Source organism: Bubalus kerabau, chromosome 1, assembly GCF_029407905.1.
Source record: "Bubalus kerabau isolate K-KA32 ecotype Philippines breed swamp buffalo chromosome 1, PCC_UOA_SB_1v2, whole genome shotgun sequence".
NCBI lineage: Eukaryota > Metazoa > Chordata > Mammalia > Artiodactyla > Bovidae > Bubalus > Bubalus kerabau.
In genome coordinates, this window is record NC_073624.1 from 37,518,196 (window position 1) to 37,590,284 (window position 72,089).

At 40.3% G+C, this 72,089-nt stretch overlaps 1 long non-coding RNA gene across 1 annotated transcript; it reads right to left on the reverse strand.

Moving 5' to 3' along the window:
• Positions 1–28,070: 28,070 nt before the first annotated feature.
• On the reverse strand, positions 28,071–52,191 carry LOC129641439 (uncharacterized). The gene is made up of 3 exons (XR_008709330.1): positions 52,118–52,191; positions 41,695–41,796; positions 28,071–28,287 (listed from the first exon to the last, which is right to left on the reverse strand). It is a non-coding gene; the product is annotated as an uncharacterized LOC129641439 (long non-coding RNA).
• Between the last annotated feature and the right edge of the window lie 19,898 nt (positions 52,192–72,089).

The window sequence follows — 72,089 nt, forward strand, 5'->3', positions numbered from 1 at the left end:
GACAGGCCAGACCTAGTTGAAGGACAGTATTTGTCTTAAAAGCCAAAAGATAAAAGTTTTCCAAAAAGGGGTTGGGCAGTTGGATCAGATGTTGCTGAGAGGAGAGTACATTGAGAACAGAAGAAGCATATACAGGATCTAGTAATGAGATTATTGGTGCCCCAACAAGAGCTGACTCAGTGACTGCTTAAGCAGAAGCTTGATAGAGTAACCAAAGATGGATTGAATGCTGGGGAAGTATTTTGAGAAAATTTGCTGTGACAAGCACAGAAAAATACAGTGGAGGGAATCAACAAGGGAAGGTTTGGGTTATTATAATTTTGGAGATTACAGAATTTGTTTGTATGCTGCCCGGAATGATCTGGTGCAGAGAAAGACATTGATGGTATACAGTAGAACAAAATATAAGGGCAAAGTCCTTGGAAAGGTGAGAATGGTGGATCAGAGTATGAGTGGAAGGATCAAACTCTGATAGGAAAAGATACTTTTATTTAAAAAGAAAAGGATACAGAAAGAATATGGGCACAGAGACTGAAAGGTGTGTACATTTAATAAGATGCAGACATTCCTATAACATGGCTTAGATTTTTTTCAGTTAAGCATGAGTCTAAGTCATCAGATAAGAATGAGCTGGGATACAGTGTGGGAGGTTTGAGGAGAGAGGAAACATGAAACAGTCATTTCAAAGACTCCAAAGAGAACTTTATTAGGGAAAGGTAGCCAAGGCCCTTTGGCAGTAATGTGGGCATATTTGAGGTTTGGAATCACAAATTTAAAGTGCAAACAACAGACAAGTGTGATATAATCTCCAGTAGGTAGATATAATTCTCCATAGAGAATATGGCTAGTAGACTCTTGTAGGATTGGGGTCTAGCCAGGCAAGTACAGGAAGAGTGGGGCCTATACTTGAATTTAGCAAGTTTTCAAGAAAAGTATTTTGATAATAGGTTGTGAATTGTAAGCTGGATATACAGAGAATACAAGACAGTAGTGAAAACTGTGAAAAGGTGGCAGCATCAGTGGACTGGAAGCTTTGATAAAATTAAGGAATAAATTGCAATAGAGGTTCTAGAGTAAGGGAGCTGAAGGACTAGGGGCTGTGACCATTAGAACAAGTTCCCACTTTCAAGAGTTAGATTGCTCATACATTATTACTTTGCATTTACTACAACTTTTTCAAAAAGACCAAAGTACCTGCCAAGCCTGGCTTTTGCTAGTAAAGGGTACAATTATGTGTGGCTGAGAAGCAGCCATGTGATTAGGGAGCTGTAGTGTGCTAATTCAGCAACGACACAGTAAAATGGACCACAAAGCATGAGATCCGAACAATAGGATAGCATCAAAGTATAATGCAAAGAGCTTGGGCTTGAAGTCAGAGCAACTGATTCAGATCCCGATTGTGGCATATATCTAGAAGTGTATTTCTTAACCACTTTGAAAGCTGAATTATCCTTTTAAACTGGGGTATGGTTACCCAGGGGTTATTATGCACCTGAAGAAAGATAATGCATGTAAAGTGCTGAGAAACAATAGGTTCTCAGTAAATATTAACTACTGGAAAATAAAGAGCCATGTTCCCACTGCTGTATGGTAGTCTGGGACCCATTTAGGAAGCTTGTGCTCTGAGAGTAGGCGGTGAAGGGATGTGTCAACCAGAAGGAAGGGAAAGGATTCTCCTTATAGGGTTATGAGTTAGAGTGAAATCTGGCTTGGTTATGTTGGGATTTTATATAATACTATAATACTTTTGATGACAGGAATGAAGGTCTAATTCTTGGCTAGTCATATTTAGAGATCAAAAATGAAATCAAAGTACCTGGATTAATGTTTTTCTTTTTTCAGTTCAGTTGCTCAGTTGTGTCCAACTCTTTGTGACCCCATGGACCTCAGCACACCAGGCTTCCTTGTCCCAACTCCCAGAGTTTACCCAAACTCATGTCCATTGAGTCAGTGATGCCATCCAACCATCTCATCCTCTGTTGTCCCCTTCTCCTCTCTCCTTCAATATTTTCCAGCATCAGGGTCTTTTCAAGTGAGTCAGCTCTTCCCATCAGGTGGCCAATGTATTGGAGTTTCAGCTTCAACATCAGTCCTTCCAGTGAACACCCAGGGCTGATCTCCTTTAGGATGGACTGGTTGAATCTCCTTGCAGTCCAAGGGACTCTCAAGAGTCTTCTCCAACACCACAGTTCAAAAGTGTCAATTCTTTGGCCTTCAGCTTTCTTTATAGTCCAACTCTCACATCCATACATGACTACTAGAAAACCTATAGCCTTGAGTAGACAGACCTTTGTTGGCAAAGTAATGTCTCTGCTTTTTAATATGCTGTCTAGGTTTGTCATAGCTTTTCTTCCAAGGAGTAAGTGTCTTTTAATTTCATGGCTGCAGTCACCTTCTGCAGTGATTTTGGAGCCCCAAAAAATAAAGTCTGCCACTGTTTCCATTGTTTCTCCATCTATTTGCCATGAAATGATGGGACTGGATGCCATGATCTTTGTTTTCTGAATGTTGAGCTTTAAGCCAACTTTTTCACTCTCCACTTTCACTTTCATCAAGAGGCTCTTTAGTTCTTCTTCCCTTCTGCCATAAGGGTGGTGTCATCTGCATATCTGAGGTTATTGATATTTCTCCCGGCAACCTGGATTTCAGCTTGTGCTTCATCCAGCCCAGCATTTCTCATGATGTACTCTGCATATAAGTTAAATAACCAGGGTGACAATATATAGCCTTGACGTACTCCTTTTCCTATTTGGAACCAGTCTGTTGTTCCATGTCCAGTTCTAACTGGAACTGGACATTTTTTTTTTTTTGTAGTAAATGATAAATCCAAAACTAGGAGACATGGTGGTGGTGTTCTAGATGGGCATGGTGGCAGACCTATCTCAGCCTAGCAGAAACATGCCAGTTATTCCCAGAGAGTCTATGGCAATTACAGGTCAGTATTTGTAAATGGATCACAAAACCATCCTAGCCTCTACCTCCCTCTCAGTTTCCTCTGACTTCACAGCCCTTTCCTGATGCTATGAATTCTACCTTCCCCAGTTCATCTTGTTTTATAGCATCTAAATACTTTGGCCACCTGATACGAAGAGCTGACTCATTTGAAAAGACCCTGATGATGGGAAAGATTGAGGGCAGGAGGAGAAGGGGATGACAGAGAATGAGATGGTTGGATGGGATCACCGACTCAGTGGACATTAGTTTGGATAAACTCCGGGAGTTAGTGATGGACAGGGAGGCCTGGCCTGCTGTGGTTCTTGGGGTCACAAAGAGTCAGACACGGCTGAGTGACTGGACTGAACTGAACTGAACTGAATCTCCCTTTTAAATGGTCTTTTGCTTTTCTGTTAACAGACCACCAGTACTTGACTTGGCCCAGGATCTCTCTTTTTTTTTTTTTAACTTGAGATTTTCTCAGAGCTCTTTAGAGGGGCCTCCCAGGTAGCTCAAGTGGTAAAGAATCCTCCTGCAATGCAGGAGACTCCGGTTTGATCCCTGGGTTGGGGAAAACTTCCTGGAGGAGGAAATGGCAGCCCACTCCAGTATTCCTGCCCAGAAAGTCCCACAGACAGGAGAGCCTGGTGGGCTACAGTCCAAGGGGTTGCAGAAAGTCAGGCAGGACTTAGCGACTGAACACAGCACCTTATGGGGCAGCCGGGTTGGGACTGATAGTGTCTGCTACCCACTGTGCCAACCCAATGTCCTGGTTTTTCAATACTCTCTGGCTTTAACTATTACAGGAGGAAAAAGTAGACTGGAAATATGCAGCGAGGAAGTGTCAGCCATACATCAGAGAGAGAGAGAAATCACTACTAACTGAACAGATGGCCAAAACAAAATTCCAATTGTAGTGAGTTGAAAAAATTTTCAAATGTGATGTCCCAGTGGCCTTAGAAAATCCCTATAAAGTAGGTGGGATCTACTGAGTCTCAGAAAGTTTACATGCAATCTAGCTTTTCTCTAGAAACTTTGCTTTCAGATTAAGTGTTTACATTTTGGTCTTTAAACTTCATAATTTATTAATATGAAAACTTCATACCATGTATATATCACACATGAGAGGTGGCTGATGCATACATATGTATGTATATATGCTCAGTTATGTCCGGCTCTTTGTGGCCCCATGGACTGTAACTGGCCAGGCTCCTCTGTCCATGGGATTCTCCAGGCAAGAATACTGGAGTGGGTTGCCATGCCCTTCTTCAGGGGATCTTCCTGACCCAGGGATCAAATCTAGGTCTCCTGTGTCTCCTCAACTGTAGGTGAATTCTTTACTGCTTGAGCCATCGGGGAAGTCCCTTTAAAATGGTAGACTAGGGCTTCGATGCTTTTCTGTTGAATAGATTGGCCATTCCATAATGTGGTGTTCCAACAAACAATAATTTCTTGTAGAATTTTTTACAATCCAACACACCCAATTTTTGGAACAAGTTACTTCATTAGTTTAAAAAAAAAAAAAAAGAGTGTGGTTAAATCTATGACACAGGGGTGGTGTCTGTCTTGGTCACTCTTTTATCCCTAGCATGTTGCCTCATTTCCAGTACTAATCAGTTGAATAAATATTTCAGCCATTCAGTTTTATCATCCACTGAGTTCCCAGCATTATCTACCCAAAAAAGCATTTATCATAATTTTTAAATTAATTTATTTCATTTAAAATCTTGAAACTGGGTCAACCATCTCCAATTGACCAAATGGTTCCTCTTGACTAAGTCTGTGAAAACAGTCAATTTCATTGCAACTGACAGAAAAAATTTTGAAAATTGATAAAAGTAGAGCTTTTAGTACAAATTTGAATACTTTTTTTTACCTTTCCTTTCCTTTTTTTTGCCTATTCTGTTACTGTTGTTGAGTCATATCTGATTCTACAGAACGTGGCTGATTCTAGTAGCCTGCCAGGTTCCCCTGTCCATATAATTTCACAGCAACAATACTGGAGTGTGTTGCCATTTCCTTCTCCAGGGGATCTTCTTGACCTGGGCACTGAACCTGAGTCTTCCTCATTGCAGGTAGATTCTTTACCGCTGAGCCACCAGGGAAGCCCATTACTATCATCACTAGCAAAGGATTGTTTAGTCACTCAAGATATAAAATGTAATTTTCAAAATATAGAGCTATTTTCACTATAAAAGTAACATGTTTATGTTAGAGAAAATTTGGAGAATACTGATAAGCCAAAAGGAATGATCACCTAAAAGTCCACTTCTGTGAGATACTTCTGTTCCTGTTTTTACTCTATGTGTGCGCTTAGTCGCTCAGTCGTGTCCGACTCTTTGTGACCCCATGAACTGCAGCCCGCTGGGTTCCTCTATTCATGGGGATTCTCCAGGCAAGAATACTGGAGTGAGTTGCCATGCCCTCCTCCAGGGGATCTTCCCAACCTAGGGATTGAACCCAGGTCTCCCATATTGCAGGCTGATTCTTTACCATCTGAGCCATCAGGGAAGTCCTTTTTACTCTATACATGCATGTATATTTCCACAATCCTGGGATCATACTGTGTATCTGTTAAATTTTTTTTTTCACTTCACAATAGATTGCATTATGTTTTGTTCAAAAATAGCCTTTTAATTCATGTCATTTTCATTATCTTAGAAGTTTCATTAACACATTTATGAATACTGTTCTTTCCTATCAGCGGTGATGACAAATATGACCATTTTCTAAAGTGTCAGGTGTTAATAGCATAGCAAGGCAATGAGGTAAGCCAGTTAACTGCCCAGTGGAAAAAATCCAGCAGCCATTTCCCATTTAGTGTGGTGAGTCTGGACTCTGGAAATGCCAGCGCTGCCTGCTCTAGCTGACTGTTGAAAATACCTCCCCCCAGTTTTTCTCCTGTTTTACTCAGACCTAGCTGTCTGGCACACACAGTCATAGTAACAGCTCGAGCAGCCAAATTTCCTTAGCTCCACATCAATGAAAGGACAGAATGGCTGGCCTGATGTGCCTGCTCGGGGAAGCAACGTGGAACACCCAGCAGGAGTAGGATATGCTCCTGTCTCACCCAGAAAGGCAGTCACCTTAAAAGGAAGTCAGCCTGTGAGTTTATCGCTCTCATGCCCTGGCAAGGCTCCAACAAGTTTTATAGGTTTTATGGGATCTTATCTGCTTGATAACCCAGTTTAATCATACAGAAAATTTATTTTGAAATATTTTACCTTATATGAATTAGCCTGTAAACAAAGGACTTTTCACAATTATTTTCCTAAGTAAATTCTTTCCACATTACATATTAGGATAACGAGTGCAATGGTCACTGTAATGATATGCATGCATGCCATGGGAATTACTCTTTGTCCTCTAATAACGTGTGCTACATCTACTGATTTATCATTTCATATAACAAATATGTACCAGGCACTGTGCTGAGTGCTGGGGAAATCTTAGAAGGAACTCAGCAGCCGTCTCAAGGACCTCATGTACTAGAACTGTGCTGTCCAGTAATGTAGGCATTATCCACATGTGGGTATTTAAATTAAAATTTTTAATTAATCAAAATTAAATCAAATTGAAACCTCGATTTCTCAATCATACTAACCATACTTCAAGTATGTAATGGCAGCATGTAGTTAGTGGTTACCATACTGACAGCAGAGATATAGAAATTTCTATTATTGTATAAAGTTCCATTGGACATAATAGTGGAGACACTAAGAGAATATCAAAGCTGTTAATAAATTATGTTTCTGAACCTATCACATTGGATCCATTTTTCAAAACATTTTGATGACTCTTCACATACTGGTTTTGTAATTACAGAAACAATTCTGTAAGGAAGCTTAAAGAGAGATTTAGGAAGAGGGTGATGATGAGCATATGTTCATTGTCCAGGCAATTTATAAAATAATTCGTATGGACTACTTTCAGCAAACATTTCAAAGCACAGTATATACTTAGGGCTTATTCATGATAGTACAATTCATATTTCAAATAATCTTACTGATGATTTTTAATTTCAGGGGTTAATTTCTTATCATATATAATTAAATCATCATTGTTGTAATTGCACAATGTAGCTGAAAATGAGTTTTTTTTCCCTAGGAGCAGGAGTGTCCCCCCTGCAATTTTCTTGTTCACTTGCGTTTGCATATTATCTCCTAGCCACCATTTGTTTGCAGGTCTCTTTTTAAGCCATGTGTCTGTTTTGTGAGGGTAAGCTTTGTCATGCTAAATAATGTGATTTATAACTTCAATTAAGTAGGCACAGATCAGGCGCAACATTTTACAATCTGCCTTCATGGAAGAACCAGGGTGAGCACTGCAGTCAACCGTCAACTCCTGCTCTTTCTCCAGCTGTCTCACACTCGACTGTCCTAACATGGATCACGTGAGACTATGAGTGTCAACATTCAGCAAATGTTAGGAAAGCATATTCCCTTTCTTTTTTTTTTATAAATAAAAATATAAATACTAGCTCTAACATTTTCTTCCCACAGCCCTCATCTCATGGGGTATAAAACCCTGTTTTGGAGGCCAATCATTTAGATTGTGGTAGGATATTATCAATCTTGTCCTGTGACTTATGGATGATATTTTATTGGGATCAGCCTCATTTTAAATTATGTTTATTTCTAACTTAATTTACCCCCTCAAAAATTTACAGCAGCCAAATAAAAATTTATATGGTAGCAAAATATTTTTAAACACACAAAATAGCATACCTGGGATCCTGTATACTTGGGCTACAAATTTGGTCATTACACATGTACACCCATGGCGGATTCATGTTGATGTATGGCAAAACCAATACAATATTGTAAAGTAATTAACCTCCAATTAAAATAAATAAATTTATATTAAAATATTTTAAAAAAGGAAATAAACATTTCCAGAGAAATAAACATTTCACAGGTTTTAAACTGCAAAAAAAAAAAAAAAAAATTGGTCATTAGCTTCCTAGTGGCCAGTGTGAGTCAGGAAGCATGAACCTCAGTGGGATGATCTCCATACAAATGGACAAATGTAGGCTTAGGAATGTTTAAACAGTTTGTCCAAGTTTTTCTAGCTAGTCAGTGACAGACCAGAATGTGAATCCAGTTCGATTTTATCACACAGCTATTTCTTTTGAAATAAAGGTAGTTATAAATAGTTTCTCCCATTCTCTGGGTTATCTTTCACTTTGTTTATGGTTTCTTTTGATGTGCAAAGGCTTTTGAGTTTAATTAGGTCCCATTTGTTTATTTTTGTTTTTATTTTCATTACTCTAGGAGACAGATCAAAAACGATATTGCGGTGATTTATGTCAAAGAGTGTTCTTGTTCTTTCATAGTATTAGGTCTTACATCTAGGTTTTTAATACATTTTGAGTTTATTTTTGTGTATGGTATTAAAGAATGCTCTTATTTCATTCTTTATTAAAATCTAGTTTTTAAGTGGGGTTAATACTTCCCAGGGGGCACAGTGGTAAAGAATCTGTCTGCCAATGCAGGAGATGCACAAGAGACATGGGTTCGATTCCTAGGTTGGAAAGATCCCCTGGAGTAGGAAATGGCAAACCACTCCAGTATTCTTGCCTAGAAAATTCCATGGACAGAGGAGCCTGGAGGGCTATGGAGTCACAAAGAGTCAAGCGTTGGACATGACTGAGCACACACATACACAATACTATTACCATGCAAATTCTTATAAAGATTAAATTAGATGGTCTATTTGTTTCTGAGTAGTTCACAGGCATACAGTCTGCTGTGCTGTGTGTGCTCAGTGGTGTCCAACCACTGTGACCCCACGGACTGTAGCCCACCAGGTTCCTCTGTCCATGGAATTTTTCAGAAGAGAATAATTTTACAATGGAGTGGGTTGTCATTTTCTCCTCTTGGGGATATTCCCAACCCAGAGATAGAACCCACATCTCCTGTGTCTCCTGCATTGAAGGTGGATTCTTTACCCGCTGAGCCATACAATCTGAAAGCTAGATCAAAAATCAAGATGTCACCAGGGTTGCTTCCTTCTGAGTGTTCTGAGGGACAATCTGTTTGTTCTATGCCTGTCTTGGCTTCCGGTGACAGCCGCAAACCTTGGTGTTTTTGGCTGACAGATCATGCTTCTATTCCCTGCCTGTGTCCTCACACTGTAAACCCTTATGCAGATACACATTGAATTAATATGTCAGGAAGCAACAGTTAGAACTGGACATGGAACAACAGACTGGTTCCAAATAGGAAAAGGAGTACATCAAGGCTGTATATTGTCACCCTGATTATTTAACTTATATGCAGAGTACATCTTGAGAAATGCTGGACTGGAAGAAACACAAGCTGGAATCAAGGTTGCCGGGAGAAATATCAATAACCTCAGATATGCAGATGACACCACCCTTATGGCAGAAAGTGAAGAGGAACTCAAAAGCCTCTTGATGAAGGTGAAAGAGGAGATTGAAAAAGTTGGTTTAAAACTCAACATTCAGAAAACGAAGATCATGGCATCTGGTCCCATCACTTCATGGGAAATAGATGGGGAAACAGTGGAAACAGTGTCAGACTTTATTTTTCTGGGCTCCCAAATCACTGCAGATGGTGACTGCAGCCATGAAATTAAAAGATGCTTACTCCTTGGAAGCAAAGTTATGACCAACCTAGATAGCATATTCAAAAGCAGAGACATTACTTTGCCAACAAAGGTCCTGTCTAGTCAAGGCTATGGTTTTTCCTGTGGTCATGTATGGATGTGAGAGTTGGACTGTGAAGAAGGCTGAGTGCTGAAGAATTGACACTTTTGAACTGTGGTATTGGAGAAGACTCTTGAGAGTCCCTTGGACTGCAAGGAGATCCAACCAGTCCATTCCGAAGGAGATCAGCCCTGGGATTTCTTTGGAAGGACTGATGCTAAAGCTGAAACTCCAGTACTTTGGCCACCTCATGCGAAGAGTTGACTCATTGGAAAAGACTCTGATGCTGGGAGGGATTGGGGGCAGGAGGAGAAGGGGACGACAGAGGATGAGATGGCTGGGTGGCATCACCAACTTGATGGACGTGAGTCTGAGTGAACTCCGGGAGTTGGTGATGGACAGGGAGGCCTGGAGTGCTACGGTTCATGGGGTCGCAGAGAGTCGGACACGACTGAGTGACTGAACTGATAAATATGTATCTACTAGTCCAGTAACTAATGACACCTGGGACATCCAAATGTGGGCACATTCTGAGGTCCTGGGGTTGAAAGTGAAAGTTGCTCAGTCGTGTGCCATCCCATGGACTATATGATCCATGGAATTCTCCAGTCTAGAATACTGGAGGGGGTAGCTGTTCCCTTTTCCAGGGGATCTTCCTGACCCAGGAAACAAACAGGGGTCTCCTGAACTGCAGGCAGATTCTTTACCAGCTGAGCTACAGGGATGCCCCAACTGGGGTTGGGATTTCAGCATATGGCTTCAGAGATCACAGTTCAACCCATCACAGAAAATGTATGTAAAATCTCTCCACGACAGCTGGCACATAGTGGGTTTTCAGGATATATGAGTTTCTTTTACTCTCCATTAGACTGAACTTCTGAAGAATAACGATTTTGTCTTATTCCTATTTGTAGTCTCAGTACCTTGCATACTCATACATATTAGATATTTATTAATGCTTTTGGTAAATGATGAACCCCAAACTAGGTGGTGGTCTAGATGGTGCCTGATGGCAGACCTATCCCAGCCCAGCAGGTGGAGGCCAGTTATTCCCAGACAGTGTGGCAATTAGGGGTCAGTGTTTGTATAACAAATGGGTTCTGAAAACATCCTTGTCTTAATGTCCCTCTCAGCTCCTTCTGATCTCACAGCCCTCTTCTGTTGCTCTGAATTCTAATTTGCCTCTAACTTATCATTTGATTGTGCTACCTTCTTCAGCTAATCTTGGTTTACAGCATCTAAACTCCCTTTTAAATTGTCTTCTGCTTTCCTGTTGATGGACTGCCAGTACCTGACTTGGCCCTGGATCTCTTTTGTTTTAATTTGAAATTTTCTCAAAGCTCCTTAGAGGGGCAGCTAGGCTGGCACTGATGGTGTCTGCTACCCACATGTGTTAATCTGAAGGCCTGGCTTTTCAATTCTCCCTGGTTTTGACTATTACAGGAGGAAAAAGTAGACTGAACATATGCAGCAGGGAAACATATTTCAGAGAAATACCACCATAAGCAAATCCCCTCAGTTTATATACTATACTACAAACTGATGTGAGTGAAAAGTTAGAACTAAAGAGTAGTCTATATTCAATTCTCGGAGAAGGCAATGGCACCCCACTCCAGTACTCTTGCCTGGAAAATCCCATGGATGGAGGAGCCTGGTGGGCTGCAGTCCATGGGGTCGCTAAGAGTCGGACACGACTGAACGACTTCATTTTCACTTTTCACTTGCATGCATTGGAGAAGGAAATTGCGACCCACTACAGTGTTCTTGCCTCAAGAATCCCAGGGACGGGGGAGCCTGGTGGGCTGCCGTCTATGGGGTCGCACAGAGTCGGACACAACTGAAGCGACTTAGCAGCAGCAGCATATTCAATTCTACACTTTAATTATTTTTAGGTAAAAATAACCACCAAAGCCAGGTTAAACTAGTAGATAATATCTTACAATGAATAAAGATTGTCTGTAATTAGCAAAACTAACAATCCCCTGGCTATATTTATCTATCATGGATAATACTTATAGATGATTATATTGTATAGGTAAAAAACTTCTCATTATAGCTTTCATATATCACACTTACCTAAGACACTTCTTTTCTATCAGTGTAACTAATTAAATCCTTAGTTTGTGAAACTCCAAATGAAAATAACTATTGAGTTACTCATTTTCATTTAAAAGAAATGTGAACAAATACAAAAGTTGGACAAGGATACTCTACATAGGCGAAAAAAATCAACTAATTAGAATGATGGTTTTCTAACATAAGTCTGTTTACTTCTGTATCATATTGTCATGATTTGGATGAAATGATTTTTAAATTCTTGAAAAATCTCTTCCTAAGTCTGTATGGCCTCCTCTTTTTCCATGCAATCAAGTATCTCATAAACTAGGTTCTTATCCTAGTTTGGTAACAAATTTTCAGGGAGAAATAGACCTTGGCAAGTCACTTGGTATTTCATGGATCTCTTTTTGCTTGCCAGTGTAGTAAGGATATTGAAATATATTATATTTTTAGGTCTCTTCCAGCTTTACAATTTTCAGATTATATGAATAGACAAGTAGTTTTGATTTATACTATTCACCTTTTTACAGAAAGCTATTTTTAAGCTTCATGAAGCTTTGTTGTTGTTCAGTCGCTCAGTCTTGTCCGACACTTTATGATACCATGGACTACAGCACACCAGGCTCCCCTGTCCTTCACAGTCTCCCGGAGCTTGCTCAAACTAATGTCCATTGAATTGGTGATGCCATCCAACCATCTCATCCTCTGTCATCCCCTTTTCCTCCTGCCTTCAATCTTTCCCAGCATCAGGGTCTTTTCTAATTAGTTGGCTCTTGGTATCAGGTGGCCAAAGTATTGGAGCTTCAGCTTCAGCATCAGCCCTTCCAATGAATATTCAAGATTGATATCCTTTAGAACTGACTGGTTTGATCTCCTTGCAGTTCAAGGGACTCTCAAGAGTCTTCTCCAACACCATAGTTCCAAAGCCATCAATTCTTTGGTCCTCAGCCTTCCTTATGGTCCAACTTTCACATCCATACAGGACTACTGGAAAAACCATAGCTTTGACTAGATGGACCTTTGTTGACAAAGTAATGTCTCTGTTTTAATGTGCTATCTAAGTTTGTCATGGCTTTTCTTCCAAGGAGCAAGCGTCTTTTAATTTTATGGCTGCAGTCACCATCTGCAGTAATTTTGGAGCCCAAGAAAATAAAGTCTGTCACTGTTTCCATTTCTTCCCCATCTGTTTGCCATGAAATGATGGGAACAGATGCCATGATCTTAGTTTTTTGAATGTTGAGTTTTAAGCCAACTATTTCATGCTCCTCTTTCACTTTCATCAAGAGGCTCTTTAGTTCCTCTTCGATTTCTGGCATAAGGGTGGTGTCATCTGCATTTCTGAGGTTATAGATATTTCTGCCGGCCAGCTTGATTCCAGCTTGTGCATGTAAGTTAAAATAAGCAAGGTAACAATATACAGCCTTGACTTAGTCCTTTCCCAATTTTGAAGTAGTTTGTTGCTCTATGTTCAGTTCTAACTGTTGCTTCTTGACCTGCATACAGGTTTCTCAGGAGGCAGGTAAGGTGGTCTGGTATTCCCATCTCTTGAAGAATTTTCCAGTTTGTTGTGATCTACACAGTCAAAGGCTTTGGTGTAGTCAATAAAGCAGAAGTAGGTGTTTTTCCAGAATTCTCTTTTTTTTTTCCCAGTGATCCAACAGATGTTGGCAACTTGATCTCTGGTTCCTCTGCCTTTTCTAAATCTAGCTTGAACATCTTTTATTTGCCAAGAAATCAAGTATTTATTCAAAGATAATAGAAAATCCAATCTACAAATCGACTTCTACAAATAACAGAAAAGCATGCTGGGTAGAGATCATGATAAGGTTTCTGCATGGTACTTGTATAATCACACACAGATTTCTTAACTAAATGAGGTCACTCAGGTTATGCTGTGATTTTCAATATTAAGTGAGCAGAGGGCACATTCTGTGAATTTCCAGGGTTGATTCTGCACAAGTAGTCATTTTGCATATACAGCAAGCTGTGTCTATTTAAGGACAAAAATCCATTTACCAAAGTCACCTTTACAAATTTTTAGAAATGTGTAAGTTTCAGCAATGCTTACCGTATACTAGATTGATTAGATTTTTTTAAAGACACTTTGAAATTTTGCATGTAATTTTGAACTAAGTGCAAATCTACAAAGCAATGGATGAGGCTGAGCATACCTTTTCTGTGCTGATTGCATCAGGTGTCTTAGACAAAGCTGCAAAGGGGGTCATTAGCTCCTAAAGGAGCAATTAGGTAAAAGTGTGGTAATTTGTCAAATGTATAATGTATGATGCTTCTGGAAGGGTTTCACTCTATGAAAAATGGGTCAAAATAATAACAGATGTTTCTTAAAGGGACACTAACACAAGTCAATCTTTCTGTTTTTCTTTGTTCATATATATCTAAAGCCCATTTCCTATTGGTTGTTATATTGACCAATTTAGAGATTATCATTAGATTATTAATTACATATTATATCTTGCTTCAGAAACATAAATGTTTAGTGTTGATGGAAATATAAGATTACAGAATTTTCTAATTTTATGATCCAAATTCCCTGTATTGTCTTTTTCTTTAAGGCAGCCTTTCCAATACAATACAAAAAGTTCTAAGGTCTTTAACTCTTTACACATGCAAAAACACGTCTATCACCTGATGAGCATGGAGAATATTTCAAAGTTACTAGTCATCTCATCAAGCCAGAATGACAGCATTCCAGACTGGAGATTCCCTTCTAGAGGGACTTAAAAGTGTATGAGCCACAGGGAGCTCAACTCAGTGATCTGTGACAAGCTAGAAGTATGGGAGGGAGGTTCCAGAGGGAGGGGGACATATATATGCTTGTGACTGATTTGCATTGTTCTATGGCAAAAACCAACACAACATTGTAAAACAATTATTCTCCAATTAAAAATAAATTTAAAAATAAGTCAATAAAAGAATTAAGGAGATGACATGTGGTGAGAAAATTGGAAGTGAAAACTCACAACTCATCTTAGTATATTATCTTTGAAAAGAAGAAGAAAATCATCAGAGACTAAGAAAAAAGCAGAAGGTATTTTCAAGATGCCATCACATGCAGAAGACAAAGTGCCTGGGGTGAGGGGAGCTCCTGCGCCTGGAAGGGAGGGCAGGTGTGAGTGGAGCCGGTTGTGGAAGAGCTGGGGCAACAGATCAGCACAGGAGATACTCTTGGTCATGCTCTTTTTCTCTTCTTTGGGAGAAAATATGAAAAGTGAAGAAAGAGGGGATAAGAAACTGCTATGTATTGAGCTGGACACCCTGTAAAATACTTTACAGAAATTTCATCATTTGGTCATTACAAGGCCCCAGAGATATGTGCGTGCTCAGTCGCACAGTTGTATCTGACTCTTATCGACTTCATGGACTGTAGCCCACCAGGCTCCTCTTTTTCAGGCAAGAATACTGGAGGGGTTGCCATTTCCTTCTCAAGAGGATGTTTCCAATCGAGGGATCAAACCTGCATCTCTGGAGTTTCCTGCGTTGGCAGGTGGATTTTTTACCACTGTGCTGCCTAAGAGATATGTGGTAGTCCTCATTTTACAGATGCCTTCAACAATTCATCTCTTCATTTTATGTCTAGATAAGTAATTGATCTAGTTATATGCCATTCTGTTAACAAGTGACACCTACAGACTTTTAGGCCCCAAAGCCATGTTTGTTGTCCATTTCACCACACTGTCTCCCAGAAAAAAAGGCTGAGGAGTCTGTGTACAGACACTGCAACATTGTATGATATCACTTTTGGGAGTGTGTGTGTGCGCTTACTCGCTCAGTCATGTCTGACTCTTTGCGACTCCATGGACTATAGCCCACCAGGCTCTTTGTTCATGGAATTCTCCAGGCAAGAATACTGGAGTGGGTTGACATATCCTTCTCCAAGGGATCTTCCCCACCCAGAGATTGAACCTAGGTCTCCTGCACTGCAGGCGGATTGTTTATCACGGAGCCACCAGGTAAGCCCTATCACTTTTATATAGAATCTAAAAAATTATACAAATGAATGCATATGCAAAACAGAAACAGTCTCACAGGTATAGAACACCAACTAGTGGTTACCAAATGGGAGACAGAAGTGGGGAGGGGCAGTTTAGGGGTAGGGAATTTAGAGACACAAACTGTTATATAAAATAGATAAGTGATGAGGATGTAGCACAGGGAATTACAGCTATTACCTTGTAGTAATTTTTAGTTGAGTATAAGCTGTAAACATACTGAATCACTAGGCCTGAAACTAATATAATGTTGTAGACCAGCTGTACTTTAATTAAATTTTTTAAATTAAAAGCAAAGAAATGGAGGATGAGATGGACACTTTTGTTGAGCATTAAGAGGACATGAAGTTGGAGGTTTAAGGAGAATAGAGACAATTTCATCTGTGATATACAAATTAGCCTATAATGAAGCTTTCTTTAATCTAGCTCTTACTGACTAGCTGTGGCTGAATAAAATTTAGGCAATCAACTCTTACTGGCTTAAATATACTTTGTCATTATGTCTGCTTAATTGTCTGCCAGTACCATTCCTGACACTGTTTCTCTATCTCTCCTTCTGTCAGTAGTTAGAAATGCACCAGAACACTGTATAAAGGAACTTCCTGTTGATATTTTTTATAAATCCATTTTAAAGCCATTGACTATCACCCCTGGTGGCTCAGACAGTAAAGAACCTGCCTGGAATGTGGGAGACCCAGATTCAATTCCTGGGTTAGGAAGATCCCCTGAAGAAGGAAACAGCTACCCACTCCAGCATTCTTGCCTGGAGAATTCCACGGACAGAGAAGCTTGGAGGTCTACAGTCCATGGGGTTGCAAAGAGTCGGACATGCCTGAGCGACTAACTCTATGACCCAATTTGTTTGTCTTAGCTCAGTTCATTTTCATTGAGTTTCTTTCAGAGAACACAGCTTATAAGGCACACAAGAATTGGGCAAATCAAATCAATGGCAACAAATATTTATTGAGCATGAATATCCTTGACACAGTTTGAGCAGATTCACCTGGTTATGTGAAGATGATGGAGTAAACCAGGAAGCTGATTGGTAAGTAAAGCATCACTAAGAACAGTAATGACCTGTCCTGCCAGGACCTAACTAGTTACAGGAGAGGAGCACCAGGACCAGGGAGCTAGACAAGCGGGAGAGAACTGGCAAGGAGAGAACTCCAGCCAGCTACGGGCAGCATGAGATCTAGACAGACTAGAATTCTAAGGCAGAAGAAGGGTGTGTGCTCTTACCCTGCACACAGATGCATGCATGTATGCTGGGACCTCGGTGGCAAATGCCAGTAGGCAAAAGAGGAAACAAGAACTCCAGCTCTGAAAAGCAAACCAGCGATGGCTCTGACCTCCCAGAAAGTAGCCAATAGCCTGGATATGTTTGAAAAGTGAGTGTGAAAATGATACAGAGGAACTTACTTGCAAAGTAGAAATAGATAGACATAGAGGACACATACCAGACCACCTGACCTGTCTCCTGAGAAATCTATATGCAGATCAAGAAGCACAGTTAGAACTGGACATGGAACAATAGACTGGTTCCAAATTGGGGAAGGAGTACATCAAGGCTGTATTTTGTCACCCTGCTTATTTAACTTGTATGCAGAGTACATCATGAGAAGTGCCAGGCTGGATGAAGCACAAGCTGGAATCAAGATTGCCAGGAGAAATATCAATAACCTCAGATATGCAGATGACATCACACTTATGGTAGAAAGCAAAGAAGAACTAAAGAGCCTCTTGATGAAAGTGAAAGAGGAGAGTGAAAAAGTTGGCTTTAAACTCAACACTCAGAAAACCAAGATCATGGCTTCTGGCCCCATCACTTCATGGCAAATAGATGGGGAAGAAATGGAAACACATTTTATTTTCTTGGGCTCCAAAATCAATGCAGATGGTGACTGCACCCATGAAATTAAAAGACGCTTGCCCCTTGGAAGAAAACTTATGACTAACCTAGGCAGCATATTAAAAAGCAGAGACACTACTTTGTCAACAAAGGTCCATCTAGTCAAAGCTATGGTTTTTCCAGTAGTCATGTATGGATGTGAGAGTTGAACTGTAAAGAAAGCTGAGTGCTGAAGAATTGATGCTTTTGAACTGTGGTGTTGGAGAAGACTCTTGAGTCCCTTGGACTGCAAGGAGATCCAACCAGTCCACCCTAAAGGAGATTAGTCCTAAATATTCATTGGAAGGACTGATGCTGAAGCTGAAATTCCAATCCTTTGACCACCTGATGCGAAGAGCTGACTCATTGGAAATGACCCTGATGCTGGCAAAGATTGAAGGTGAGAGAAGAAGGGGACAACAGAGGATGAGAAGGTTAGATGGCATCACCGACTCAATGGACATGAGTTTGAGTAGGCTCCAGGAGTTCGTGATGGACAGGGAAGCCTGGCATGCTGCAGTCTATGGGGTCACAAAGAGTTGGACATGACTGAGTGACTGAACTGAACTGAGAGGACTAATGACCCTGGAGGAGGGCATAACAGCCCACTCCAGTATTTTTGCCTGGAGAATCCCCATGAACAGAGGAGCCTGGCGGGCTACAGTCCATGAGGTTGCAAAGAGTCAGACACTACTGAGTGACTAACCACAGCACAGCACAGAGGACAAATGAATGGATAGAAACAGGGGAAGAGGAAGGGTGGAATGAATTGGGAGATTGGTACTGACATATATACACTACTATTTATAAAATAGATAACTAATGAGAACCTACTGTATAGCACAGAAACTCTAAAAAAAAAAAGTGAGTGTGGCCCCACATCAAGTTCTAGTACAGCATAGTTCTAGTACAGCATAAGTACCCACTGGAGCATGGAAGCAAGAAGAAGCAAGACTCCAGGGAGTGGGACTCCTGAATTCATGCCTCTACCATGAATTCAGTCTGTTGAATTCAGACTGTTGAAAGACTGGAGACAATGCAACAGGCTTGAATAAAAGCGAGGCCACCTGAGCTGAGGGTAAGGAAGGACGTGCTGTGTGCTCAATTGTATCTGACTCTTTGTGAACCCACAGACTGTAGCCAGCCAGGCTCCTCTGTTCATGGAATTTTCCAGGCAAGAATACTGGAGTGGGTTTCGATTTCCTCCTTCGGGGGATCTTCCTAACCCAGGGATAGAAGGTGCATCTCTTGAGTCTCCTGCATTGGTAGGCGGATTCTTTACTACTAGAGCCATCTGGGGAGCCCTATTAGGGCATAAAGTGAAAATGAAAGTGAAAGTGAAGTCGCTCAGCCTACCAGGCTCCTCGGTCATGGGATTTTCCAGGCAAGAATACTGGAGTGTGTTGCCATTTCCTTCTCCAGGAGATCTTCCCGACCCAGGTATTGAACCCGGGTCTCTTGCATTGTAGACAGACGCTTTACCGTCTGAGTCACCAGGGAAGTCCCTATTAGGGCATAAACAATCATCCAAAAGGGGCTGGTATGGCACAGGTCAAAGAGCGACTACCCCCAGGTTTTGGTATCTCTTGTCCAGCACGTTTGCCGGACTGACTCAGGCCTCATGGGTTGAGGTTGGGCTGCAAGGATTAGGAGAGGGCAAAGTTCCTCAGCTTCTCTCTGTTCTGGCTTGATGGGCATTGGTCCTCTGCCAGACCGTACCTCCGGGGGACATGCTTCCCTGGGGAACAGCGGAGGGGGGCTGAGGAATGTGGAGGAGCACAGAGGCAAATAGCTTCTCTCTGATTTCATGCTTCCTGTTAAGTGTGGGTCAGCAAGAACAACAGCCTGCAGGCAGATCCGACCAGGACAGGGACACCCACAGAGTTACTGGGATCTGGGAGTGTGAAAGCTTCCTTAGCTCCGGGGCCTACGCAGATGCGGGAGAGGTCATGCCAGGTCAGTGACTGTGGCACCTGGTGCTGAGATCACCTTTCAAGGTGACCCTTCAAAGCCTGGGGTCATGAAACCAAATTAGGGTGCGACACTGGTGATGCCAGCTCACCAGCCGGGTAGTGGGCCCTGAAGAACGTGCTAAGCAAGATTTCCCTGTATTCCTCATTCCAGCCCTTTCCTGGGGCTTGCTGAGCACTGGTTGGTCCATCTCTGCCTGATTGTTACTTACACAAGGTTTTGGAAGTAATTATAAAACATTTTAGCTTATTGGGTTGGCCAAACAGTTTGTTCAGATAATGTTATAGGAAAACCCAAATGAACTTTTCAGTCAACTCAACATGTATTTTTATCTCTACCAAAAGCTTTTTTGGTAAACAATAAACATTAAATATTAAATATGTTTAAATTAAATGTTTTCTGAGTGCCTACTGTGTACAGATCACTCACTGTCAATGAAAAGAAAGATCTTGACCTGCTCACCCAGATACATTTTCAATCAACCACATGTGATTGTCTATATCATCCCTCTCTCTGCCCATTATATCCCTTCTCTCCACATGATACAGGCTCCTGGGGAGATTTGAAAAAACTAACCATTTTGACCAGTCTGAAATTTAAAACAAAATTTTTAATTAAAAAAAATCAGTCTGGACAGTTGTAGGGCTTTTGCAAAGCAAATTCTTATTTTCAGAGATCTCTTTGCTTTTATTTGCCAAGCAGCCCTAAGAATTTCTGGATTTGGAGAGAAACCTAGGCTGGTCTGTAAGCATTTCGGGGAGTCTCTGTATTTTCTAGGAAATCTCAATGGGAGAATCCTTCCTTGGACTGGGAGAAGCTGCTAATATCACAGGCATAAGAAGATTTTTCTCCCCAAATTTTCTTCTTCACCCCATCACCGCCATTAGCCTTCACCACACACACACACACACACACGCCTGATGAGAGAGCAGATTTTATTCAAATATAAGGCCAAGCGGTGGCTTCCCTGGTGGCTCAGTGATATAAAATTTGCCTGCCAATGCAGGAGACTTGGTTTTGATCCCCGGGCTGGGAAGATTCCTTTGGGGAGGAAATGGCAACCCACTCCAGTATTCTTGCCTGGAGAATTCCATGGACAGAGGAGCCTGGTGGGCTACAGTCCACAGGACTGTAAGAATCAAACATGACTTAGCAGCTAAACAACAACAGGCAAAAGTGACTCATCCACTTATATTAAATCAAATAGAATCACCGGCAAGGATGTAAGAAAACAACTTCAGAAATGATGCAGCATGTCATGATGACCCAACCAAAATAATCTAAACCAGTGAAGTACGGAAGGCAGACAAGTATTTCAAAAATCAAAGTAGAACCTTGCTTTCTGAGGGCTGAATGGCAACTAAAGGAAACAGATGAGCTTTGGTCTGGCTTGTAGAAGGCTACAAAATAGAAAGGAAAGGCAAAAAAGCCCATATTCAGGCAAGGCTGGCAATTAAGGAAAACGAAAAGAACTTGACAGAGGTAGATCAATGCTGTGAACCTGTAGCAAGCACAGGGCAATGCTGAGATGGTGTAAGTTATAGTTCACACAATCTCCACAATCTGTGCATTTCAAAATAAGTTAATGTAGAAAGGAAAATGAGAATGTGTTGATTCTATTGATACAATGCAATTAAAATCAGTCTCCAAATCTGAAAAAAGAAATCATAGGCTCATTAGCTTATTAACACTTTTACTTTGAATAGAAATAATCTTTCAGAGGGAACATGTCATAATATCCCCTATGCACATGTGGGTTCTGCCATTAATTAACTGACTGTCAGCATCTTACAAAGGATTGCTGCCGCCTGCCTCGGTACAGGCTGTTCTATTGGAAGAAAGGGGCGGAACCATGGTGTTCCACCACCCAGAACTTGTGCTAATGGCACTCCTATTACAATATCCTCTGAATTGGAAAAGACCAAAAATGCCTCTTGTGAAGAGAATTAATGGGGGTACATGTAAGATTGCGAGTGGAAAAGAGAGGCCTGGGCACGAAGCCCAGAGACGGACAAGCTCCTACATGAATAGTTTTTCCCTAAGCTTTCATCAGAGATGCTGCAGGTCTCGACGTTGTCAACTGTTCACCTTGATGAGATTCTCAAAGGCACCTAACACAACACAGTCGGATAGCAAGGTTAACCCAAGGGCAACAGGGTATTATTCTGACGGTCTGAAGATTAACAAGCGCTTAAAACAAAGCAAACAAAACCAATCAACCAAACAAACAAAAAACAAAACTTTAGAGGAGGACGAGTACAGCTTTCAACCCTTAGAAATGCATCTGCAAGTTTCTAGACTCATTATTTCCCAAGAGTTCTATTGTGAACGGCCTGTTTTGCTCAACCCTGTCCACTGCTGTAAAACAAACATTTCTATATTGCTGCATACAGTATTTACAAAACATCTCAGAATTATTTACAAAGCATCTCAGAATATGGTCTTCAATCCAGGTAAAGAAAGCAAACAATTATAATCCATGCTGAGTGCTGATCATCCAAAAAGCAGTTAAGTGTGCTTACTGCAATCACTGCTGTTGTTTTACGGCCACATAAAAATACAGTGCCTACGTGTTATTTGACAAAGTTGCCAACTTGGTGAAAGGTTCTTTATGACACAATAAAGAATAAATACAATCAGATAAGAACACAGGAATTGCCACACCGGGTGGTCCAGTATTCCTGAAGTTCTGTTATCTGTTGCCAGCACAACCTCAGCAGGAGAGGGAGGGCTTGGTTGTCCTTCTGCAACTGTATGCCTCGCCCAGTTCTTCATCCCAAGGTGCAATCTCTGTTTTTATGGGCTGCTTAGCAGAGTGCACACTCCAAACCTTTCAGCATTACTTTGTTGCTAGGAATGGCTCTGCTTTTCACAAAACTGTTCAAATTCTTTCAGAATCCACGTATATTTTCTTCCATTTGTTCAGTCGCTAAGTTGTGTCCAACTATTTGCCACCTCGTGGACTGCAGCATGCCACATTTCCCTGTCCTTCACTATCTCCCAGAGTGTGCTCAAACTCATGTCCATTAAGTTGATGATGTTATCTAATCATCTCATCCTCTGATACCTCCTTCTCCTGCCCTCAATCTTTCCCAGCATCAGGGTCTTTTCTAATGAGTCAGCTCTTCACATCAGGTGGCCAAAGTATCAAACTTCAGCTTCAGCATCAGTCCTTTCAATAACCCACTCCAGTGTTCTTGCCTGGAGAATCCCAGGGATGGGGGAGCCTGGTGGGCTGCCGTCTATGGGGTCACACAGAGTTGGACACAACTGAAGTGACTTAGCAGCATTCAGGGTGAAATCTTTTAGGATTGACTGGTTTGATTTCCTTGAAGTCCAAGGGACTCTCAAGAATCTTGAGTTCCACAAAAAAAACCTGCTATGTAAAATGGTAAGCCAGACAATGAAAAGTTTTAAGTCTTCACTTTCATTTTTTTTGGTAAGAAACTAAATAAAAATATCCTAAAAGGCATTTTTTAGAGCAATAAAGCATACTTGGGGGAGGGAAGTTTAGGAGGGAGAGGACATACATATACCTATGGCCAATTCATGTTGCTATTAATACATCAACAGAAACCAACACAATATTATAAAGCAATTATCCTCCAATTAAAAATAATTTCTTTTTTTTTTTTAAGCATACTTGGAAACCTTTAAAGGTATTTACTCAAGAGGGATAAAATATACGGTCCTAAGAGAATTGAAGATCTCAAATTTGGGGCTTTCACTAGCAGTATTTGGGCTTGAAATACTTTAAGCTCTAGAACTGAGTCTGTCTCACTTTTCTCAGCAATGATCCCAGTACCTGACAAACAGAGGGTCCTATTCAATCTGTATTGTTTTTAAAAAATGACTGATACATTAGTACATTCATGTGTAATATCTACATCTATCAGGTCTAGTTGTACACACATTAAAATATTATGGTTTTCTAGAAGCTTTTAGTTTTTCAATATTTCCCTCTTCTTTCAAAAATTTTCCTATTACTCTAGGAGTTTTATAGTTTCTGATCTTACTTTTAGATCTTTAATCCATTTTGAGTTTATTTTTGTGTATGGTGTTAGAAAGTGTTCTAGTTTCATTCTTTTACAAGTGGTTGACCAGATTTCCCAGCACCACTTGTTAAAGAGATTGTCTTTAATCCATTGTATATTCTTGCCTCCTTTGTCAAAGATAAGGTGTCCATATGTGTGTGGATTTATCTCTGGGCTTTCTATTTTGTTCCATTGATCTATATTTCTGTCTTTGTACCAGTACCATACTGTCTAGATAACTGTGGCTTTGTAGTAGAGCCTGAAGTCAGGTAGGTTGATTCCTGCAGTTCCATTCTTCTTTCTCAAGATCACTTTGGCTATTCGAGGTTTTTTGTATTTCCATACAAATTGTGAAATTATTTGTTCTAGCTCTGTGAAGAATGCTGTTGGTAGCTTGATAGGGATTGCATTGAATCTATAGATTGCTTTGGGTAGTATACTCATTTTCACTATATTGATTCTTCCAATCCATGAACATGGTCTATTTCTCCATCTGTTAGTGTCCTCTTTGATTTCTTTCACCAGTGTTTTATAGTTTTCTATATACAGGTCTTTAGTTTCTTTAGGTAGGTATATTCCTAAGTATTTTATTCTTTCCGTTGCAATGGTGAATGGAATTGTTTCCTTAATTTCTCTTTCTGTTTTCTCATTATTAGTGTATAGGAATGCAAGGGATTTCTGGGTGTTGATTTTATATCCTGCAACTTTACTATAGTCATTGATTAGTTCTAGTAATTTTCTGGTGGAGTCTTTAGGGTTTTCTATGTAGAGGATCATGTCATCTGCAAACAGTGAGGGCTTTACTTCTTCTTTTCCAATTTGGATTCCTTTTATTTCTTTTTCTGCTCTGATTGCTGTGGCCAAAACTTCCAAAACTATGTTGAATAGTAATGGTGAAAGTGGGCACCCTTGTCTTGTTCCTGACTTTAGAGGAAATGCTTTCAATTTTTCACCATTGAGGATAAAGTTTGCTGTGGGTTTGTCATATATAGCTTTGATTATGTTGAGGTATGTTCCTTCTATTCCTGCTTTCTGGAGAGTTTTGATCATAAATGGATGTTGAATTTTGTCAAAGGCTTTCTCTGCATCTATTGAGATAATCATATGGTTTTTATTTTTCAATTTGTTAATGTGGTGTATTACATTGATTGATTTGCGGATATTGAAGAATCCTTGCATCCCTGGGATAAAGCCCACTTGGTCATGGTGTATGATCTTTTTAATGTGTTGTTGGATTCTGACTGCTAGAATTTTGTTAAGGATTTTTGCATCTATGTTCATCAGTGATATTGGCCTGTAGTTTTCTTTTTTTGTGGGATCTTTGTCAGGTTTTGGTATTAGGGTGATGGTGGCCTCATAGAATGAGTTTGGAAGTTTACCATCCTCTGCAATTTTCTGGAAGAGCTTGAGCAGGATAGGTGTTAGCTCTTCTCTAAATTTTTGGTAGAATTCAGCTGTGAAGCCGTCTGGACCTGGGCTTTTGTTTGCTGGAAGATTTTTGATTGCAGTTTCAATTTCTGTGCTTGTGATGGGTCTGTTAAGATTTTCTATTTCTTCCTGATCGAGTTTTGGAAAGTTGTACTTTTCTAAGAATTTGTCCATTTCTTCCACGTTGTCCATTTTATTGGCATATAATTGTTGATAGTACTCTCTTATGATCCTTTGTATTTCTGTGTTGTCTGTTGTGATCTCTCCATTTTCATTTCTAATTTTATTGATTTGATTTTTCTCCCTTTGTTTCTTGATGAGTCTGGCTAATGGTTTGTCAATTTTATTTATCCTTTCAAAAAACCAGCTTTTGGTTTTGTTGATTTTTGCTATGATCTCTTTTGTTTCTTTTGCATTTATTTCTGCTCTAAGTTACTGTCTTAATATGCTTAATATTTCTCAGTGGTTTCTATTACTATCTGATATTATGTTTTGGTTTACCTGTTTGGTTTTGGCCTGTTTTCCCCCACAAGAATGTGAGCCTATGGTGGGAGTAATTTTGTCTGTTTGTTCAAGCATCATGTCAGGTCCTGAAATGGTACCTGGTAGGTATTAGATTGGTTCAAACATAATTGCGATTTTGGACCATGACTTTTAAATCATTATATCTGGCTCAAACACATCTTTATTAATCAAAATAGGAACCATTACAATCAACACATTTTTGCCAACAAGAAGTAAGTTCGCTCATTCTCGTAGTGTAAAAATCCACGCCTCAGGAACTCTTCAAAAGCATTTTCTGCCTCCTACTGGTTGTGGAAGCGTTTTCCCTGCAAAAAGTTGTTGCGATGCTTGAAGAAGTGGTAGTCAGTTAATGAGAAGTCAGGTGAATATGGTGGATGAGGGAAAACTTTGTAGCCCAATTAGTTCAACTTTCAAAGTGCTGGTTGTACAACGTTCAGTTGGGCTTTGTCGTGGAGAAGAATTGGGCCCTTTCTGTTGATCAATGCTGGCTTCAGGTGTGGCTGCATCTCTTTGATTTGCTGAGCATATTTCTCAAATGTAATGGTTTCACCAGGATTCAGAAAGCTACAGTGGATCAGACAGGCAGCAGACCACCAGACAAGGGCCATGTCTTTTTTTTTGGTGCAAGTTTGGCTTTGGGAAGCGCTTTGGAGCTTCTTCTCAGCCAAACCACTGAGCTGAGTTGGTCATTGCCAGTTGTCATATAAAATCCACTTTCCACACATCACAATCCAATAGAGAAATGGTTTGTTGTTGTTGCATAGAATAAGAGAAGATGACACTTCAAAATGACAATTTTTTTGATTTGTGGTCAACTCACAAGACACACACTTACTGAGCTTTTTCACCTTTCTGATTTGCTTCATGCCAAATGACTGTAGAATGGTTGATGTTGAGTTCTCTGGCAATGTCTTGTGTCGTTGTAAAAGGATCAGTTTCGATGATGGCTCTCAGATGGTTGTTGTCAACTTCAAATGACCAGCCACTGTGCTCCTCATCTTCAAGGCTCTCATCTCCTTTGCAAAACTTCTTGAACCACCATTGCACTGTATGTTCATTAGCAGTCCCTGGGTCAAATGTGTTTTTGATGATGTGAGTTGTCTTTGCTGCTTTACAACCCATTTTGAATTTGAATAAGAAAATCGCCTGAATTTGCTTTTTGTCTAGTATCATTTCCATAGTCTCAAATACATAAAATACACAGCAAGTAATAAGTCATTAGAAAAAAAAACATAAAGCAGGAAATGTGCATTAAAATGATATATAGTGAAAGTATTAGCCACTCAGTCATGTCTGACTTTTTATGATCCCATGGACTGTGGCTCACTAGGCTTCTCTGTCCATGGAATTCTCCAGGCAACAATGTTGGAGTGGGTAGCCATTCCCTTCTCCAGGGGATCTTAGCAACCCAGAGATCGAATCTGGGTCTCCCACATTGCAAGCAGATTCTTTACCACCTGAGCCACCAGGGAAGCCCATGATGTATAACATTACCACATTTATTTAAGAATGTATTCCAATATCAAATGGCAAAGTTCAACAGTGAAAAACCTCAATTACTTTTGCACCAGCTTGATAATATGCACTGAATAAGCACTTGTTGACTGGTGAGAAAATGGATTTTCATACACATGTTGTCACTGACCCAGTATTCCCCACCAGAGACAGGGAAACAAGGCCAAGTGAAGGGACTCAGAGTCCAGTCAGGACAGCCAAGAGGTCACTGCCCAGCCACCAGCAGGTCACAGATGGCAAATTCTGTGCCTTGAGCCTAGCTCCCTTAGTTAGTACCCCTGCCCAAATTCCTTTTGCAATGTGGTTCTTATTACTCTATGTGTATTCCAACCATTCAAGAACATAAAGACATTCATTTTTAAATTTTATTTATTTATTTTATTTATGGCTATACTGGGTCTTCTTTGCTATGTGAGGGCTTTCTCTAGCTGTGGCGAGCTAGGCTGCTCTCTAGTTGCTTCTCATTAAGATGGCTTTGCTAGTTACTGCGTGTGGGCTCTAGAGTGCCCGGGCTTCAGTGGTTGTGACAAGTGGGCTCAGTTGCCCTGCAGCATGTGGAATCTTCCCGGACTTGATCAAATCCATGTCCCTGCATTGACAGGTGGATTCTTAACCACTGGACCAATAGGGAAGTTCAATACATTGATAATTTTTAATTTTAAAATAAAATAATGCCAATAAAGTGTTCTATTTCCTTCTGCTCAATAAGCAGGCAGGCCAGAGAAACTTCAGTCTTTAGACTGACAACTTGTTGCCATGGTAACGATAACAAGTTTGATTTCTTAGGGAAGGTGAAAAACAATTTTCCGTTGTTCTATTTAGAGAATAGTTTTTGTTTTTGTTTTTTTATTTTTCCACTTATTTCGGTATAGAAAAAAAGAGGCTCTCTTACCTTTTAAAAATTTAGTGGTCAATCATTGTAATTGTTTGATGTTTAATTTTCCCACAAAGACTTCAGACAATGTAATATTTCTCAGCAAGTGGAAGATATAGCATGACCTTTATTCTATGTGATCAGCTTTATTTCCATTTTACAGATAAGTACAGAGAAGCTTCACAATACAATTACACAATATCAATTACTACAATATACTTCAAAATACAATTATCTATCTCAGCTCAAAATGAAAATGACTGACCCAAGTGATTAGAATTGTAAGCAAAGTAGATCCAATTAGAATCCAAAGATGATATTAAAACTCTGAAAATGTGGTCCTTTTCTTCTTCTCCATTTGGTTTGGTTTTCCAGTGACTCTATAAAATAGGGAGATTTAACACAGACACCTATTGGTGAGATGAATGACAAATGGAGAGTTGGAAGTGATTGAAGAGAGGGTGAACATTCATCAGCGTTTGCAGTAAATTGGATTATTTTAGACTAGATGCTGTTTTGGGAAGCTATGTATAAAACTTTTATGGTGGGGGGTGGGCAGTTTCTGGAACATATTCTGTTCTCCAGGATGAAGGGGTATTCTAATGAGTGGGTTTTTTTTTTTCAATATATGTATGATGTAGGACATAGCACAAAAGAATACTAAAATTGCTTTTTAAAACTATTTATTTATTTGGCTGCATCAGGTCTTCGTTGCAGCAGGCAGGAATCTTTCCTCGAGGTGTGCAGGCTCAGGGGTTGTGCCCCAGGGGTTAGTTTCTCTGTGGCAAGTGAGATCTTAGTTCCCCAACCAGGGATCGAACCAGGGCCCCTTGTGCTGCAGAGCAGATTCTCCACCACTGGATGGCCAGGGAAGTCCCCATAAAACTGCTTTTTTAGTGAATGCATTTGAATAATACTGACTTTTATTATCACAACCTAATACTTATGATTTTTCTTTTTCCAGGTTCAGTCTGCCTTTCCTGATATGTTTTACAATTTTTGAGGGCATTGATCATGCCTTCTTCTTTATGTGTAGGAAATAGTCAAGAAATGCTTCTCACTTTATCACTTTCTCTAATAAATATGAAAGTAATCAAAATGTTTCATTTTTCTTGAAAAAGAATATTTATTGAAAGACTATTAGTTCTACTCTGAAAATAATACGCATTCATTTTGGAGAAATGGGAAATAACACAAAATAAAGTTAAAATTTGTTATTTTCCAACCTGGAAATAGCTTATACTAATAATATTTAGTAAATTTAATTTACTTATTTCTTCTTGATTTATATAAAATATGCCCTTTAAAAAACCTAAACCATGATTGCCATCTTGCTTTGTATCCAGCTTCACTCATTTGACAAAAGTTGAATGAGGTACATTTAGGTACAATTAGCACAATATAAAAGCAAGGAAGAAAAATAGAACACCTTATATTTTAAATTAGAATGACTCACAAACATGTGCAATGTTCTTTCTAAATGTATTTTTAAAACCACTCAGCTATTATTAAATCATAATGCAATAATCAGAAATGCCTGAAGCCCTGCTCTGAAGCACACAAAAAAAGGATGATCTTCAGGTGTTGGTATGCATTTTCACATTCTGTCCTGCTCTTCTTCCCACTTCAATTGCAGTTTGTCCTCTGTCCAGGAGGCCCAAGTACAAGGAAGTGGCACAGAGCGGCTCAACTCCTCCCATCACTTCCTCTCATCCCAAGACGCAGCTGTCTGCTGTATCTCCAGTAAGACGCTGCTTCTCAGCTTCTTTCAGTCCTTCAACACATCCCCATACAGAACTCCCATCAGAATACTGAACATCGCCAATGCAACAGCTGGCTCTCATACAGCTACATCTTCTCTTTCACTGTATTAGTTTTCAGGACTCATTTCATTGCCTGCTTTTTGACTTGGCTTATTTATTTGTTCTATATTTACAGCAAAAGCTTTGATATGCTTAAATGTAATGAAATGATTGAATCACTCCATATAAGCTATTTTTAAAAATCTTCAGTTTATAATAGAAGGTAACATTTTATTGCATTGCTTTATTTCTAAAAAAAAAAAATTCAGTTTTCGAACAAATCAATAAAATAATAATAAATGAAATAGGGACTTCCTTGATGGCCCAGTGGTTAAGAATCTACCTTCCAATTCAGGGGATGAGGGTTCAATCCCTGGTCAGGGAGCTAAGATACCACATGCTGTGGGGCAACCAAGCCTATCAGCTGCAACTACTGAGCCTCTGCGCCACCATTAAGAAAGAAGCCTCCACACCTCAGCAAAGGATCCTCTGCAGGGCAGCTAAGACCCATTGCAGCCAAAATAAATAAATAAAATTTCTTAAAAAGAAATAGAAGTTAGTGGCTTAAAAATAAAAGAGCTGGTTTTTGTCGTTGTTGTTGTCGTTCTTAGCACTTTTAAATTTCATATCAATTTAGCATATGAAACAGAAAGTGAAACATTTGATTTTATTGTTAGTTGACCAACCATCCATGCATGCCTGGTATTACCCCAGGCAAGTGGTGGTTTCAGAGGCACTGAAAGCCGCACGTCCTGGGGAAACTGCCCAGTCCCAGACAAACCAGGATGGTTGGTCAACCTGAGTCTTGTTCCATAAGATACATTATATTTATCAGCCTACTGATGTTCATGATGCTGGAGGTATTTTCTAGGAAGTGAAAAATAGTTTAAACAAATCAAATTTTTACCCATATTATAGTCCAATTCCTGCCAAGCATAACAATAGACAATTGTGATCATTCTGGGAGATGTTTTCAGCCCTCTACATATCTTAACAAGAATATGTGATCTGGAAAGTGAAAGTTGCTCAGTTGTGTCCGACTCTTTGTGACCCCATGGACTATACAGTCCATGGAATTCTCCAGGCCAGAATACTGGAGTGGGTAGCCTTTCCCTTCTCCAAGGGATCTTCCCAACTCAGGTCTCCTGTACTCCTGGCAGATTCTTTACCAGCTGAGCCACCAGGGAAGCCCAAGAATCCTGGAGTGGGTAGCCTATCCCTTCCCCACCCATAAATCTAACCAGGGTCTCCTTCATTGTAGATGGATTCTTTACCAACTGAGCTACCAGAGAAGCCCATACTGTTTGTTAATTGCCCAAAAGTTCATATGTTGATGCATGCATACAACAATGATTCAATAAAATTGCACCGATTCCATTTTCCACTGTCCTTTTGTTTCTGGTGACTATTAGTTTTACTAAACGGAACCAAAACCACAACAATTCCAAACTTTATGTCTTTCAGACCTGACTTCTTCCCTCAAATCTTTAGCCCTGGAGTCTCTACTAAAGCTTTAACATTTCTTGTAGTTCTCCAAAGCTGCTTCTCTGCACCAATGCAAGGCATCCAACAAGAGGCCTGAGAAAGAGCACTCTATTTGGTGGAGCCACACCTCTGAACATCTGCCATTCTTCTGCCTATTGTTAGAAAATAATGTACCCCTGGAAGGCTCTTTCTCTCTTACTTCTTTAGCAGGTTTTGCTAGCAATCTGTCCTTAAGCTCACTGACCTCGGTGCTCCATTTCTAACAGACTGCAATATGAAGGCTGCCTTTTAATTCATCCTAGGGTTGAAGACTTTGAGTCACATACTTGTCAACATCTTGATGTGCAATCATATTTTGTTAATATGAAAATTCATTACTGTTCCCATATAGGGCACAGAAACATTTCATAACAGCAGGGGAAAAAGGGTTTTATGAATTAAGAAAAAAATACTGAGATTTCTTTCTCAGCTTGTACTACTAGTTTATAACTTGCACCCAGGAAACTCCAATGCTAATGCTCATTGCTTGAGCATCTGGAAAATGCACTCTCACTGACTTTGATAACTTAACCCATATGCTATAATGCATGGCAGTTTCCTAACTCCAAATTTAATTTCATTCGTAGATTTGGAAGGCACTGTGACATTTTTCATCCTGATAAAAATATCAAAGACCAAGTTTTTTTTAAACTTACTAGATACAGTTTTGAATTTAAATAGAGACCATGATTTGAATGGTGACTAACATAATTACTGTGGGACCATATTTTATTTTTAGAAAATACTTCGAGAAAACCAAAGACATTTTGGAATTAATTAGGTACCTCAGATTAAAGAGGTATAATTTTAATGCATCAATCTAAAAAAGATCAATGGAACATTGTTTTGAAATATTATTTTTTTAAATGTAGAACTCTCAAAAAAAAAACAGAACCTCAGAGACACATTGTAAATAATTAGATTGCTTAAAATCTGTCAGTTTATAAATATTATGTGAGGATTATGTTGGCTTCATATGGTTCTTTGAGGATTTGAATTTTCTCTACAATGTTGGTGGTAGATGCATAAATAAGGATTATATATCATATCAAGTTGTAACAAGAAAGGCAATATGGCCTCATATTTCATCTTTTGGACTTTTCTAATCAGTTAGATACAGGTATAAGATTTAGTTATCCCTCTTAGACTAACTGGGCCACTTTGGACAAATTACCAAATCTCTTTAAGCCTTGGTTTTTCACATCTGTAAAATGGGGATGCTCTCATGAGAATTAGATGAAATAATGTACAAAAAGCATGAAACACAATGTCTGGCATCTATTTAGCACTCAGTAAATGACAGACACTGTTACTAGGTTCATTAATCATCAGAGATACTGGGATGCACAATGAAAGCAACACTTTGTGTCTCCCAAGAAAGTTCTCCCCAACTTATGATGGCGCATAGCCCAACCAGAGTTCCCGGTACATACCAAATGTCTTTTTATCCAAGAAACCTTCCCTGATTCCCTCAACTATATATGAACATTAACTCTTACATATCCTTATCAGTGGCCTAAAGTAAAATCCCCAAATACACAGAGGCATTGGTATTTATAGTTCTTTGTGTTCTTACCTGGAGAAGGCAATGGCACCCCACTCCAGCACTCTTGCCTGGAAAATCCCATGGATGGAGGAGCCTGGTGGGCTGCAGTCCATGGGGTCGCTAAGAGTCAGACACGACCGAGCGACTTCACTTTCACTTTTTCACTTTCATGCATTGGAGAAGGAAATGGCAACCCACTCCAGTGTTCTTGCCTGGAGAATCCCAGGGGCAGGAGAGCCTGGTGGGCTGCCGTCTATGGGGTCGCACAGAGTCGGACACGACTGACGCGACTTAGCAGCAGCAGTAGCAGTGTTCTTACCACCTTGTGGGTAGGGCTTCTGTTTTCCTCATCTTAGTGTTCCTCATCCCCCAAGCTCCTAATGTCTAAGAGAGATAAATGTAGACAACTAGAAGTCCAAGTAGCATATGTGTGCAAAAAAAGTAGCGTAAACAAAGCTGTCAATGTTCAGAGGAGGGAGGTGATAAGAAAATATGTGTCTAGAGGAAGTAGTTTTTAAGTGGGACAAAAAGGCTGAAGAGAATTTCAAAGAAGAGAAATAAAGAGAAGGCAACCTGATGAAGAAACATGTGAACCACAAAGAGTAAGTCAAGTTTGATCACAGCAAGTTGAGTATGTGATGGGCAGGAGGTCATCCCCAAAGAGAGATGCAGTCTGATTGCAGAGAACTCTAAAGCTCAAGCAAAGGAGGCTGGATTTTGTTTTGGGGTCAATAAGGAGTTGTCAAAGCTTGGGAACCAGGAAGTGACGGAGAAGAGATGCCAGCTGCTCGCATCGTGACCTTCCAACTCTGTACTCATTAACACCTGTATAAACTTGCTAAGTATCTTCAAATTATCTGTCCCATTTCTGTGTCTTCAAGACACAGTTGTGCTGCATACTAAGTCTCGAAAGTATGTAAAGCTAGCAGTCAACCACAGCTCTTGTTTCTGCAATAGAGAGTAAATTTCTGTTTTGTTTAAGAGCAGAGGTTTGGGAGGTAAAATGTCATGGATTCAAATCTTAGCTCTGTCAGTTATGAAAGAATGATGTCAAGAAATTACTTAACCACTCTAAGGCATAGTTTCCTCACCTCTAGATTAAGTAGTTACATTAACTCACAGATGTTAAATGCCATGCAGGTAAAGAACTTAAGAGAGACTGCAGAAACTGCTCTATGACTCTATGATCCATCATTCCTCTATCTCACCTTTCTGGTTCTTTAGATCCCTGGTTTTCTTTGGCTTCCAGCTTTTGATACTATTTCTAGTTCCCCATCATGTTTGACAATATGATAGGGCTCCCTCCTCCAGTATCAGGAACACTGCAAGTATCCACTTCATAGGGCTTAAGACTAACAGTATAATAAAGGGACTGTTCACAGAGATAAAGACTGGGTTAAGAAGCAAAGGATGGTGGAACACCAATGAATGAGAAATCACAATCATCTTTAAAGTAGAAGAAGGAGCAATTCCACTCCTGGGCATATATCTGGAGAAAATCATAATTCAAAAAGATACATTCACCCCAGTGTTCACTGCAGCACTGTTTATAATAACCAGGCCATGGAAGCAACCCAAATATCCGTCAACAGAAGGATAAGAAGATATGGCATATCTTTATATAAAGAAGATATATATATATATATATGTTTTATATATGATATGTGTGTGTGTGTTAGTTGCTCAGTCATGTCTGATTTTTCATGACTCCATGGACTATAACCAGTCAGGTTCCTCTGTCCATGGAAATTTCCAGGCAAGAATACTGGAGTAGGTTGCCATTCCCTACTCCAGGGGATCTTCTCGACCTAGGGATTGAACCCCAGTCTCCCGCATTGCAGGCTGATACTTTTACTGTCTGAGCCACCAGGGAAACCCAAATTACATACATCCATATAATGGAATATTAACAAAGGTCCATCTAGTCAAAGCTATGGTTTTTCTAGTAGTCACGTACAGATGTGAGAATTGGACTATAAAGAAAGCTGAGCACTGAAGAATTGGTGTTTTTGAACTGTGGTGTTGGAGAAGACTCTTGAGAGTCCCTTGGACTGCAAGGAGATCCAACCAGTTCATCCTAAAGGAAATCAATCCTGAATATTCATTGGAAGGATTGATGCTGAAGCTGAAGCTCCAATCTTGGCCACCTGATGTAAAGAACTGACTCATTTGAAAAGACCCTGATGCTGGGAAAGATTGAAGGTGGGAGGAGAAGGGGATAATAGAGGATGAGATGGCTGGATGGATCACCAACTCGATGGACTTGAGTTTGAGTAAGCTCTGGGAGTTGTTGATGGACAGAGAAGCCTGGTGTGCTGCAGTCCATGGTGTCGTAAAGAGTTGGACACAACTGAGCGACTGAAGTGAACTGGATTTCCCAGGTGGTGCTAGTGGTAACAGAGAAGGCACTGGCACCCCACTCCAGTACTCTTGCCTGGAAAAATCCCATGGATGGAGGAGCCTGGTAGGCTGCAGTCCATGGGGTCGAGAAGAGTCGGACATGACTGAAGCGACTTAGCAGCAGCAGCAGCAGCTAGTGGTAAAGAACCCACATGACAATGCAGGAGACATAAGAGATGTGGGTTCGATCCTTGGGTCCAGAAGATCCCCTGGAAGGGGGAAATGGCAACCCATTTCAGTATTCTTGCCTGGAGAATACCACAGACAGAAGATCCTGGCAGTCACACAGAGACGGACATGACCGAAGCGACTTAGCATACAATGGAATATTACTCAGGCATAAAAAAGAATGAAATAATTCCATTTGCAGCAATATGGATGGACCTAGAGATTGTTAGGGAAGTAAGTCAGACAGAGAAAGATAAATATACAGTATCACTTATATGTGGAATCTAAAAAAAAATCGTACAAAAGAACATATTTACAAAACAGAAATAGTCACAGACATGGAAAACAACTTTATGGTTAGCAGGGAGTAAGGGAGGGGGGAATACTGAATGAATTGGGAGATCGGGATTGACACATACACACTACTATACATAAAATAAGGACCTACCGTATAGCATAGGGACCTCTACTCAATACTCTGTAATGACTTATATGGGAAAAGAATCTAAAAGGAGTGGATATATGTATATGTAAGACTGATTCACTCTGTTGCACAGCAAAAACTAACACCACATTGTAAATCAATTATTATTGTTCAGTCACTCAGTTGTGTCTGACTCTTTGTGACCCCATGGACTGCAGCACGCCAGGCTTCCCTGTCCTTCACCATCTCCTGGAGTTTGCACAAAATCAACTATAGTCCAATAAAAAGTAATCCAAAAATAAAATACATGGCAAATCTTAAAACAATTTTATAATTAAAAAAAAAAGTAGAAGAGGAACAAAGGTCTTGTGGCCTGAGGGGACGAAGCCACTCCAGAACAACAGTGGGGCAGGGAGGGAGCAGTGTGTGTGCAAGAGAACCACCCAACCTCTTTCCCTCCAATGCCTTGCCAGTGCCTTCCACTGGCTGAACCCAGTTCAGAGCAAAACAGTAACAGAACCAGGTGATACAGTCTACGGAGGCCGGTTTTCTGGGACACAAGCGTGGCAGAGAAGATCAGAAAACAGGGTGCAATGGGGCCGGGGCAAAATGTGTTGTTTTCTGAATAAGGGGTATAAGTATGGAAAGGAATGGAAACATCTGAATGGAAGGTTATCACTGCCTCCATGACAGATGGAGGAAAGGAAGCTCAGAGAGGTAGTCTTGCTGAGGTTATCAGCTAGAAAAAGGAACCAATTTGGAGCCCTTAATGGTGCCTTGGTCTACCTTGTTTCCCACTACACTGCATGGCTGCACTCAGAGTGATGGTTGAAATGACCCTAGTCTCCCCTGAGCAGTTTCTGCCCTGAGATAAAACAAAGGTGTGAAACCTCGTTCCTTACCCATCCTACAGTTCCCTACATTTTTGGTCTGAATCCATTCACTGTGGTTTTCCAAACAATCTTTCAGAGAGGGTTTCTTAAATTGCCAATAACTTTGAAAGGTATTAACAATAGGAATTTGGATTCCCTCCTTTTTGGGGAGAAGGGAGATATAAAGACATCTGAAAGAAAGAAAGAGATAGAGAGAAAAGCAAGGAAAGAAAGAAAAAAAGGAAGGAAGGGAAGAAAAAGGGAGAGGCGGGGCAGGAAGAGGGACAGGGAGAGAAAGAATCTCAGCATAAACAGCTTGGGTAGCAAGATTGGTAACAACTAAAAACTGGAGACTAACCAAATGCCTGTCAACAACTGAAGAATGTAAAAACAAATTGTGGAAATCCATGTAATGAAATATAATACAGGGAGGGAACTAAAACTGCATACAACAAAGGGAATGAAATCAAAGATGTAGTATTGAGAGGAGGAAGCCAGGGACCATTTGTACGATTTCAAAAGCAGGCAAAAATAATCTATGGTGTTAGAAGATAGGATTGTGGTAATTTTAGCATCTAGGAAATTAAAACAGGCTTCTGTGTTGTTAATCATTTTCTGGGTTTTGTCTATTTGCTTGTTTTTGTATATTTGTTTGATCTGGGTGGTGGTTGTAGAGGTGTGTTCATTTTGTGAAAGTCCATTGAGCTGCCCCTTAGATCTGTGGCCTTTTCTATATGCACAGACACACAGTTTCAGGTAGCCGGTTGCATTAGTCAGTTATGAAGCAGTAAAAATCAATCTTTCAAAATTTCTGTGGCTTTCAACACAAAGTTTTCTCTTTGTGGTATGCACAACTCTAAGAATGGTGTTACTCCTGTGATGATGTTACCTTACATGGCAAAGGGGTTCTGCAGGTCCTGCTGGGCTCCTTGCCCTCTGGTCCAGCCCCCACGTTGTGGTCCTGTCCTGCCTGTCCTGCTCCTGTCCTGTCTCTGGCTCTTCCTGCCCAGCTCCTTCCCACGCTGCCCACGGTGCCCAGGAGCGCCATGGGGACCCCCTTATGGAGCCAGCAGTGCACAGGCTCAAGTCCTGCTATCTTCCTGGGCACCTTCTCTTTATGAATCAGTTGACTTGAAGATAAGATTATCAAGGCAGACCTAACCTAACTGTGGTTGCTGTTGTTCAGTTGCTCAGTCCTATCTGACTCTTTGTGACACTATGGACTGCAGTGTGCCAGCCTTCTCTGTCCTTCACCATCTCCTGGAGCTTGCTCAAATCATGTCCACTGGGTGAGTGATGCCATCTAACCATTTTGTTCTCTGTCATCCCCTTCTGCTTCTTCCTTCAGTCTTCCCCAGCATCAGGGTCTTTTCTAATGAGACAGCTCTTCACATCAGGTGGCCAAAGTATTGGAGCTTCAGCTTTAGCATCAGTCCTTCCAATATATTCAGGATTGATTTCCTTTAGGATTGATTGGTTTGATCCCCTTATTTATGTGAACCAATTAAAAGCACAGTGTTTTCTGCTCAGAGACTTGCCAGGGTGCAGATTCAATGTGCCATTACTGGCTTGAGGATGAAAGATGCCATACCAAAAAGGCCTGAGAAGAGCCCTTAGGACTCAAAGGGCCAAGCCCTGGCACACAGCCAGTAAGAAAACAGAAACTAAGTCCTATGATCATAAGGAGACACGTTCTGCTAATAACCAGTGAGCTCTGAAAAGAACTTCAAATCCTAAATGAGAATAGCAGCTGACGCCTTGATTTCAGCTTGGTGAGATACTCAGCAGGGTATGCAGGAGCACCATGCCCACACATCTGACCTATAGAAACTGAGAGATGATACATTGTGGTTTTAAGATGCTGAGTTTGTGTTAATTTGTTTGCAGCAACAGAAAACAACCGGTGCACACTTACTCATATTTTGGTAGCTCTGTGTTGGCAGCTGCTAGAACCCGCTTGGCTCTGCTCCATGTGCCTTCACATTCTGGAACCCACACTGAAGAAGCTTCTCTATTTGGGACATTCATGTGACAGAGGGAAAAGAGCAAGCAAGGTAGACAGAAACCCACATTGCCTCTTAAAGCATGTAGTGTTCATCTTATCTGCTCACACTCCAGTGGTCAAAGCAGGCCACATGGCCAGACCCAAAAGCAATGGGACAGGATGTATAGTCTTATAGGAAAGGTGAGATCGAGTAATACTGAAAAACCATGCAATCTATCACCATGGAATGTTAGAACTGTGGCCTAATTGGAAAGAGCAGAGTCTATGGGGTCAGAAAGGCCACATATGAATCTTGGTACCACCACCTTACTGGCTGTGTGACCATGAAGTTAGGATATTTCTCTGACCCTTGGTCTCTTAAATGGCAAACACCTATATCTTACAGGATTGTTGTGAATGTTAAATGTACCAGTATGATTCCTGATAGATACTCTAACATGTGTTCATAAATATTAGCCTCAGTCTCTTACCTTGGGGATTAACCAGAATATAATTCTTCCAAGGGGAGCAATCAGGGAAAGAAAATCATATCTAAACCCACCTCTTTTTCCCATATTTTTCTAATAAACTAATGCAGAGTCCAAAATGTATAACTCCTTTATACACTATATCTTTTGACTGTTGTAGTAAAAAATGGCTTGGGCTTCCTTGATAGCTCAAATGGTAAAGAATCTGCTGGAAATGCAGGAGGCCTAGGTTCAATCCCTGGGTCAGGAAGATACCCTGGAAAAGGGAATTTCTACCCACTGCATTTTGTATTTTCAAGAGTTGCCAGTATTCTTGCCTGGAGCATTCCATGGACAGAGGAGCCTGGTGGCTAAAGTCCATTTGAAAAGAGTCGGACACAACTGATTGACTAATGCTTTCTTCACTTTTCATTTATTTTTTTAGTAACAAATGGCTTAGAGTAAAGAGAATATAATATTGCTCTTCTGAATGGGATTGTTGAATGCAATCAACATGTGAGGTTGGATTACTTTATAATTATGTTTCTAAATTGATGACTCACTTTAACACCTAATTTTGGCTATGTTGTTATAAAGCCATAGTTACTACAGGTGGAAAACTGGCAAATGAGTCAATAATATTTTGTCTTCAGAATGTTTAGATTTTCTTTTTAACTTGCTTAGGTGGTTTTCAATGTATTTCAGGTTTCTAGTTCACAAATACCTCTTTTAAAGTAACTATTATTAATTATTTTTAAGCCCCAATCCAATATTTAGGGCTTTAACTCTTTTTTAACCACATAAAAAATAACAATCTATCTCTTTCTCTCTTACACACACACACACAAAGAAATTAGTACACTTTCTTCAGCAGAAGAAAAGAGTCAAGTCACTCAAAAACTTTTCAGATGGGGATTTCCCTGATTGTCCAGTGGTTAGGAATCCACCTGCAAATGCAGGGGACATGAGTTTGATCCCTGGTCAGGGAACTAGATCCCACATGGGATGAATCAACTGGGCCCATGTGCCACAGCTTCTGAGCCTGCACTCTGGAGCCCACAAGCTTCAACTACTGAAGCCTGCATGCCCTAGAGCCAACACTCTGCAACGAAAGAGGCCACCACGAGGAGAAACCTGGTGCACTGCAGCTAGAGAGCAGCCCCTGCTCACCACAACTGGAGAGAGCTAGTGCACAGCAATGAAGATCCAGTGCAGCCAAAAATAAACAAATAAATAAACATATCAGATGAAGATAACTACAGTCAACATTTTGGTGTGTAGTCTTCCAATTTTTTTTTCCTGAATAGAAAATATATAGACTGCATGTGTGTGTGTGTGTATATATAAACATATGCTATATGTGTGTGTATATGTTTGTATTTCTGTATGTTTACATATATTTCTCAAAAATGGAGCTATATATTATACTTATTTTTAACCTGCTTTTTCATGTAGTTATATACATATATACCATGGCTACAGTCCATAGGGTGGCAAAGAGTCAGACAAGACTGAAGCAACTTAGCACACACACACACACACACACACACACACAACATTACTTTAATAATTTCATTTAATTATTTTATGTGTATTTTCCAGCTAGTATATTACTATTGAATATTTAGGTTATTTGTTAATTTTCTATTATTTACTCTGAAAGTGAGTTTCCACTAGCCCATATATATGAATTAGAGGGAGTCAGGGCATAGTGCTTGCTGGCCAGAGCACCCATTGATTTTAGCCCTGCTGATGGGGCAAGTCTGTTCTTAATATATATTATATATTCTTGAAATGTTAAAAAAAAAACAATAAACAGAATCCCTCTTAGATTGGATGAGGATTTTCTTGAAATTTTAAGCCATTTTGTATTATCAAGAGTTGCCAGACAGAGATTTCCTTGGTCGAATGGTTAAGAACCCATCTTCCAATGCAGGGGACACAGGTTCAATTCCTGGTCAGGGAACTAAGATTCCATATGCCACTGAGCAACTGAGCCCACAAGCCACATCTAGAGAATCCGTACACCACAGCAAAAGGTCCTGAATGATGCAACTGAGATTCCCTGTGCCACAACTAAGACCCAATGCAGCCAAATAAATAAATAGAGTTGCCAGATGGCACATAAGAGGACCAACATCTTGGTTTATTACCTGTCTTTTCCGTGAGTTGTCCTTATTGAGCTGTTAATTTCTCCATGAAAGGGCATCAAAACTGATTAAAGTGCTATGACTTTAGGTCAGAGATGAATTTAGTGCCCCACATCCACTGTCATCTCAAAGATGCTCATGATTAAAGCACTCAGGTGATGTCTTTCCTTATTTATTGAAAATAAAAACGGAAAAAGAGAGCCTTGTGTTCTGATTCTTTTTTTGCTTCAGATCAAGAAAATAATTGCTTTTAAGTCCCTAAAAGAACTTAGTAATGACTCTTGAAAGCCCTGAATGAAGCCATTGTTATAGAAACATGACTGCCTTTATGGGTGAAACAATTACATTTTTATACCACATGGAATTAAATGGAAGTTTCTATTTGCCTCTGTTAAGAAATCCCTTTGGAGAGACTGGGAGCCAATTACCCAGGAGCTGGTGGACACTGACCTCTAGCCAGCCCGCCTGGTCCCAGCCTTCTGTTGTCTCTTCCTGGGCTCCAACTGGAGCTCTTCTGATGAATGCACTATTGTTGGTTTCTTCAGAGAGGAGCTGTGAAAGGAAAGGGAAGATTATTGGTAAGTGGGTAGGAAAATGTTCCAACAAAAGAATGAAATGAAGTAATTAGCTTCCTTCTATATATAAGCACCAGCCTTGCTGCTAAATCTTCAGGCTGTATAGAGTAAGGAAAACAATGACATTCCTGATGCATGGAGAGTCACCAGCAGCCATTGACCAATCACAGGTAAGGCCACTCTCTTCTTTACCCTGGGGAAAATGGGAGGTGTGTTAGCGTCAGTTGCTCAGTCATGTCCAACTCTTTGTGACTCCAAGTACTGTAACCTGCCAGGCTCCTCTGTTTATGGGATTCTCAAGTCAAGAATACTGGAGTGGATTGCCATTTCCTTCTCTAAGAATGGCTTCCATTTTAAAAGGTTTTAATCAGATGAGAACTATCCTAGGATAAATTTGCAGTCATCCCACCCCAGGGTGACATATATATATATATATATATATATATATATATATATATGCTTTTTAATTCCATCATGGTTTATCACAGGATACTGAATATAGTTCCTTGTGCTATACAGTAGGGCCTTGATGTTTATCCATCCTATTTATAATAGCTTACATCTGCTAGCCCCAACTTCCCAGTCCATCACTTTCCCTCCCCCCTCCCCTTTGGCAGTCACAAGTCTGTTCTCTGTATCTATGAGTCTGTTTCTTGTGATAGATTTATTCGTGCCATGCTTTAGATTTAAAATGGGAGCCATTCTTGAATGGAAGGACTATGTAAAATGACAAGCCCTAAAGCGGATAATTCTTTTTAACATGATATGACCTTTTAAAGGGCATCTCTATGGCTCAGCTGGTAAAGAACCTACATGTCAATGCAGGAGACACAAGAGACACAGGCCATCCCTGGATTGAGAAGATACCAGGGAGAAGGGAATGGCTACCCACTCCAGTATTCTTGCCTGGAGAATTCCATGGACAGAGGAGCCTGGCAGTCTACAGTCCATGGGGTTGCAAAGAGTCAGACACAACTGAATGACTAACACTGACTTACTTGGTTTAACAGGCCGGGGATTTTAAAATGTTATACACACTTATCTTAGATATTATAGTTTAACCTAAGACATATATGAGTACATTCAGCAATTGTATAATAGAATAGAATGCCAAGGCCCTTCCTCTGAGTGTCTGCTAATTAGAATTGTATCATTTGTCTTGTAAGAACCACACTCAAGCTTCTGTTTCCTTAAAGTGCAGCAAAAAGCAATCTGAGTGCAGAATCTTAGATATGTTTACAAACTTTTCCCAAGCATGTCTGGTTCGCCTGTCCTATACTGATTTGGATTATAGTATTTTCAGGCCACTCACTCTCACCAAGTCTTTCCAAGGAATCTCAACTTAGTTTTCACAGGAACAACTCTATTTTACACTCAAGGTTTCATTGGTTTATATAATATGTAATTAAATGCTGTAACATAATGAACAGTACAAGTGCATTGATTGGCTCACTGATAAAATACAACTGTTTCTTGGTAAAGATACAATGAAATTGATGGGACCAGGGCAATTCAATGTACCAGACCTCTGCTAATCTCCGATGATGAGTGTGAACAAAGACTGGGAAGTGTTGTTAATGAGGTGATTTGGTTATTTGGGAATTGGATAATGTAAGCTAGAGCAACAGTAGGGCTTTCCAGGTGGTGCTAACAGTAAAGTACCCGCCTGCCAATGCAGAGGACTTGAGTTCGATCCCTGGGTTGAGAAGCTCCTCTGGAGGACAGCATGGCAACCCACTCCAGTATTCTTGCCTGGAGAATCCCACGGACAGAGGAGCCTGGCGGGCTACAGTCCATAGAGTTGCACAGAGTCGGACACAAATGAAGCGACTTAGCACTCATACACAGAGCAGCAGTAGTAAAAGTAGTAGGAAAAGATAGGAGAGGACAAATTGAAATGACAGAAACTTTGGAAATAAACAGGCTTGAGTTCAAATTCTGACTTCATTGCTTAGCTGTGAACCTCAAAGTTTCTGCTTACTTACATGTAAAACAAGAATAATGTGGTGCAGTGAAAGATTAGGAAAACACAGCTAATGTACTTAGCAGTGTGCCTAACACAAGTAAGTAATCAATATAATATTATCAGTAGAATTTCATGTTGAATTGAGGAAATTGAAGACTCAAAGATGATTCCTTATTGTCTACCTTGCCTAAATAAATGATATTAAGATAAAAAGGATAACACCACTAACTAAAATAGGAAAACCAAGAGGAGAAACAAGAGAAGAACTGAACATATTTTCAGGCTGAGGGGAGGGAATCAGTAGCAAGAGAAATTTTTTTTTTTTAATTAGAAATCAAATATGTTTTTCTCTATTGTATGAGATTGTGGGTGGTTTTTGCATTCATCTTTGTTCCTTTCTGTATCTTCCAAGTTTTCTACATTGAGTGTATAAATACTGGGCTCAAAAAAAAAAAAGAAAGAAAAACACCATTTCCTTCAACATGAGATATGAGATGGGGGTAGTCTATGAGACAATGCTCCAGGAAAAGTGGAATGGGGTGGGATGGGGACACAGAGGGAGGAGAAAAAATCTTGGGAAGGGGAGAGAGAGATTTCTTCCACTAAGGCAAGAAAGAAAAGAGAATGAATGAAGGTTCAGTGAAGTTCTAAACTGGGGGTAAGAAAATTTGAGGAAAATCACATCCTTTGGCTTTTATCTTTTTAAGTAAATTAAGAGCCAAGGTAGTTTGCTAAAACTGAGGAGGGAAGAAAGAACCAGAAATATGCAAAGAGTTTCTGCTGTATATTTCAGGAAACCCTAACTCAGTGCTCTATAGTGACCTTAATGGGAAGGAAATCCAAAAAAAGGGTGGGCGGGTATATGTTACATAAATCTAGTTCATTTTGCTGTGCAGTAGAAACTAACACATTACAATCAAACAAAGCAACTATACTCCAATAAAAATTAAATTTAAGAAATAAATAAAAATACTGACAGCTGTTGAACTTAAATAGGAAGGCAAGTGACAGGTGGGAAAGATACGTTGTAAGGAAGCTTGGGTCCTAGGAGACCGAGGAGGCCAAGTTTGGGTTTCTTGAAAAGCCTATTTTCAACAGGAACTAATATGTATCTTGCGGTTGCCATGGAGCTGAATAGAATAAGGAGGTCAAAAGGTATTAATAATAATGTTTATAGTATATAATATTATTTATAGTATAATTAGGAGGTTAAAAGAGAATACTATTTGTGCTAGTGTATGCTTTTCCTTTAATACATTTATATTTTTAAAGGGCTTTTAATGGCATTACTGAAACTACAATAAAGTGAAGAAAAGAAATATGGAGAGAGTAAAAACGTTTTTAAAACTTAATATGAGGAACAGAAAAAGGTTCAATTTGAAATTGATACAATATTCCCGAAGAGCCAGGAGGTGCAGCTGAGGTTGGAAAATATGTATGCATAGTGGTCAGTGGCCGAGTTATCTCTGTGGCTGCAGCTGACCATCTGGAAAGGGGAGTGGCAGCTAGAACTGGCCGGGCAGATGGGGCAGGAGAAATGGGTGTGGACATTTAGGAGAATCCTCCCCCTTCCCAGTCTGCACTTCCTCCTCATCTCTCACAGACAATGACTACCATGTCTTCTGTTGCTCCTCGCAGAAAGCCCGGGATCACGCTAGCCTTCTCCTTCAGGAACCCCCACCTAAACAGTCCCCAGGTCCTGTCCATTTTGTCTCCTAACAGTACACCCCTCTTCACTGTCATGCAGCTGCAGATGCTGTTGTCCTCTCGCCCTGTGGCCTCGGCCTCTAACTGCTCGGCCAGGTCCGCTTCTGCTTCACTCAGTTCCATTCTTTGCACTGTCCTGGTCTTTAAGAATCACATCAGGAACTGGTTCACCCTTTTAAGACCCATAAAGAGCTTCTGGTTTCTCTTAGAATAAGGACCAATGTTCCCAATATAACTCACCAGGTCCTCACGGTCTGGCTCTTATGATATCCCAGATTCACCTGGCAGAGGCCGGCCCCCACAGCCCTGCTCTCTATTCTCTGGGCACAAGGGCCTTCTCTTTGCTCCTTAAAGACACGGAGACAAAAAGTGACCCACGGAGACAGAGATGGGGTGGAGTCTCATGTAATCAGATGGAGTCTCATATAATCAGATGCTATGGGCTTCCTAAGGAAGAGAGAAATAAACTAAATTGTGGAGCTTTCCAGGTGGCTTGATCACTGCTTCAAGAATAAGAACACTGCTTCTTGAACAAGAATGTGCTTGTGAACGCTGGAGACACAAGAGACCCAGATTCGGTCCCCTGGTTGGGAAGATCCCTTGCAGTAGGAAGTGGCAACCCATTCCAGTATTCTTGCTGGGAAATCCCATGGACAGAGGAGGCTGGTGGGCTACAGTCCATGGGCCACAAAGAATCAGATATGATTGAGTGACTAAGTACATAGCACAAATTAAAATTTAAAAACAAAGACTGAGCCCTGACTTAAAGGGGTTAAACAATTTAAACTAGAGAGGAAAATGGTGTTTACTGATTGGCTTTCCCTTACACCCTCCACCCTGGATGCACAGTGCTTAGGGAGCTCGTGGGGAAGTTCAGATCTGTTTTAAGTACAGATCTTAGTTCAGATCTGTACCATTTACAGACACAGGTTCCTCCAAGACAATTTTCTCTGAGTGTGTTCCCTGAATGTCCCAAAGGCATTTCCACCCCAGCAACCCCAACCCACATCTACCCTCTACCCCATCCATCTCCAGAAGCTACACCTATGCCACAGCAGAACTGTCTTGGATCTTCCTATACCTGGTACTACTGACCTTACCCTCCAGTCCTCTCTCAGCCAGGCTCTCAGCTTGTCTGGATATGGCATCTGCTCCCAGCCTAATTGCACTCCCGACCAGTCTGTCCTCCCATTCATTCTCCTCTCAGATACTGGGCTGATCCTTCTATAATATCAATTTGACCATGTCGCTCTCAGGATGAAAAAAGAAAAAAAAAAAAAAAGAAGAAGAAGAAGTAGTAGAATGTAAGAAAAAATGTTGGCACTGCTCCCAAGGAGTAGGGAGGGAAAGAGGGATGACCTCTGAAAGTACTGTGATTTCAGTAGGGTGATCAGAGGAAAGCCAAATTTTAGTTGGTTGTACTCTTAGTTTTTCATTCATTTAATTAGATAATATCATAAGTTCAATATTTCTCTAAATACCTGTGAAAGGTCTGAGGTTCTGAAGATCATATGTACCTGTTAGTACTAAAGGGCAGACTCTTTCTAAAATGAGCCATAGATTTCTGCAAAGCTTAATTTACCTTCCACAAAAAAAAAATGTCAGAAAAGAAAAATCTCAGACCTTTTGTTTCACAAGAGTAGTATGACACTGTGGATGGTCACTGAAGAAAAAAAATCTCTTGAAAATCGGTTGAAACTCAGTAATGACTTCAAGTAAGATCACCAAATATGTGCAAGTGACATTCTCACATTTCCACACTCGGTGGGTGACTCAGCCCTTGTTCAGCAGGGTTGTAGGGACAAATCACTGCAGACTCGCGATTACATTATACAAGCTGGATGATCAGAGTCCTCTTCTCTAGTTGGCGTGTGTGTGTGCATACTCAGTTGCTTCAGTCATGTCTCTTTGCGACCCTGTGGATTTTAGCCCACCAGTGCCCTCTGTCCATGGGATTCTCCAGGCAAGAACACTGGAGTGGGTTGCCATGCCCTCCTCCAGGGGATCGTCCCAACCCAGGGATTGAAACCAGGTCTCCTGTACTGCAGGTTTATTCTTTACTGCTCAGCCACCTGGGAAGCCCTTTCTAGGGGGCAAAGGCTTAAAAGAACTGTACTTCAAACAGCATGTTTGTTTAGTTTCAAAGAGCCTTATTTGCAGGGACCGTAGGAAGGGAGCCTCTTTCTAATTTCTTCATGTAAATGCCAAAGCACTTTTCAAATGTTATGAGAGCATCCACTTGAACTGCTGTATGTGGACAAGTGAATGGTGTTTTCAAGTAACTCCTCAAATTATGACCCCAGACCTGGTCAATAAAGGCATTCAGGAATTGTCTAGAGCCTCAGGCTGCACATATCATTTGTCTAAGTGGATGCCTGACATTCAAGCCTGAGCCTAAACTGGGTTCAGACGTTCTGGATGTGTAAAAAGTGATACCCAGAAGCATCCTTTGGAGAACTCAGACCTATCTTATTTAAATAAAAAAATTTAATTTAAGTATAGTTGGCATACAACATTATACTAGTTTCAAGTGCACAACGTAGTGATTCAACATTTATATACTTTACAAATTGATCACAATGGTAAGTCCAATAAGCATCTGTCACAACACAAAGTTATTACAATAGTATTGACTATATTCCCTTTGCTGTATATTATATCCCGATGACTTACTTATTTTATAACTAGAAGTTTATACCTCTTGATTCCCCTCACCTATTTCGCCCAACCCCAGATCCCTTCCCCTCTGGTGATCACCAATTTGTTCTCTGTATATATGAGCCTGTTTCTAGTTTGCTGGTTGGTTTTTTTTTTCTTAGATCCCACCTACAAGTGAAATCGTATGGTACTTGTCTTTCTCTGGCTTTATTTCATTTAGCATAATACCCTTTAGTACACTCGTGTTATTGCAAATGGCAAGATTTCATTCTTCTTATGACTGAGTAATATTCATATATATATATACTCAATCTTCTTTATCCATTCATCCACTGATGAATACGTAGGTTGCTTCCATACCTTGCTTATTGTCAATAATGCTGCAGTGAACACAGAGATGTATGTATTAATATCTTTTTAATTAGTGTTTTCATTTTCTTTAGATAAATACCCAGTGGTGAAATTTCTGTTTTATTTTTAATAAAGTTTTATTTTTAATTTTTTGGAGACTCCTCCATACTGTTTCCAGAAACACATCTGCAGGTAGAATATAGGAATGGTTCTCAGTGCAGTTTGGTAGCTGTCTTGTACTCACCATCATGAGTCACAACTGGATGAAGGAGAGAGAGGAGCTGGAGCTGTGATTTGGCTTTTAAGACACATGACCCAAAGAGTTGAGGGGACATCCCCTCTCCCCTCACTCCAGACCTCCATTCATCATTAGTGCTGCAAGAGAACTTTAATGGCATCTTCCAGTGTGAGATGGATGGCCAGAGCCATGAAGAGTCACACACGATGGCAAGAGGGAACTTGCTCATGGTGGACTGTAAGCAATCCTTATAGAGGGTCATTCTGCAGAGACAGTAAAAATCTAAAATAATTCATAATTTCTGGCCTGGTTGGCTGATAGGTGGTGGTATCACTTCCTGAAGTAGAGAATAAAAGAGAAGGAGATGATGGCCAACTCAGCTTTGGAGATGTTGAGTTTAAGATGACTATGAAATTTCCAGGGAAAGGTGTAAAGAGAGCTTTAGAGAGAGTCTTGGGTAGAGCTATAAATTTAGTGTCATAAGTTTAGAGATGTCAGTTAAAGTCATGGCTGTTGAGGAGATGGTCTAGAGAAAGTACATGAGGAGAGCAAAAAAGACTGCAAAACCCTAAGACTGTCCATATTAAAAGGAGCAGCAAGAAGTGAGCTTAATAGAGTGATAATTAAATAACTGGGTAAGCCTACCTAGGGATGTAAGAAGAAGATCTGGGAAAGTTGCTCCTCAAGAAAGTCAACTTATAATCTACATAGTTGTTTTTGGAACATTATACCACTTCTTTGTTTCTAGATCTTTCCTTTTAGACAAACTGACCATAGAGTATTAAATCTGAAACTGGACACTCAAGTTAAAGAAATAATTGTTAGGACTTTAAGGATATAAATAAGTATATAAACCTTAGCAGTAAATAATCTGCCTGCCAATGCAGGAGATGGTTTGATCTCTGGGTCAGGAAAATCCCCTGGAGAGGGAAATGGCAGCCCACTCCAGTATTCTTTCCTGGGAAATCCCATGAACAGAGGAGCCTGGTGGGCTAGTGTCCATGGGGTTGCAAAGAGTCAGACACGACTTAGCAACTGAAAAACGACAACAACAACAACAAATAAACCTTACATAAATTAGGATATGTTTAAGGATATAAACCAGTTAAGCCAGGACATAATAAACCGTCATTAGCTGAAGCATCGCAGTGTTAAGTCCTAGAAATTTTATTTCTTTTAAAAAATTGATTGTCCAGAGCCACAATAATTGGTGCTTAAAAGTGATTAATCTCTTTATTTCCCCTCCAGTCATTTGAAACCTTCTATAAGATGCCCTAGTGGAGAAAGTGCAATATTTCAATGGAGACTTTACAAGGGTGTTTGTTTTGCAAGGTTTTAGAGTGTGATGGCGCAGTTCTCAGCATCATAATTCAACAACCAGCCTCCTGCAAATCAGACATTTTTATGCAGGTTCAGAAGCTATGCAGGACCGTGAACTCCAGTACTGAAATTTCAGAGAGCAACTCTTTCATTTTCTTTTAACTGGAAAATAAACAGACTGCTATCTTCTTTATAAAAGTAAGTCCTGCTGCTGCTTAGTTGCTCCGTCATGTCTGACTCTTTGCGACCCTATGGACTATAGCCCACCAGGCTCCTCTGTCCATAGGATTCTCCAGACAAAGATACTGGAGTGGGTTGTTATTCCCTCCTCCAGGGGAGCTTTCCATCCCAGGAATAGAACCCATGTCTCTTACATCTCCTGCAGTGACAGACAGATTCTTTACCACTAGCACCACCTGGGAATCCCGCTAGAGGCTGCAGCAACCCTGAAACTCTGCTTTCTGCCTCCCAGGTGGATTCTGACAGCCCTGGAATTGGCACAGGTCTCCCTGGGTCAGGCCGACATCACTAAGGGCACCAGTATCAGATTAATTACACTGCCCTCTGATCTGACTTGCTAAGAATAAAAATCTGATGGGTCCCTGATGAATCTCAAACTATATGATTAACATCTAATGTGTGAGAACACTTCATTCTACATCAAAACTGTATCATCAGTTATCCATGTGAATCCTTGATGAAGAGAATGAACTTTTAAAATATGTTCAGATTGCATGGATGCAGTGCCAGAGTATTTACCTTTGCAAATAATCATTTTTCAGTAAAGGTAGCTTCACCACTTGTCCAGGTTTACCCATGACTCATCCAGTTTTAGACTGATAATCCTGCAAACTGAGATGGTTGGTCACCCTAGGAAAATGAATCAATCTCTCTTGTTGGTCCTATTCTGAAAAATGAGAAAGGACCCAGTTATAACTATATATAAAAATACAACCTGATGATTCTATTTTTAATTGCAGCCTCTTCTTGCTTACTTAGCATACTGTAGCTATACTTCCAGCTAAATGGGATCCTTTCCACATAAATCTTTCCCCCTTTTAAGGGACTTCTTCCATTCCTTATGTGACACTTTCTGTTCCTAAGACCATAATTAACACTGCCTTCTAGATTGTACCAGATCATTCTGACCCAGACAGTGACCCTAGCTCCACAGGGAAGCCTTTTATTCAAGCCTAGCAGTTGTCCTGGTTTACTCATCACTTTAACTGCTGCATTGCAGAGTCGCATTTCTCCATCCTACAAGTGAGTGTTTTAAGTGTTTGAACCAGGGAGGGAACAGAAACTAAAATGCTAGGTTAAGCTACATAAATAGGTGTTTTGGTTTTTTTTCTATTTATCAGTCCCTAGCATCTAAATTTGCTAAGTATACACTGTGAATCTCCAAAGAAATCAAATACATTCAGTATTTCACAAACATATTTGACCACGGATGTCACTTGAATAGCTTGTGGAATTCATGTCTAGCTGTAGAAAGTTTGAGAAGCACTAGTATAAGTGGAAAAGCACAGACTTTGCTGCCATAGAGCTCTGGGTTCAAATCTTAGCTCCAGTGCTTTTTAGTTACATGCCTCATTCACTTAACCTATCAGTAAATCCTTTCTTTAATTCAATTTCCAAGTTATTATTAAAAAAAGATGTAAGGAGAGAGGACATTTAAAGGCAACTTCTGTTTCCTCTTTTGCATATCAGGTACCTACCTACTGGGGCTCCTGTAAGGAGTTATAAGCTTGTGTATGAAACGCACCTGCCATACTACCTCAGAAGATGATGGTGTAAATGTAACATGAATATCTTATCCCAGTGACTATAGGTTCATGAGACATTAATGGACCAAAGCTAAAACAAAGAGCAGAAGTGTTGCTTTTTCTGCTCTTTGACAGCAGAATTCTGTCACTTCAGAATTCCATCCCTTTGAGGCTTGATATTTTTATCATTTTACTGTTAACAAATCATCCTTAGCAGACATTGCTTACTTACTGTTAACAAATCATCCCTTTGCAGACATTGCTTAAAAGATAATGGAAGCAAGTACCATACCGTTTTGATTACTGTAGCTTTGTCGTATAGCCTGAATTCAGGGAGCCTGATTCCTCCAGTTTCATTTTTCTTTCTCAGGATTGCTTTGGTTATTTGGGTTTTTTGACTTTCCAAACAAATTAATTCCATACAATTTTTTTCTTCCAGTTCTGTGAAAATAGGCATTGGTAATTGGTAGAGATTGCACTGAACCTATAGATTACTTTGAGTATTGTCATTTTCACAATATTGATTCTTCCAGTCCAAGAACATGGTATATCTCTCCATCTATTTGCATCAATTTTGATTTCTTTCATCAGTATCTTATAGCTTCTGAAGTAAAGGTCTTTTGCCTCCTTAGGTAGGTTTATTTCTAGGTATTTTATTCTTTTTGATGTGATGGTAAATGGGATTGTTTCCTTAATTTCTCTTTCTGACCTTTCATTGTTAGTATATAGGAATGCAAGAGATTTCTGTGTATTAATTTTGTATCCAGAAATTTTACCAAAGGCATTGATGAGTTCTAGTAGTTTTCTGGTAGCATCTTTAGGATTTTCTATTTATGGTATCATATCATCTTCAAACGAAGTGACAGTTTTACATCTTCTTTTCCAATTTGGATTTCTATTATTTCTTTTCTTCTCTGATTGCTGTGGCTGGGACTTCCAAACCTATGTTGAATAATAGTGGCAACAGCGGACATCCCCATCTTGTTCCTGATCTTACAGCAAATGCTTTCAGCCTTTCACTGTTGAGAATGATGCTAGCTTTGGGTTTGTCAGATACAGCCTTTATTATGTTGAATAAGTTCTCTCTATATAGATCAATGGAACCAGATAGAAAGCCCAGAAATAGACCCACACACTTATGGACAATTAATCTACAACAGAAGATGCAAGAATATACAATGAAGAAAAGACAGTCCTCTCAATAAGTGGTGCTGGGAAAACTGGACAGCTACATGTGAAAAAATGAAATTAGAACATTCTCTAATACCATTCACAAAAATAAACTCAAAGTAGATGAAAGACCTAAATGTAAGGCCATACACTATAAATCTCTTAGAGGAAAACATAGGAAGAACACTTTTGATATAAATTTCAGCAGTTTCTTTTTCATTTTTTATTTTGTTTTGAACTTTTTTTTTTATATTGGGGTATAACCTATTAACAATGTTGTGATAGTTTCAGGTGAAGAGAGAAGGGACTCACCCATACATAAACATGTATCCATTTTCCCCCAAGTCCCTTCCCATCCAGGCTACCACATAACATTGAGCAGAGTTCCATGTGCTATATAATAGGTCTTTGTGGATTATCCATTTTAAATATAGAAGTGTGTGTACATGACCATCCCAAACTTCCTAACTATCCCTTCCCCCAGCAACCATAAGTTCATTTTCTAAGTCTGTGAGCCTTTCTGTTTTGTAAATAAGTTCATTTGTATCATTTCTTTTTAGATTCCACATATAAGGGATGTCATACAATATTTCTCCTCTGTCTGACTTACTTCACTCAGTATGACATTATCTAGGTCCATCTATGTTGCTGCAAATGGCATTATTTCCTTCTTTTTAATGGCTGAGTAATATCCCATATATGTACCACATCTTTTTTATCCATTCCTCTGTTGATGGACATTTAGGTTGCTTCCATGTCTTAGCTATTGTAAATAGTGCTGCAATGAATACTGGGATGCATATATCCTTTCAGATCATGTTTTTCTCCAGATATATGCCTAGAAGTGGGAATGCACGGTCATATGATAGCTCTGTGTTTATTTTTTTTTCATTTCATATATGATATTATACATGTTTTAAAGGAAACTCCATACTGTTCTCCATAGTGGCTATACAAATTTTCATTCCCACCAACAATGAAGGAGGCTTCCCTTCTCTCCACACCCTCTCCAACATTTATTTTTTGTGGATTTTTTTTTTTTTTATGATAGCCATTCTGGCTGGTGTGAGGTGATATCTCATTGTAGTTTTGATTTGCATTTATCTAATAATTAGTGATGTTGTACATGTTTTCATGTGCCTACTGGTCATTTGTACATCTTTGGAAAAATATCCATTCAGGTCTTCTGCTCATTTGTTGACTGGGTTGTTTGTTTTGATGCTGTTACACATCATGAACTGTTTGTAAATTTTGGAGACTAATACTTTGTTGGGTACCATGAGAACCCCATGAACAGTATGAAAAGGCAAAATGATAAGATACTTAAAGAGGAACTCCCCAGGTCAGTAGGTGCCCAATATGCTACTGGAGATCAGTGGAGAAATAACTCCAGAAAGAATGAAGAGATGGAGCCAAAGCAAAAACAATACCCAGTTGTGGATGTGACTGGTGATAGAAGCAAGGTCCGATGCTGTAAAGAGCACTATTGCCTAGGAACCTGGAATGTTAGTTCCATGAATCAAGGCAAATTGGAAGTGGTCAAACAGGAGATGGCAAGAGTGAACGTCGACATTCTAGGAATCAGCGAACTAAAATGGACTGGAATGGGTGAATTTAACTCAGATGACCATTATATCTACTACTGTGGGCAGGAATCCCTCAGAAGACATGGAGTAGCCATCGTGGTCAACAAAAGAGTCCAAAATGCAGTGCTTGGATGCAATCTCAAAAACGACAGAATGATCTCTGTTCGTTTCCAAGGAAAACCATTGAATATCACAGTAATCCAAGTCTATGGCCCAACCAATAATGCTTAAGAAGCTGAAGTTGAAAGGTTCTATGAAGACCTACAAGACCTTTAAGAACTAACACCCAAAAAAGATGTCCTTTTCATTATAGGGGACTGGAATGCAAAAGTAGGAAGTCAAGAAACACCTGGAGTAACAGGCAAATTTGGCCTTGGAATACGGAATGAAGCAGGGCAAAGGCTAATAGAGTTTTGCCAAGAGAAAGCACTGGTCATAGCAAACACCCTCTTTCAACAACACAAGAGAAGACTCTACACATGGACATCACCAGATGGTCAACACTGAAATCAGATTGATTCTATTTGTTGCAGCCAAAGATGGAGAAGCTCTATACAGTCAGCAAAAACAAGACCAGGAGCTGACTGTGGCTCAGATCATGAACTCCTTATTGCCAAATTCAGACTTAAATTGAAGAAAGTAGGGAAAACCACTAGACCATTCAGGTATGACCTAAATCAAATCCCTTATGATTATACAGTGGAAGTAAGAAATAGATTAAAGGGACTAGATCTGATAGAGTGCCTGATGAACTACGGACTGAGGTTCATGACATTGTACAGGAGACAGGGATCAAGACCATCCCCATGGAAAATAAAAGCAAAAAAGCAAAATGGCTGTCTGGGGAGGCCTTACAAATAGCTGTGAAAAGAAGAGAAGCGAAAAGCAAAGGAGAAAAGGAAAGATATAAGCATCTGAATGCAGAGTTCCAAAGAATAGCAAGGAGAGATAAGAAAGCCTTCCTCAGAGATCAATGCAAAGAAATAGAGGAAACCAACAGAATGGGAAAGACTAAAGATCTCTTCAAGAAAATTAGAGATACCAAGGGAACCATTTCATGCAAAGATGGGCTCAATAAAGGACAGAAATGGTATAGACCTAACAGAAGCAGAAGATATTAAGAAAAGGTGGCAAGAATTCAAGAAGAACTGTACAAAAAAGATCTTCATGACCAAGATAATCACGATGGTGTGATCACTGACCTAGAGCCAGACATCCTGGAATGTGAAGTCAAGTGGGCCTTAGAAAGCATCATTACAAACAAAGCTAGTGGAGGTGATGGAATTCCAGTTGAGGTATTTCAAAGCCTGAAAGATGATGCTATGAAAGTGCTGCACTCAATATGCCAGTGAATTTGGAAAACTCAGCCTTGGCCACAGGACTGGAAAAGGTCAGTTTGATTCCAATCCCAAAGAAAGGCAATGCCAAAGAATGCTCAAATGACAGCACAATTGCACTCATCTAACAAACTAGTAAAGTAATGCTCAAAATTCTCCAAGCCAGGCTTCAGCAATACGTGAGCCGTGAACTTCCAGATGTTCACTGGTTTTAGAAAAGGCAGAGGAACCAGAGATCAAATTGCCAACATCCGCTAGATCATCAAAAAAGCAAGAGAGTTCCAGAAAAACATCTATTTCTGCCTATTGACTATGCCAAAGCCTTTGACTGTGTGGATCACAATAAACTGTGGAAAACTCTGAAAGAGATGGGAATACCAGACCACCTGATCTGCCTCTTGAGAAATTTGTATGCAGGTCAGGAAGCAACAGTTAGAACTGGACATGGAACAACAGACTGGTTCCAAATAGGAAAAGGAGAATGTCACCGTGCTTATTTAACTTATATGCAGAGTACATCATGAGAAACGCTGGACTGGAAGAAACACAAGCATGAATCAAGATTGCTGGGAGAAATATCAATAACCTCAGATATGCAGATGAAACCACCACCCTTATGGCAGAAAGTGAAGAGGAACTCAAAAGCCTGTTGATGAAAGTGAAAGTGGAGAGTGAAAAAGTTGGCTTAAAACTCAACATTCAGAAAACAAAGATCATGGCATCTGGTCCCATCACTTCCTGGGAAATAATGGGGAAACAGTGTCAGACTTTATTTTTTGGGCTCCAAAATCACTGCAGATGGTGATTGCCATCATGAAATTAAAAGACACTTACTCCTTGGAAGGAAAGTTATGACCAACCTAGATAGCATATTCAAAAGCAGAGACTACTTTGCCAACAAAGGTCCGTCTAGTCAAGGCTATGGTTTTTCCTGTGGTCATGTATGGATGTGAGAGTTGGACTGTGAAGAAGGCTGAGTGCCGATGAATTGATGTTTTTGAACTGTGGTGTTAGAGAAGACTCTTGAGAATCCCATGGACTGCAAGGAGATCCAACCAGTCCATTCTGAAGGAGATCAGCCCTGGGTGTTCTTTGGAAGGAATGATGCTAAAGCTGAAACTCCAGTCCTTTGGCCACCTCATGCGAAGAGTTGATTCATTGGAAAAGAGTCAACTGATGCTGGGAGGGATTGGGGGCAGGAGGAAAAGGGGACAACAGAGGATGAGATGGCTGGATAGTATCACCGACTCGATGGACGTGGGTTTGGGTGAACCCCGGGAGTTGGTGATGGACAGGGAGGCCTGGCGTGCTGCAATTCATGGCATCGCAAAGAGTCGCACATGACTGAGCGACTAAACTGAACTGAACCTTGTTGGTCATATCACTTGCAAAGGTTTTCTCCCAATCTGTGGGTTGTCTTTTCATTTTGTTTATGGTTTCATTTGCTGTGCAAAAGCTTTTGAGTTTAAGTAGGTCCCATTTATTTTTGTTTTTATTTACGTTATTCATAGCAGTATCTTTTTTGATCCATCTCCTAGAGTAATGAAAATAAAAACAAAAATAAACAAATGGGACCTAATTAAACTTAAAAGCTTTTACACAGCAAAGGAAACCATAAACAAAATGAAAAGACAACCCACAGAATGGGAGAAAATATTTGCAAACAAGGGACCGACAAGGGATTACTTTCCAAAATATATAAATAGCTCATGGAGCTCAGGTTACGAAAGCAAACAACCCAATCAAAAAATGGGCAGAAGATCTAAATAGACATTTCTCGAAAGAAGACATACAGATGGCCATGAAGCACATGAAAAATGCTCAACATCACTAATTATCAGAGAAATGCAAATGAAAACTGCTGTGAGATATGACCTCACACTGATCAGAATGACCATCCTCAAAAAAATCTATAAACAATAAATGCTGGAGATGGTGTAGGAAAAAAGTAACCCTCCTACATTGTTGGTGGGAATGTAAATTGGTACAGCCATTATGGAAAACAGTATGGACTTAGTATGGAGGTTCCTTAAAAAAATAAAAATAGAGCTACCATATGATCCAGCAGTCCTATTCCCGGGCATGTCTCTGGACAAAACCATAATTCAAAAAGATACACGCATTTCAAGGTCATTGCAGGACTATTTACAATAGCCAATGAAAGGAAGCAACCTAAATGTCCATCAATAGAGGAATGGATAAAGAAGATGTGGTACATATATACGACAAAATATTACTCAGCCACTAGAAAATGAAATAATGCCACTTACAGCAACATGGATAGACCTAGAGATTATCATACTAATTGAAGTATGTCAGACAAAGAAAAATGTCATATGCTATCACTCATAATGAAATCTAGTTTAAAAAATAATATAAATGAACTTACCTTTAAAACAGAAAGACTCAGAGATTTTGAAAACACACTTAAGGTTACCAAACAGGAAAAGTGTAGGGTGGGGGGAAGGGGAGGGATAAATTAGGAGCTTGGGATTAAAATACACACACTACTATAATATAAAGTAGATAACCAACAGGGACCTACTGTATAGCACAGGGAACTATACTCAATATTTTGTAATAACCTATATGGGAAAAGAATCTGAAAAATAATGAATATATATGTACATGTATAATTGAATCACTTTGTTGTACCCTTGAAACTAACTCAAGATTGTAAATCAACTATACGCCAATAATTTTTTTTTTAAAGATAATGCCAGAAAAAACAAATAGGTGGAAAGAGAAGGGAAACAAAGTGTATTTTCTTCCCCTGTTTGACGCTCCATAAGGCATATTAGCATAGTAAAGTGTCCTCTTGGCGGACAGGAAAGCCAAAAAGGTCATGAAGAAGGTGAAAAGAACAGGTCAGAAGGCATTAAAGATACAATTCACACCTTTCACATTCAACTAATAGTAAGATATGAGACGACTGGAAGCCCAATTGTTAAATTTCAGAGCCAAGTGTTCTACTAGAGAAAGAACAGTCTAATTTCACAGACTAGATGTGTTCCAGAAAAACTGAGCTTCAGACAAGTTTATTAAGCACATTTCTCCAAAGACTTCCCTTAAAAGAGCACAGATACACTTCCTGGGAGAAGGACTAGACCAACACAGAGTTTTGTTGTTGTTCAGTTGCTAAATCAAGTCTGACTCTGCAACTCCATGAACTATAGCATGCCAGGCTTCCGTCTTTCACTATTTCCTGGAGTTTGCTCTAACTCATGTCCATTGAGTCGGTGACACTATCTAACCATCTCATCCTCTGCTGTCCTCTTCTCCTTCTACCCTCAGTCTTTCCCAGGGGCAGGGTCTTTTCCAGTGAGTCAGTTCTTTGCATCAGGTGGCCAAAGTATTGGACCTTCAGCTTCAGCATCAGTCCTTCCAGTGTATATTCAGGGTTGATTTCCTTTAGGATTGGCTGGTTTGATCTCCTTGCTATCCAAGGGACCTTTAAGAGTCTTCTCCGGCACAATTCAAAAGCATCAGTGCTTTAGCACTCAGCCTTCTTTATGGTCCAACTTGCACATCCATCTATGACTACTGGAAAAATGGACCTTGGTCCATAGAGTCCCACTAGCATATCATTAAGTTATAATGAAAACAATCCCTGATTTTCTTCTACTGTGCTATGTAAAGAATGAATTTCCTCTCACAAAGTTTCAGTTTTATTTTGAAAAGAGGGATAATAATAACATTATCCCTTCCTAAGTTGACCGTGAGGATCAAATTAAGTAAGTTATGTGAAAGGTCTTGTAGACTTACCACCCTGAGGACAGGAGCCATGCCTGTCTTGCTCATCATGGTATTTCCAGCATGGTCTCAGGGTCGGGCAGGTATATGGCTGGTACCCTATAGCCTAATGCTGAGTGAGTAAATTAATAGTTTATAAACTCAAAAGCCCTGAGCAAATTCTTGTTTGATGCTTATTCATTTTTTTTTAATATCTTAGGAGTAGTTCATTGTATTTGTAGTGTTCTAAGACTTTAATTTCATTGCATTTACTGTCAATTCCATTCTATGCAACAAAGAGTTTTCAGATAGAAAAAACTAGAATGATGTCATACAGGCAGTCCTTCCCAAGGAAGAGACATTAGCATCCTTAATCTTTCTAAAAATAATATCATTTATTGAGTACTTACTGTTCCATGTGCTTATATGTAATAACATCAGATCATCCTAAGTCCCTTTGCTACAACTATTTCTATTACATGATACAGATGAAAAAACTGAGGTGTAGAATAGTTATATAACTTCCAGAAGATTATGGAGCCAGCATTGGAGCCAGGCTGACTGGTTTCACAGTCCGCACCCTTAACCATGGTGACCTGTTGCCTCTCATACTCCTCACATTGTCTTTCTTTTTCACTAGAGAAAACATCATAAACAAGCACTGGTCCGAGTCTGGAGAACCACTGATTAATTTTATTTGATGATTATTTTTTTGCTATACTAGCCTTCCCTCTGAAGTCCCAGACCCCAGGAATTTCATCCACATCTTGGGTTAAGAATGACGACTAATTCTGATCAGAAGATAATAATGTGGAAAAAGAAAAAATAAATACTGGTGGGCTTCTATTTGTAAAAAGAGAAGAAAATCAGAAAGACATACCATATGGGAGGAAAATCTATTCTATTACAGGGGGCAATGTATCAGGAGCAACTAGTAAAATTTTTAAAAGCTGAGTCAGTGAATTCAGATACTAGTTATTAACTTGTGGTGGCATGAATGTGTGCTCAGTCGTATCTGACTCTTTGTGATCCCATGGACTGTAGCTGCCAAGGCTCCTCTGTTCCTGGGATTTTCCATGCAAGAATACTGGAGTGGGTTGCCATTTCCTCCTCCAGGGGATCTTCCGGACCCAGGGGTGGAACCCAGGTCTCTTATGTCTCATGCACTGCAGGCAGATTCTTTACCACTTGAGCTATCAGGGAAGCCCACAAAGTTGTTGTGGACAACCCAGCAAATGTTACCTTCTTTCATCTGTAAGAGTGAATTGAGCCAAGATCATCAGTAGAACTGCACTAAATAGAGCTGAGACTATAAAAGAGACTGAACATTGCATACTTGGGGCCCCGCCTCCAAGTTCATGAACCAATCAGTGCAGAAAGTGTGAAAGTGTTAGTCACTCAGTCATGTCCAACTTTTTGCAAACCCATGGATGGTAGCCTGCCAGGCTCCTCTGTCCATGGAATTCTCCAGGCAAGAATACTGGAGTGAGTAGCCATTCCCTTCTCCAAGGGATCTTCCCAACCCAGGGATTGAACTCAGGTATTCCACACTAGAGGCAGATTCTTTACCATCTGAGCCACCAGGGAAGCCCAATCTCTGCAGAGATGGGTTTATGAGGGTTTCAGAAGCACACAGTTCCGCTCTGCTGGCTGGGTCCTTGCTAGGCTCTGACCATAGCAGCATGAGTGGCAGACTACAAGGCTAAATGAGGACAAAGGAATTTGTTTCTTTGCTTCTGACGTGGAGCAAGACCCTGAGGTTCTTCCCCTTCCCCATGCCCTCAGCCTGCCTTTCACCTGTAGAAAAACTTTAGCCAAAGAATAAGTTTAATTAGAGAAGTGAGAACATTCAGAAACAAAGGAAAACAATCAAAGGAGACCAAATAATAATTGTTTAGTCATTAAGCATAGTTCCTTTAGTTCCTTCTCAAGGGCTATAAATAACATTCTGAACAATATCTTTCGAACTGTCTTATAGAGACTGAAACCCCCACCAGGTGGAAGTGGTTAACTACAAGTTGACCAGACTGTAGCCATGACATAAGCTGCCACAGTTCTGGGAATGAACTGGCCTCAAAGAAACAGGAACAAACCAATCCTAGAACTGAAGATTAACTCTACTTAAAACAATCAAGATGGCACTGATCAGGCCAGTGATGACCAGTTTGCAGATGACTGCCAGAGCTGACTGTGCAGAGCCTGCAAGGAGGCCCCTCCCTTCACCTATAAAATCTCTTGCTCACTGATTGTCAGTGGGGGAAAGTCAGTCTTTGCAGATGTCTGCCTCACCCCTCCCCACCCCTACTGCTGCCAGCATCCAAAATAAAGCAAACTTTCCTTTCCACCAACCTTGTCCCTTTATTGACTTCTAAGTGGTGAGCAGCTGGACTCTACTTTCCGTTACACTTCCTCTGAGTGGCCCCTGGCTGCTTCCTACTCCTTTGAGTGTCTCCCCAGCAATGTTTTTTTTTTTTTTTTTTTTCATCCAAAGCAGTTGCAGTCACAATTGGCTGCAGTTTTCAGATTCCATCCCCACCTCCCCCGGACCAACTTGACCACCACTTTCAGAATTACCAGCACCAGCCAATAGTGTTCCCTGCTCAGAGGACTGGTTCAACTGGGCAGGGCCTCTAGTCTGAGCTTTTATGTTCTGATAATGCCGACTCCCATCTTTGTTTCTGCAGTCTGGGAGTGGCAGCTGCTGCCTCTGCACTGATTGGTTCATGAACTTGGAGGCGGGGCCCCAAGTATGCAATGTTCAGTCTCTTTTATAGTCTCAGCTCTATTTAGTGCAGTTCTACTGATGATCTTGGCTCAATTCACTCTTACAGATGAAAGAAGGTAACATTTGCTGGGTTGTCCACAACAACTTTGTGGGCTTCCCTGATAGCTCAAGTGGTAAAGAATCTGCCTGCAGTGCATGAGACATAAGAGACCTGGGTTCCACCCCTGGGTCCGGAAGATCCCCTGGAGGAGGAAATGGCAACCCACTCCAGTATTCTTGCATGGAAAATCCCAGGAACAGAGGAGCCTTGGCAGCTACAGTCCATGGGATCACAAAGAGTCAGATACGACTGAGCACACATTCATGCCACCACAAGTTAATAACTAGTATCTGAATTCACTGACTCAGCTTTTAAAAATTTTACTAGTTGCTCCTGATACATTGCCCCCTGTAATAGAATAGATTTTCCTCCCATATGGTATGTCTTTCTGATTTTCTTCTCTTTTTACAAATAGAAGCCCACCAGTATTTATTTTTTCTTTTTCCACATTATTATCTTCTGATCAGAATTAGTCGTCATTCTTAACCCAAGATGTGGATGAAATTCCTGGGGTCTGGGACTTCAGAGGGAAGGCTAGTATAGCAAAAAAATAATCATCAAATAAAATTAATCAGTGGTTCTCCAGACTCGGACCAGTGCTTGTTTATGATGTTTTCTCTAGTGAAAAAGAAAGACAATGTGAGGAGTATGAGAGGCAACAGGTCACCATGGTCACCTCTGGCTACTCCTTTGCATTTTCAGTCCTCTGACACCCACTTGGCCGATGTCTTCATTAAAACATCTGGTGTGGCTTCCGGTTTCCTGGCTGGACCTTGGTAGAACAGTATCCATGTCCATCTCTTCTTACTCTTCTTAGTCCTCACCTGTCACTTGGTACTTGCATATTTACATTACTGTTGAGAAGTTTTTTTTTGTTTGTTTGCTTTGTTAATGTGTGTGTTCTGGTTTACCACTTAGATAAAAAAAAACTTTGGGAAGCATGGGAAAATTTTACAGAGTTTAGTTTCAGAAAGATGTAGATTGAGATTTGGTTTTGTCATTTCCCAAAGAAGTGATTTTGAGCAAATTATTATTTAATTCTGTATGCCGCTTTTTCACCTATCAAATGGTAACAACAATGCCTGCCTCATTTAATGCTGAGAGGATAATAGTTATTATATATATATGTATACATATACATCAGTTCAGTTCAGTCGCTCAGTCATGTCCCGACTCTTTTCGATCCCATGAATCACAGCGTGCCAGGCCTCCCTGTCCATCACCAATCCCTGGAGTTTACTCAAACTCATGTCCATTGAGTCAGCAATGCCATCCAACCATCTCATCCTCTGTCATCCCTTTCTCCTCTTGCCTTCAATCTTTCTCAGCATCAGGGTCTTTTCCAGTGAATCAGCTCTCTGCATCAGGTGGCCAAAGGATTGCAGTTTCAGCTTCAATATCAGTCCTTCCAATGAACATTCAGGACTGATATCCTTTAGAATGGACTGGTTGGATCTCCTTGCAGTCCAAGGGACTCTCAAGAGTCTTCTCCAACACCATAGTTCTAAAGCATCAAAAGTTCTTCAGCGCTCAGCTTTCTTTATAGTCCAACTCTCACATCCATACATGACTACTAGAAAAACCATAGCCTTGACTAGATGGACCTTTGTTGGCAAAGTAATATCTCTGCTTTTTAATATGCTGTCTAGGTTGGTCATAACTTTCCTTCCAAAGAGTAAGCGTCTTTTAATTTCATTGCTGCAGTTACCATCTGCAGTGATTTTGGAGCCCCAAAAATAAAGTCTTCCACTGTTTTCAGTGTTTCTCCATCTACTTGCCATGAAGTAATGAGACCAGATACCATGATCTTTGTTTTCTGAATGTTGAGTTTTAAGCCAACTTTTTCACTCTCCTCTTTCACTTTCATCAAGAAGCTCTTTAGTTCTTCTTCACTTTCTGCCATAAGGGTGGTGTCATCTGCATATCTGAGGTTATTGATATTTCTCCCGGTAATCTTGATTCCAGCTTGTGCTTAATCCAGCCCAGCATTTCTCATGATGTACTCTGCATATAAGTTAAATAAGCACGATGACAATATACAGCCTTGATATACTCCTTTCCTGATTTGGAACCAGTCTGTTGTTCCATGTCCAGTTCTAACTGTTGCTTCCTGGCCTGCATACAGATTTCTCAAGAGGAAGGTCAGGTGGTCTGGTATTCCCATCTCTTTCAGAATTTTCCACAGTTTATTGTGATCCACACAGTCAAAGGCTTTGGCATAGTCAATAAAGCAGAAATAGATGTTTTTCTGGAACTCTCTTGTTTTTTCGATGATCCAGCAGATGCTGGCAATTTGATCTCTGGTTCCGATGCCTTTTCTAAAACCAGCTTGAACATCTGGAAGTTCATGGTTCATGTATTGCTGAAGCCTGGCTTGGAGAATTTTGAGCATTACTTGACTAGCGTGTGAGATGAGTGCAATTGTGCGGTCGTTTGAGCATTCTTTGGCATTGCCTTTCTTTGGGATTGGTATGAAAACTGACCTTTTCCAGTCCTGTGGCCACTGCTGAGTTTTCCAAATTCACTGGCATATTGAGTGCAGCACTTTCACAGCATCATCTTTCAGGATTTGAAATACCTCAACTGGAATTCCATCACCTCCACTAGCTTTGTTCATAGTGCTTCCTAAGGCCCACTTGAGTTTGCATTCCAGGATATCTGGCTCTAGGTGAGTGATCACACCATCATGATTATCTGGGTCATGAAGATCTTTTTTGCATAGTTCTTCTGTGTATTCTTGCCACCTCTTCTTAATATCTTCTGCTTCTGTTAGGTCCATACTATTTCTGTCCTTTATTGAGCCCATCTTTGCATAAAATGGTTCCCTTGGTATCTCTAATTTTCTTGAAGAGATCTCTAGTCTTTCCCATTCTATTGTTTTCCTCTATTTCTTTGCACTAGTCACTGAGGAAGGTTTTCTTATCTCTCCTTGCTATTCTTTGGAACTCTGCATTCAGATGCTTATATCTTTCCTTTTCTCCTTTGCTTTTTGCTTCTCTTCTTTTCACAGCTATTTGTAAGGCCTCCTCAGACAGCCATTTTTCTTTTTTGCATTTCTTTTTCTTGGGGATGGTCTTGCTCCCTGTCTTCTGTACAATGTCTTGAACCTCTGTGCTTTGTTCATCAGGGATTCTGTCTATCAGATCTAGTCCCTTAATCCTATTTCTCACTTCCACTGTATAATCATTAGGTATTTGATTTATGTCATACCTGAAAGGTCTAGTGGTTTTCCCTACTTTCTTCAATTTAAGTCTGACTTTGGCAATAGGAGTTCATGATCTGAGCCACAGTCAGCTCCCAGTCTTGTTTTTGCTGACTGTATAGAGCTTCTCCCTCTTTAGCTGCAAAGAATATACTCAATCTGATTTCTGTATAGTTATTATATATATATACACACACACACATATATACACATATATTTGTGCTAAGTTGCTTCAGTCGTGTCCAACTCTTTGCCACCCCATGGACTATAGCCCACCAGGCTCCTCTGTCCATGATATTCTCTAGGCAAGAAGGCTGGAGTGGGTTGCCATGCCCTCTTCTAGGGGATCTTCCCGACCCAGGGATGGAACCCACATCTCTTATGTCTCCTACATTAGCAGCCAGGTTATTTACCACTAGTGCCACCTGGTAAGCCTGTGTATACATATATGTATATATGTATGTATATCAGTTCAGTTCAGTGGCTCAGTAGTGTCCGACTCTTTGCAACCCCATGAATCACAGCACGCCAGGCCTCCCTGTCCATCACCAACTCCCGGAGTTCACTCAGACTCACGTCCATCGAGTCAGTGATGCCATCCAGCCATCTCATCCTCTGTTGTCCCCTTCTTCTCCTGCCCCCAAATCCCTCCCAGCATCAGAGTCTTTTCCAATGAGTCAGCTCTTCGCATGAGGTGGCCAAAGGACTGGAGTTTCAGCTTTAGCATCATTCCTTCTAAAGAACACCCAGGGCTGATCTCCTTCAGAATGGACTGGTTGGATCTCCTTGCAGTCCAAGGGACTCTCAACAGTCTTCTCCAACACCACAGTACAAAAGCATCAATTCTTTGGTGCTCAGCTTTCTTCACAGTCCAACTCTCATATCCATACATGACCACTGGAAAAACCATAGCCTTGACTAGATGGACCTTTGTTGGCAAAGTAATGTCTCTGCCTTTGAATATGCTATCTAGGTTGGTCATAACTTTCCTTCCAAGGAGTAAACGTCTTTTAATTTCATGGCTGCAGTTACCATCTGCAGTGATTTTGGAGCCCCCCAAAATAAAGTCTGACACTGTTTCCACTGTTTCCCCATCTATTTCCCATGAAGTGATGTATATACATGTATGTATGTACATGTATGTGTGTCTATATATGTGCATATGTATGTGTGCTTAGTTGCTCAGTCCTGTCCAACTCTTTGCAACTCTATAGACTGTAGCCCATCAGGCTTCTCTGTCCATGGGGATTCTCCAGGCAGGAATACTGGAGTGGGTTGCCATGCCCTCCTCCAGGGGATCTTCCCAAACCAGGGATTGAGCCCAGGTGTCCTGCATTGCAGGCAGATTCTTTACCAACCAAGACAGCAGGAAAGCCCAAGAATACTGGAGTGGGTAGCCTATCCCTTCTCCACGGGATCTGTCCAACCCAGGAATTGAACCTGGGTCTCCTGCATTGCAGGCGGATTCTTTACCAGCTGAGCTACCAGGGAAGTCCATGTATGTGTATATATACATACATATATATGTATATGCATGTGTATATATGTACACATACATATATGTACACACACACATAATGGGGCTTCTCTGATGACTCAGTGATAAAGAATCGGCCTGCCAAACAGGAGACACAGGAGACTCAGGTTTGTTCCCTGGGTGGGGAAGATCCCCTGGAGGAGGGAATGGCAACTCATTCAGTATACCTCCCTGAAAAATCCCATGGATAGAGGAACTGCAGGTTATAATCCAAAGGGTCACAACAAGTTGGACATGACTGAGCGACTGAGCACATGTATACACATAATGGCTTAATAAAGGCACTTATATATAAAGACAGTCAACAAATAACTTTTTATTCTTGGGTTGTTTGTGCCTAATTACCTAGGACACTGGCTTTTACATGGTAGGCACTAATATATACTTGGTGGTGATGATGATTTAAAGTTTGTGTGTATGTGTATTTGTATCACAGTATTTGACACTGCCTTGCACACAGTAGTTTTCAACGAATATTTGTAGTCAAATGATGTAAGACTGGACAAATATGATTAACAGCCCATAACAGGTTACAATCTATTTGTTGTGTGCATTTACTAAAAAATAGACTTCTGCTCTGTCTGCCAAGAATTCCAGAGCCCACTGTTTGGCAGAAGGTCTGTCTTACCTCTGTGAATATATTATACATGTACCACATACTGATACAGTGTGTTTGACACAAAAAGTCTATTATCTATTCAAATGCCCCTTCTATTAGGTAAGAAATAAAACTCTTCTGGATGATCTTCCTTGAAGTAAAAAAAGAAAAAGCCTGTGACTTTCATTACGGACTCTTATTTTCAATGAAAATGGAAAATGGGCCCCACCAACAGTTCATTGGAACCTAGAATAGCCCTGAAGACAGAGCACATGATTTGCTAGTGATGCAGCAGAATGTGAATACCTGCAGCACCTCTGGCTGTCCTTGAACATCCAGAAGATGTCTAATCACAAGGAAGGAATAATAGAGACCAGGGCGCCTGGGAGGGAGCACCATGGGACTCCGGCAGGCTCTGCTGGACTCTGGGGAGTGGAAAAATATTTTATCATCACTGAAGTGCACTTGCCTTAAATAAGGTCCATCACACACGAAAAATGAAAGCAGTTAGAATCCATGTGGGATTTGAGGAAAGCTTTCTTACCTGTTTCAGTTAGTCTTTAGAATATGTTTTTACTAAACAATACCAACAACAAATATTGAACATATTTATTTGTATTAATATATATTTATTTATCCAATTTGGACTTCCAGGATGCCTCAGCAGGTAAAGAATTTGTTTGTAATGCAGGAGACTCAGGAGACACTAGGTTCAATCCCTGGTTTGTGAAGATTCCCTGGGGGAGGAAATGGCAACCCACTCCAGTATTCTTGCCTGGAGAATTCAATAGACAGAGGAGCCTGGTGGGCTACAGTCCATGGGGTCCCAAAAGAGTCAGACACAACTGAAGACACTTTCTCTTTTCAAGCTCATTAGGAGATATTGGACAATCAGGGCTGTCTGGTTGTTATTGAAGGAAAGGTACGCTGTCAAAATGGACAAATTCAGGGAAACAAAGTCCATTTGTGATATCTGAAAATAAGTAACTCTGCTGGTGTCAGAATTCTGCCCTCCTGACTGGTCAGGTCAACCAGGGCTGTGTGCCTTGACCAGTCAGGAGGGCAGAATTCTGACAGCAGTTAGAGTTCTGAGCAGAGCAGTTCTGAAGCTTTAGTACACATCAGAGTTACCTGGGGGGCTTGGCTAGACAAGATCAAGAGACCCCACTCACAGGTGGAGCCAGTAAGATTGACTGTTGATTGATTTAAAGGAATTGGCTCCTGTAATCATGGAGGCTGAGTCCCAAGATCTGCAGTCAGCAAGTTGGAGACCCAGGAGAACTGATGGTGTAAGTTCTAGTCCAAAGGCCAGCATAATTCAGATAGTTACACGCACCACATTGTTCACTGCAGCACTGTTTATAATAGTCAAGACATGGAAGCCGCCTAACATCCATCAGCAGAGGAATGGATAAAGGAGGTGTGGCACACATATGCAGTGGAATATTACTCAGCCATTAAAAAGAGTAAAATAACGCCATTCTCAGCAACACGGATGGCCCTAGAGATCGTCATACTGAGTTAAGTAAGTCAGACAGAGAAGGACTAATTTTATATAATATTGTTTATATGTGGAATCTTTAAAATGCATACAAATGAACTTATTTACAAAACAAAATAGAGTCACAGATGTAGAAAACATATAGTTATGAGGGGAGTGAAGAGGAGAGGGACAAATTGGGAGAATTTGGGATTGACATATATATACTACTATATATAAAATAGCTAACTAAAAGAGCCTACTGTTTAGCACAGAGACTCTACTCAATACTCTGTAATGACCTAAATGGGAAAAGAGCCTAAAAAAAGAGTGGATATATGTACATTTAATTAATTCACTTTGCTGTACAACAGAAGGTAACACAACATTGTAAATCAACTATACTCCAATAAAATTTTTTTTAAATGGCCAGCAAACTTGAGATCCAGGAAGAGCTGATTTTAAGTTTAATTTCAAATTCAGGAGAAGACCAATAATACCCCAGCTCACATAGTCGGACAGGAGGAGTCCCCTCTTACTCAGCCTTTGTGCTCTGTTGATGTCTTCAATCTATGACTCAAGGCCCACACACATCAGGGAGGGCAATCTGTTTTACTCGGTCCACTAATTCAAATGTTAATATCATCCAGAAATACGACCACAGACACATCCAGAATAATGTTTGGCCAAACATTCAGGCTCCAGTCAAGTTAACACATGAAATCAGTCATCACACCAAAGGATGCCGCTGCTGCTGGTCCATGGTCCACACTCCGAGAACCACTCTTATAACATAAACTGAGTCAAGAATGATGAAGCCAGAGCTGGAACACACTCAATAAAAAGTATATTGAGTGAGTTGAACAGTAAGTAATGAGTTTGTAATAGAAGGAAAGAAAGGATGGAGGGAGGGAGCAAGGACCTCTCTGTATAAAAACCTAAACTGGACATTAAGTGATCAGGGCTCTTGTCTGATTGGACTTCACTTCTCAGCTCCAGTGTGTGGCTCAGATCCTCTCAGATTTTTACAGCTCCATATTCCTAAATTCATTTCTAGTTTAAAGTGGAAGTAATGCTTCAGAATTGTTTAAAACAAATTATCTACTCAAACAATGATAGTGTTTTTTTGCAAGTTGGTCATGTGTCAGGTACCCTACTAAAAACCTTATAGCATTCTCTCACTCAATCTTCACAATAACTTAATCCTCACAGTATTTCTAGTCTGCAGATGAAGGAATTGAATTCATGAACTGAGGAAGTAGCTGAGCTGGGATTCCAATCCAGGTTCCTCTGGCTTTACAAACCCTCCCTCTTACACCACACTGTACCACAAACATCCACAAAATTTCCAATTTATATGCAAGTCACCACACTATGGGGAAAATCTCAAAGCTAGTGAGAACAAGGATTTTAGTTTTTAAAAATACTTAAAAGAAATTTGGAATAGAGGACTGGTCAAAATGTTACTGGAATGTAACATTAAAGATTAAGACACTATGGATCACGGTTTAGGGGCTCCCTGGTGGCTCAATGGTAAAGAATCCGACTGCCAATGGAGGAGATGTGGGTTCAGTCCCTGGGCTGGAAAGATCACCTGGAGGAGGGCATGGCAACCGACTCCAATATTCTTGCCCAGATAATTCCACGGACAGAGGAGCTTGACAGGCTACAGTTCCTGGGGTCGCAAAAGAGTCAGATGTGACTTAATGACTAAAACGACATCAATTGTGGTTTTAAGAGTGTCAAATTTGCAATGATTGTCTGGGTTTGGCACAGTTGGTAAAGAATCTGCCTGCCAATGCAAGAAATGTGGGTTCGATTCCTGGGTCAGGAAGATTTTCTGGAGTAAGAAATGGCAACCCACTCCAGTTTTCTTGCCTGGAAAATTCCATGCACAGAGGAGCCTTGCAGGCTACAGTCCATGGGGTCACAAAGAGTGTTTACAACCTTACAGGACTGAATAAGTTAGCGTAAGGAAAGCATTTACAGAGTGCTCTTCATGGGGCAATTAGTGTATGAGTGCTTGTTAGTATCACTGTTATCTCCAGCACCTAGCTCCATGCCTGACACATGGAAGACTACATGAGTTTGGAATGAATTCGAAGAACCCATGTTCTCTGGAGACTATAGCAGTTACCCATTTAGCAATGATTTGATATTGTTGTTTAGGCACTAAGTGATGTGTGACCTTCTGGAAACTCACTATCAGCCTTCGGACATCTCCTTCCTTTTCTCAAGGCACCAGTTTTAATAACAGTTATTACACCTCTCATAGTGTCTGCCTGTTGCTGGCTCACTAATATATTAATAAGGCTTTAATGTGCTGCATAACACAGAGTAAGAAAATCAGACAAAATCCTGAAACGCACCTTAAATGCCTGACAGCTCTTAGTTCTCACAACTGATGACAATTGAGACTTTAAGAGATTAAAAAAAAAAAAAAAACTTTATCCAAGGGGAACTTTTTGAATTTGCCTTTTAATTAGTTCCCTATCTATAACTCACAGGCGATGACCTCTTGTTTTGCTTATCAAATCAACTGAATAAAAAAATCCCTGAAAAACGCAAATGACCCATACTTTCCTTAAAAAAATGGAACGTGGCCAGAAGATTCAGAACATGGCATAATGAGTGCTGTGGTTTGTTCTTTGACATTTAAAAGTATACCTGAGCTCTTTAGCACGTGGATACTTAATATTCAACAACACTGAAATTTCCAGAGCTGCAGCCTGCTTCAGCACTTTAATTCCTAGGATATGCCAGTTCGCACATTAGCATTTAAATAGACAGCCTGGTC